At 46.3% G+C, this 72089-nt stretch overlaps 1 protein-coding gene across 1 annotated transcript; it reads right to left on the reverse strand.

Moving 5' to 3' along the window:
- Window positions 1–25003: 25003 nt before the first annotated feature.
- GRIFIN (galectin-related inter-fiber protein) lies at window positions 25004–53695 on the reverse strand. The gene is made up of 4 exons (XM_069735433.1): window positions 53540–53695; window positions 28845–28924; window positions 27261–27423; window positions 25004–25421 (listed from the first exon to the last, which is right to left on the reverse strand). The coding sequence occupies exons 1-4, from the start codon at window positions 53600–53602 to the stop codon at window positions 25257–25259; spliced, it is 471 nt and encodes a 156-aa protein (XP_069591534.1). The 5' UTR covers window positions 53603–53695; the 3' UTR covers window positions 25004–25256.
- Between the last annotated feature and the right edge of the window lie 18394 nt (window positions 53696–72089).

Consider the following 72089-nt stretch of genomic DNA (forward strand, 5'->3'; position numbering starts at 1 on the left):
ATACAAGGGGGAGGAAAGCTGATCCATTCATACAAGGGGGAGAGCTGAGCCATTCATATAAGGGGTGAAGCTGAGCCATTCATACAAGGAGGGAGAGCTGAGCCATTCATACAAGGGTGGAAAGCTGAGCCATTTATACAAGGGGGAGGAAAGCTGAGCCATTCATACAAGGGGGAGAGCTGAGCCATTCATACAAGGGGGGAAGCTGGGCCATTCTTACTAGGGAGGGAAGCTGAGCCATTCATACAAGGGGGGAAGCTCAGCCATTCATACAAGGGGGGGAAGCTGAACCATTCATACAAGGGGGAGGAAAGCTGAGCCATTCATACAGGGGGGGTTGCTGAGCCATTCATACAAGGGGGGAGAGCTGAGCCATTCATACAAGGGGGAGGAAAGCTGAGCCATTCATACAAGAAGGAGGAAACTGAGCCATTCATATAAGGGGGTAAGCTGAGCCATTCATACAAGGGTGGAAAGCTGAGCCATTTATACAAGGGGGAGTAAAGCTGAGCCATTCATACAAGGGGGGAGAGCTGAGCCATTCATACAAGGGGGGAAGCTGGGCCATTCATACAAGGAGGGGGAGAGCTGAGCCATTGATACAAGGGGGGGAAGCTGAGCCATTCATACAAGGGGGGGAAGCTGAGCCATTCATACAAGGGGTGGAAGCTGAGCCATTCATACAAGGGGGAGGAAAGCTGAGCCATTCGTACAAGGCGGGAGAGCTGAGCCATTCATACAGGTGGGGAAGCTGGGCCATTCATACAAGGGGGGGAAGCTAGGCCATCCATACAAGGGGGGGGGAGCTGAGCCATTCATACAAGGGGGGGGGGGGAAGCTGAGCCATTCATACAAGAGGGGAAAGCTGGGCCATTCATACAAGATGGGAGGGGGGAAGCTGGGCCATTCATACAAGGGGGAAAGCTGGGCCATTCATACAAGGGGGGGAAGCTGGGCCATTCATACAAGGGGGGGAAGCTGAGCCATTCATACAAGGGGGGGGGGAAAGCTGAGCCATTCATACAAGGGGGAGAAAAGCTGAGCCATTCATACAAGGGGGGAAGCTGGGCCATTCATACAAGATGGGAGGGGGGAAGCTGGGCCATTCATACAAGATGGGAGGGTGGAAGGTGGGCCATTCATACAAGATAGGAGGGGGGAACAATTTGAGTGGGGATGGGGGGATTTATTATGTGTGTGGTGAGTTTGAGTGGGTATGAGGGGATTTATTGTGTGTGGGGACAACTGGAGTGGGGATGGAGAGATTTACTATGTGTGGGGAGAATTGGAGTGGGGATGGGGGATTTAATGTGTGGGGGGATATTTGAGGACACAAAATGAAGAGCAAAGGGGGAGATGGGGAAACAGTATGGGGGAATGGGGGGCATGTATGAGGAATCAGTACTGGGGAATGGGGGCATGTATGAGGAAACAGTACTAGGCAATGGGGGGCATGTATGAGGAAACAGTACAGGGAAATGGGGGGCATGTATGATGAAACAGTACGGAGGAATGGGGGCATGTATGAGGAAACAGTACTAGGCAATGGGGGCATGTATGAGGAAACAGTATGGGGGAATGGGGGCATGTATGAGAAAACAGTACTGAGGAATGGGGGGCATGTATGGACAATGGGGGGCATGTGTGAGGAAACAGTACGGGGGGATGGGTGCAGTCGGTATGGGGAGCGAACAGGGGAATGTATGCGGGCACAGTGTGAGTAGCGATGTGAAAAATGTATGTGGACAGAGTACGGGGAGTGAGGGTGATGGGATGTGTGCAGACACAGTATGGGGAGTCAGGTGCACAGGCAGTATAGAAAGCGAGGGGGTAAATATATGAGGAGACAGTATGGTGAACAGGAGGGATGTGAGAGGAGACAGTATGAGGAGGGAGGGGAATAGTGTGATGAGACAGTATGGGGGGAGAAAAGTGAGTGGGCACAAAATAGAAACTGAGTAGTGGGTTCGTAGCATGGGGACAGTGTAAGGGCACCTGTTGTGAATTCTGTGGCAGAGCTCCCTCCTGTGGTCACAAGTGGTACTGCGGCTTCTGAGTTTCCTTCCTCAGGTGATGTGGTGAAGTCGTTAGGTGTTGCTCTATTTGACTCCACCTAGTGCTTTCCTCCTGGCCTCCAGTCAATGTTCTAGTGTTGGTCTTGATTCCTCCTGGATCGTTCCTGTGGCCTGTCTGCTCTTCATAAGCTAAGTTTTGCTTGTGTTATTTTTGTTTGCTATATTTTCTGTCCAGCTTGCTTAATTGGTTTTTCTTGCTTGCTGGAAGCTCTGGGACGCAGAGGGAGCACCTCCGTACCGTTAGTCGGTGCGGAGGGTCTTTTTGCCCCTCTGCGTGGTTGTTTGTACGGTTTTGTGTTGACCGCAAAGTTATCTTTCCTATCTTCGGTCTGTTCAGTAAGTTGGGCCTCACTTTGCTAAATCTATTTCATCTCTGCGTTTGTATTTTTATCTCTACTCACAGTTATTATGTGTGGGGGGCTGCCTTTTCCTTTGGGGTATTTCTCTGAGGCAAGGTAGGCTTATTTTTCTATCTTAGGCCTAGCTAGTTTCTCAGGCTGTGCCGAGTTGCATAGGGAGCGTTAGGCGCAATCCACGGCTGCCTCTAGTGTGGTTGGATAGGATTAGGGATTGCGGTCAGCAGAGTTCCCACGTCTCAGAGCTCGTCCTATGTCTTTTGGTTATTATCAGGTCACTTTGTGTGCCCTGAACTTCAAGGTCCATTGTGGTTCTGAATTACCTAATCATAACAGTACTGGAGGCCCAAAGTACTAATGCTTCTCAATAGAGGGAAAAAAGAAGTTCTGAAACCATTTTTTTTTCTTTGCACTGTGTTTTGCCTTTTTTTCCCCCTAGACATTTGGGTGGTTCAGGACACAGGTGTAGTGATGGACATTAAAGGTCTGTCTTCATGTGTTGGTCATCTCACTGCAAGAGTACAAAATATTCAAGACTTTGTGGTTCAGAATTCTATGTTAGAACCAAGAATTCCTATTCCTGATTTGTTTTCTGGAGATAGAGCTAAATTTCTGAGTTTCAAAAATAATTGCAAACTGTTTCTGGCGTTGAAACCTCGCTCCTCTGGTGACCCAGTTCAACAAGTTAGGATCATTATTTCTTTATTACATGGCATTCCAGAGAACATCGTTTCTGACAGAGGTTCCCAGTTTGTTTCGAGGTTTTGGCGAGCTTTTTGTGCTAGGATGGGCATTGATTTGTCTTTTTCCTCGGCTTTCCATCCTCAGACTAATGGCCAGACCGAACGAACCAATCAGACCTTGGAAACATATCTGAGATGCTTTGTTTCTGCTGATCAGGATGATTGGGTGTCCTTCTTGCCTTTGGCTGAGTTCGCCCTTAATAATCGGGCCAGCTCGGCTACCTTGGTTTCGCCGTTTTTCTGCAACTCTGGGTTCCATCCTCGTTTCTCTTCAGGGCAGGTTGAGTCTTCGGACTGTCCTGGTGTGGATACGGTGGTGGACAGGTTACAGCAGATTTGGACTCATGTAGTGGACAATTTGACCTTGTCCCAGGAGAAGGCTCAACGTTTCGCTAATCGCAGACGCTGTGTGGGTCCCCGACTTCGTGTTGAGGATTTGGTTTGGTTGTCATCTCGTCATATTCCTATGAAGGTTTCCTCTCCTAAGTTTAAGCCTCGTTTCATTGGTCCGTATAGGATTTCTGAGGTTCTTAATCCTGTGTCTTTTCGTTTGACCCTTCCAGATTCTTTTTCCATCCATAACGTATTCCATAGGTCATTGTTGCGGAGATACGTGGCACCTATGGTTCCATCTGTTGATCCTCGTGCCCCGGTTTTGGTGGAGGGGGGGTTGGAGTATATTGTGGAGAAGATTTTGGATTCTCGTGTTTCGAGACGGAAACTCCAGTATCTGGTTAAGTGGAAGGGTTATGGTCAGGAAGATAATTCCTGGGTCTTTGCCTCTGATGTCCATGCTGCCGATCTTGTTTGTGCCTTTCATTTGGCTCATCCTGGTCGGCCTGGTGGCAATGGTGAGGGTTCGGTGACCCCTCCTCAAGGGGGAGGGTACTGTTGTGAATTCTGTGGCAGAGCTCCCTCCTGTGGTCACAAGTGGTACTGCGGCTTCTGAGTTTCCTTCCTCAGGTGATGTGGTGAAGTCGTTAGGTGTTGCTCTATTTGACTCCACCTAGTGCTTTCCTCCTGGCCTCCAGTCAATGTTCTAGTGTTGGTCTTGATTCCTCCTGGATCGTTCCTGTGGCCTGTCTGCTCTTCATAAGCTAAGTTTTGCTTGTGTTATTTTTGTTTGCTATTTTTTCTGTCCAGCTTGCTTAATTGGTTTTTCTTGCTTGCTGGAAGCTCTGGGACGCAGAGGGAGCACCTCCGTACCGTTAGTCGGTGCGGAGGGTCTTTTTGCCCCTCTGCGTGGTTGTTTGTAGGGTTTTGTGTTGACCGCAAAGTTATCTTTCCTATCTTCGGTCTGTTCAGTAAGTTGGGCCTCACTTTGCTAAATCTATTTCATCTCTGGACAAGATGAAGAAATGAAGGAGAATGGCTCCAGAGGCAAAGTCATCTATCAGGTACCTGGATGTAAATGTTACTTGTGATACTAACTAACTCTCATTTTTTTTATGTTAGGAGCATTAAAGGGGATGTCCAGGTTTGTGATGAGTCTGCAGTCATTCTTTGTGACTGCAGACTTCTGAGTTCTCACAGTGCGCACTGCACGCTGTCAGGATTCTCTCGTGCCGGAGATTTACATACATGCGGTCACGTGTGGTCAGAAGTATACAAATCACATGCTTGAGCTGACATGACTGTCCACCGGCAAGGGAGAATTCTAAAAGTGTGCAGTGCATGCATTGTGAGAATTCAGAAGCTGCGATGTCAGGATTCAGCTCTGCAGATTCCAGTAGTTGTCACATGGACACTTCTCTCACATGCGACTTTCATACTTATGGTCCTGTGACAACGAGCTTCTCTTCTGCTTCTCTCTGTTTTTCACTGAACATTGAGAGTATTAGGAAGGGAAGCTCGTCGGCACATGATTAAGTGTGCAAATCGCATGTGTGCGAGCCTAAGTGATCCGTTACGCGGCAGATGCGGAAAAACTGCCAGATCTGCTGCAAAAGGCTACTTTCACATCAGCAGCAGAAACTCTAAATACGGCCCTGCCGGTATTAGACCCTGACAGTACATTCCCATACACACAGTATGATGTACCGACAGTACATTCCCCCACTGTACATTCCACCACAAACAGTACATTTCCCCCACACCCTGGATTATTCCCCCACAGTACATTCCCATACACACAGTATGATTTCCCTACAGTACATTCCCCCACACACAGGGCCGTATTTGCCACTAGGCACTTGAGGGCACGTGCCTAGGGCGGCGGGATGCGGGGGGGCGCCCTTGAGCTAGGTTTTTTCCTTTTTTTTTTTTTTTTAATTTTATAAAACTCCGGGGTCAAGTTTCCGCCCCCCTCCTCCCTCCCCCCTTCCCGCCCCCCCCTCCTCCCTCCTTCCCGCCCCCCTCCCTCCCTCCCTGAAGACGTAATACTCACCTTCCTCCAGCGGTGGCTGCAACTGCGTCTCAGCGCCGTCCTGTCTTCAGCGGTCACATGGTACCGATCATTAAGGGTGATGAATATGCGCATATTCATCACCCTTAATTAGCGCTACCATGTGACCGCTGAAGACAGGAAGGAAGACGCTGAGATGCCAGGAAGTTCTGTGCTGCGCGCCGGTGAGAGGTAAGTATGACAGGGAAAAAAGTGGGGTGCCGTGCACACAGGGGAGGAGGATGGGGAGCCATGCATACAGGGGAGAAGGATGGGGAGCCGTGCATACAGGGGAGAAGGATGGGGAGTCGTGCATACAGGGGAGAATGATGGGGAGCCGTGCACACAGGGGAGAAGGATGGGGAGCCGTGCATACAGGGGAGAAGGATGGGGAGCCGTGCATACAGGGGAGGATGGGGAGTCGTGCATACAGGGGAGAAGGATGGGGAGCCGTGCACACAGGGGAGAAGGATGGGGAGCCATGTACACAGGGGAGAAGGATGGGGAGCCGTGCACACAGGGGAGAAGGTTGGGGAGCCGTGCACACAGGGGAGAAGGATGGGGAGCCGTGCACACAGGGGAGAAGGATGGGGAGCCATGTACACAGGGGAGAAGGATGGGGAGCCGTGCACACAGGGGAGAAGGATGGGGAGCCGTGCACACAGGGGAGAAGGATGGGGAGCCGTGCATACAGGGGAGAAGGATGGGGAGCCGTGCATACAGGGGAGAAGGATGGGGAGCCGTGCATACAGGGGAGAAGGATGGGGAGCCATGAACGCAGAGCGGGAGGATGGGGGAGCCATGAACGCAGAGTGGGAGGATGGGGGAGCCATGAACGCAGAGTGGGAGGATGGGGGAGCCATGAACGCAGGGGAGAAGGATGGGGGAGCCATGAACGCAGGGGAGAAGGATGGGGAGCCATGAACGCAGAGTGGGAGGATGGGGGAGCCATGCTTGCAGGGGAGAAGGATGGGGGAGCCATGAACGCAGGGTGGGAGGATGGGGGAGGCATGAACGCAGTGTGGGAGGATGGAGTATAAATATGGAGTATAAATACTGGGCCCTATAAGGGGGACACAGTGTGAGAGGACAGTGTGAAGAGGGGACTGGTATAGAAAGGAGAGGACAGTGTGAAGAGCATGTACCATAAGAGGGACAGTGTGGGGGTCATACTTTGTGCAGACAATATAGTGAGGGGCAATTTTTTATTTGGGAGCATTATAATGACACTTGTATCTTTAAGGGCGTCATGTGGAGACTTTCTGCAAAAGAGCGGCGAAGATGGAAGTCTGCAGAGACGGCTGTGGATGAGAAAACTCATCATGGGATCTGGACAAGATGAAGAAAAGGAGAACGGCTCCAGAGGCGACGTCATCTATCAGGTACCTGGATGTAAATGTTATTTGTGATGCTAACTCTCATGTTTTTATATATGTTAGGAGATTTAAAGGGACACTGTCACCTGAATTTGGAGGGAACAATTTTCAGCCATAGGGGTGGGGTTTTCGGGTGTTTGATTCACCTTTTCCATACCCGCTGGCTGCATGCTGGCTGCAATATTGGATTGAAGCTCATTCTCTGTCCTCCGTAGTACATACTGTACCTGCACAATCTGCAATCTTGCCTTGCGCAGGCGTGTACTATGGAGGACAGAGAATGAGCTTCAATCCAATATTGCAGCCAGCATGCAGCCAGCGGGTAAGGAAAGGGTGAATCAAACACCCGAAAGCCCCGCCCCTATGGCTGAAAATTGTTCCCTCCAAATTCAGGTGACAGAGTCCCTTTTAAAGGGGATGTCCAGGCTTGTGATGAGTCTGCAGTCATTCTTTGTGACTGCAGACTTCTGAATTCTCACAGTGCACACTGCACGCTGTCAGGATTCTCTCATGCTGGGGATTTACATTAATGCGATCACGTGCTGACTAGACATGCGTGACCTCCGTCAATGAAAATGAACTGAGCGAGGCCGGGCACATCTAGTCAGAATGTGGTCAGAAGTCTACAAATCACATACTTGTGCTGACATGACCGTCCACCGGCAAGGGAGAATCCTAAAAGTGTGCAGTGCATGCGTTGTGAGAATTCAGAAGCTGCGATGTCAGGATTCAGCTCTGCAAGTTCCAGTAGTCGTCACATGGACACGTCACTCATATGCGATTTTTCAGACTTAGGGTGTGTGTCCACGTTCAGGATTGCATCAGGATTTGGTCAGTATTTTACATCAGTATTTGTAGCCAAAACCAGGAGTGGGTGATAAATACAGAAGTGGAGCATATGGTTCTATTATAGTTTTCCTCTAATTGTTCCACTCCTGGTTTTGGCTACAAATACTGATGAAAAATCCTGACCAAATCCTGATGCAATCCTGAACGTGGACACATACTCTTATGGTCCTGTGACATCGAGCTTCTCTTCTGCTTCTCTTAGTTTTTCACTGAACATTGAGAGCATTAGGGAGAGGAGCTCGTGGGCACATGACTGAGTGTGCAAATCACATATGTCCTTGGCGGAGGGGGGGCACCAAAATGAATTCTTTCCCCGGGTGCCAGAAACCCTAGATACACCTCTGCTGGTATGCTACTGCGAGCGGTGATTACCGGGTGCGGTGGAGGGAGGTCTGTGCACAGGCAGTGAGGCAGGGACTGAGGGTGTGCACAGAGAGGATGGAGACCCGGAGACTGCCCGTCCCAGTCTACGCCGTAGCCTAGAGCCCTCATTATCATAGGAATATGGCAGTTAATAAATTGCTTTTCTGAAGCTTTATAGTGTAGTTTTAGGTCAGGGAGGGTTGGATAGGGATGAGCTAGCAAGGTGCAGGGACAGGTAGTGATGGCTACTTGCGAACATGTGCGGCAATTGCGGTTTTGCACTTACGATGATACATAAAACACTGCTAGTAGTGTTTTTTCTCATTGCTGCAAGTACCGCATTTGCCGGATGGCGGCAAAACCGCAAGAGCCGCACATGTCTGTAAGTCCCATAGGGAATGAATGAGGCCGAACGCAGTGTTGCCCTAAGTGATCCGTTACGCGGCAGATGCGGAAAAACTGTCGGATCTGCTGCAAAAGGCGACTTTCACATCAGCGATTTTTGCCAAAGTCACTGCCGATAGTGTCATACTCACCAAAGGGGGAGGCAGCACTAAAAGTGCCTAGGGCAGCAGAAACTCTAAATACGGCCCTGCCCACACACAGTATGATGTCCCCACAGTACATTCCCTCACACACAGTATGATGTCCCCACAGTACATTCTCCCTCACACACAGTATGATGTCCTCACAGTACATTCCCCCCACACACAGTATGATGTCCCCACAGTACATTCCCCCTCACACACAGTATGATGTCCCCACAGTACATTCCCCCCACACACAGTATGATGTCCCCACAGTAAATTCCCCTCACACAGTATGATGTCCTCACAGTACATTCCCTCACACACAGTATGATGTCCCCACAGTACATTCCCCCTCACACACAGTATGATGTCCTCACAGTACATTCCCCCCACACATAGTATGATGTCCCCACAGTACATTCTTCCTCACACACAGTATGATGTCCCCACAGTACATTCCCCTCACACAGTATGATGTCCCCACAGTTCATTCCCATACACACAGTATGATGTCCCCACAGTACATTCCCCCTCAACACACAGTATGATGTCCCCACAGTACATTCCCCTCACACAGTATGATGTCCCCACAGTACATTCCCTCACACACAGTATGATGTCCCCACAGTACATTCTCCCTCACACACAGTATGATGTCCTCACAGTACATTCCCCCCACACACAGTATGATGTCCCCACAGTACATTCCCCCTCACACACAGTATGATGTCCCCACAGTACATTCCCCCCACACACAGTATGATGTCCCCACAGTAAATTCCCCTCACACAGTATGATGTCCTCACAGTACATTCCCTCACACACAGTATGATGTCCCCACAGTACATTCCCCCTCACACACAGTATGATGTCCTCACAGTACATTCCCCCCACACATAGTATGATGTCCCCACAGTACATTCTTCCTCACACACAGTATGATGTCCCCACAGTACATTCCCCTCACACAGTATGATGTCCCCACAGTTCATTCCCATACACACAGTATGATGTCCCCACAGTACATTCCCCCTCAACACACAGTATGATGTCCCCACAGTACATTCCCCCTCAACACACAGTATGATGTCCCCACAGTACATTCCCCTCACACAGTATGATGTCCCCACAGTACATTCCCTCACACACAGTATGATGTCCCCACAGTACATTCTCCCTCACACACAGTATGATGTCCTCACAGTACATTCCCCCCACACACAGTATGATGTCCCCACAGTACATTCCCCCTCACACACAGTATGATGTCCCCACAGTACATTCCCCCCACACACAGTATGATGTCCCCACAGTAAATTCCCCTCACACAGTATGATGTCCTCACAGTACATTCCCTCACACACAGTATGATGTCCCCACAGTACATTCCCCCTCACACACAGTATGATGTCCTCACAGTACATTCCCCCCACACATAGTATGATGTCCCCACAGTACATTCTTCCTCACACACAGTATGATGTCCCCACAGTACATTCCCCTCACACAGTATGATGTCCCCACAGTTCATTCCCATACACACAGTATGATGTCCCCACAGTACATTCCCCCTCAACACACAGTATGATGTCCCCACAGTACATTCCCCCTCAACACACAGTATGATGTCCCCACAGTACATTCCCCTCACACAGTATGATGTCCCCACAGTACATTCCCTCACACACAGTATGATGTCCCCACAGTACATTCTCCCTCACACACAGTATGATGTCCTCACAGTACATTCCCCCCACACACAGTATGATGTCCCCACAGTACATTCCCCCTCACACACAGTATGATGTCCCCACAGTACATTCCCCCCACACACAGTATGATGTCCCCACAGTAAATTCCCCTCACACAGTATGATGTCCTCACTAGTGTTGAGCATTCCGATACCGCAAGTATCGGGTATCGGCCGATACTTGCGGTATCGGAATTCCGATACCGAGATCCGATATTTTTGTGATATCGGGTATCGGTATCGGAAGTGTAAAATAAAGAATTAAAATAAAAAATATTGTTATATTCACCTCTCCGGCGGCCCCTGGACATCAGCGGGAGGATCCGGCGTCCGGCACGGCTTCTTTCTTCAAAATGCGCGCCTTCAGGACCTGTGGTATGACGTCCCGGCTTCTGATTGGTCGCGTGCCGCCCATGTGACCGCCACGCGACCAATCAGAAGCCGCGACGTCATTCCTCAGCTAAAGTCCTAGAATAAGCGCCTTTTAGGACCTGAGGAATGACGTCGCGGCTTCTGATTGGTCGCGTGGCGGTCACATGGGCGGCACGCGACCAATCAGAAGCCGGGACGTCATTCCACAGGTCCTGAAGGCGCGCATTTTGAAGAAAGAAGCCGTGCCGGACGCCGGATCCTCCCGCTGATGTCCAGGGGCCGCCGGAGAGGTGAATATAACAATATTTTTTATTTTAATTCTTTATTTTACACTTTAATATGGATCCCAGGGCCTGAAGGAGAGTTTCCTCTCCTTCAGACCCTGGGATCCATGAGAATACCTTCCGATACTTGATGTCCCATTGACTTGTATTGGTATCGGATATCGGTATCGGCGATATCCGATATTTTTCGGGTATCGGCCGATACTATCCGATACCGATACTTTCAAGTATCGGACGGTATCGCTCAACACTAGTCCTCACAGTACATTCCCTCACACACAGTATGATGTCCCCACAGTACATTCCCCCTCACACACAGTATGATGTCCTCACAGTACATTCCCCCCACACATAGTATGATGTCCCCACAGTACATTCTTCCTCACACACAGTATGATGTCCCCACAGTACATTCCCCTCACACAGTATGATGTCCCCACAGTTCATTCCCATACACACAGTATGATGTCCCCACAGTACATTCCCCCTCAACACACAGTATGATGTCCCCACAGTACATTCCCCTCACACAGTATGATGTCCCCACAGTACATTCCCATACACACAATATGGTGTCCCCACAGTACATTCCCCTCACACAGTATGATGTCCTCACAGTACATTCCCCTCACACAGTATGATGTCCCCACAGTACAATTCCTCACACACAGTATGATGTCCCCACAGTACATTCCCTCACACACAGTATGATGTCCCCACAGTACATTCCCCCTCACACACAGTATGATGTCCCCACAGTACATTCCCCCTCACACAGTATGATGTCCCCACAGTACATTCCCCCCACACAGTATGATGTCCCCACAGTACAATCCCTCACACACAGTATGATGTCCCCACAGTACATTCCCCCCACACAGTATGAGGTCCCCACAGTACATTCCCTCACACACAGTATGATGTCCCCACAGTACATTCCCCCTCACACACAGTATGATGTCCTCACAGCACATTTCCTCACACACAGTATGATGTCCCCACAGTACATTCCCCCTCACACACAGTATGATGTCCCCACAGTACATTCTCCCTCACACACAGTATGATGTCCGCACAGTACATTCTCCTCACACAGTATGATGTCCTCACAGTACATTCCCTCACACACAGTATGATGTCCCCACAGTACATTCCCTCACACACACTAGGATGTCCCCACAGTACATTCTCCCTCACACACAGTATGATGTCCCCACAGTACATTCCCCTCACACAGTATGATGTCCCCACAGTACATTCCCATACACACAATATGGTGTCCCCACAGTACATTCCCCTCACACAGTATGATGTCCTCACAGTACATTCCCCTCACACAGTATGATGTCCCCACAGTACAATTCCTCACACACAGTATGATGTCCCCACAGCACATTTCCTCACACACAGTATGATGTCCCCACAGTACATTCCCCCTCACACACAGTATGATGTCCCCACAGTACATTCTCCCTCACACACAGTATGATGTCCGCCCAGTACATTCTCCTCACACAGTATGATGTCCTCACAGTACATTCCCTCACACACAGTATGATGTCCCCACAGTACATTCCCTCACACACAGTAGGATGTCCCCACAGTACATCCTCCCTCACACACAGTATGATGTCCCCACAGTACATTCCCCTCACACAGTATGATGTACTCACAGTACATTCCCTCACACACAGTATGATGTCCCCACAGTACATTCCCCCTCACACACAGTATGATGTCCCCACAGTACATTCCCTCACACACAGTAGGATGTCCCCACAATACATTCCCCTCACACAGTATGATGTCCCCACAGTACATTCCCCTCATACAGTAGGATGTCCCCACAGTACATTCCCCCCACACACAGTATGATGTCCTCACAGTACATTCCCCCCACACATAGTATGATGTCCCCACAGTACATTCCCCCTCACACACAGTATGATGTCCCCACAGTACATTCCCCCACACACAGTATGATGTCTCCACAGTACATTCCCTCACACAGTATGATGTCCCCACAGTACATTCCCCTCACACAGTATGATGTCCCCACAGTACATTCCCCTCACACAGTATGATGTCCCCACAGTACATTCCCCCCACGCACAGTATGATGTCCCCACAGTACGTTCCCTCACACACAGTAGGATGTCCCCACAGTACATTCCCCTCACACAGTATGATGTCCCCACAGTACATTCCCATACACACAATATGGTGTCCCCACAGTACATTCCCCTCACACAGTATGATGTCCTCACAGTACATTCCCCTCACACAGTATGATGTCCCCACAGTACAATTCCTCACACACAGTATGATGTCCCCACAGTACATTCCCTCACACACAGTATGATGTCCCCACAGTACATTCCCCCTCACACACAGTATGATGTCCCCACAGTACATTCCCCCTCACACAGTATGATGTCCCCACAGTACATTCCCCCCACACAGTATTATGTCCCCACAGTACAATCCCTCACACACAGTATGATGTCCCCACAGTACATTCCCCCCACACAGTATGATGTCCCCACAGTACATTCCCCCTCACACACAGTATGATGTCCTCACAGCACATTTCCTCACACACAGTATGATGTCCCCACAGTACATTCCCTCACACACAGTATGATGTCCCCACAGTACATTCCCCCTCACACACAGTATGATGTCCTCACAGCACATTTCCTCACACACAGTATGATGTCCCCACAGTACATTCCCCCTCACACACAGTATGATGTCCCCACAGTACATTCTCCCTCACACACAGTATGATGTCCACACAGTACATTCTCCTCACACAGTATGATGTCCTCACAGTACATTCCCTCACACACAGTATGATGTCCCCACAGTACATTCCCTCACACACACTAGGATGTCCCCACAGTACATTCTCCCTCACACACAGTATGATGTCCCCACAGTACATTCCCCTCACACAGTATGATGTCCCCACAGTACATTCCCATACACACAATATGGTGTCCCCACAGTACATTCCCCTCACACAGTATGATGTCCTCACAATACATTCCCCTCACACAGTATGATGTCCCCACAGTACAATTCCTCACACACAGTATGATGTCCCCACAGCACATTTCCTCACACACAGTATGATGTCCCCACAGTACATTCCCCCTCACACACAGTATGATGTCCCCACAGTACATTCTCCCTCACACACAGTATGATGTCCGCCCAGTACATTCTCCTCACACAGTATGATGTCCTCACAGTACATTCCCTCACACACAGTATGATGTCCCCACAGTACATTCCCTCACACACAGTAGGATGTCCCCACAGTACATTCTCCCTCACACACAGTAGGATGTCCCCAGAGTACATTCCCCTCACACAGTATGATGTACTCACAGTACATTCCCTCACACACAGTATGATGTCCCCACAGTACATTCCCCCTCACACACAGTATGATGTCCCCACAGTACATTCCCTCACACACAGTAGGATGTCCCCACAATACATTCCCCTCACACAGTATGATGTCCCCACAGTACATTCCCCTCATACAGTAGGATGTCCCCACAGTACATTCCCCCCACACACAGTATGATGTCCTCACAGTACATTCCCCCCACACATAGTATGATGTCCCCACAGTACATTCCCCCTCACACACAGTATGATGTCCCCACAGTACATTCCCCCACACACAGTATGATGTCTCCACAGTACATTCCCTCACACAGTATGATGTCCCCACAGTACATTCCCCTCACACAGTATGATGTCCCCACAGTACATTCCCCTCACACAGTATGATGTCCCCACAGTACATTCCCATACACACAATATGGTGTCCCCACAGTACATTCCCCTCACACAGTATGAGGTCCCCACAGTACATTCCCTCACACACAGTATGATGTCCCCACAGTACATTCCCCCTCACACACAGTATGATGTCCTCACAGCACATTTCCTCACACACAGTATGATGTCCCCACAGTACATTCCCCCTCACACACAGTATGATGTCCCCACAGTACATTCTCCCTCGCACACAGTATGATGTCCGCACAGTACATTCTCCTCACACAGTATGATGTCCTCACAGTACATTCCCTCACACACAGTATGATGTCCCCACAGTACATTCCCTCACACACACTAGGATGTCCCCACAGTACATTCTCCCTCACACACAGTATGATGTCCCCACAGTAAATTCCCCTCACACAGTATGATGTCCCCACAGTACATTCCCATACACACAATATGGTGTCCCCACAGTACATTCCCCTCACACAGTATGATGTCCTCACAGTACATTCCCCTCACACAGTATGATGTCCCCACAGTACAATTCCTCACACACAGTATGATGTCCCCACAGCACATTTCCTCACACACAGTATGATGTCCCCACAGTACATTCCCCCTCACACACAGTATGATGTCCCCACAGTACATTCTCCCTCACACACAGTATGATGTCCGCCCAGTACATTCTCCTCACACAGTATGATGTCCTCACAGTACATTCCCTCACACACAGTATGATGTCCCCACAGTACATTCCCCTCACACAGTATGATGTCCCCACAGTACATTCCCATACACACAATATGGTGTCCCCACAGTACATTCCCCTCACACAGTATGAGGTCCCCACAGTACATTCCCTTACACACAGTATGATGTCCCCACAGTACATTCCCCCTCACACACAGTATGATGTCCTCACAGCACATTTCCTCACACACAGTATGATGTCCCCACAGTACATTCCCCCTCACACACAGTATGATGTCCCCACAGTACATTCTCCCTCGCACACAGTATGATGTCCGCACAGTACATTCTCCTCACACAGTATGATGTCCTCACAGTACATTCCCTCACACACAGTATGATGTCCCCACAGTACATTCCCTCACACACACTAGGATGTCCCCACAGTACATTCTCCCTCACACACAGTATGATGTCCCCACAGTACATTCCCCTCACACAGTATGATGTCCCCACAGTACATTCCCATACACACAATATGGTGTCCCCACAGTACATTCCCCTCACACAGTATGATGTCCTCACAGTACATTCCCCTCACACAGTATGATGTCCCCACAGTACAATTCCTCACACACAGTATGATGTCCCCACAGCACATTTCCTCACACACAGTATGATGTCCCCACAGTACATTCCCCCTCACACACAGTATGATGTCCCCACAGTACATTCTCCCTCACACACAGTATGATGTCCGCCCAGTACATTCTCCTCACACAGTATGATATCCTCACAGTAGATTCCCTCACACACAGTATGATGTCCCCACAGTACATTCCCTTACACACAGTATGATGTCCCCAGAGTACATTCCCCTCACACAGTATGATGTCCTCACAGTACATTCCCTCACACACAGTATGATGTCCCCACAGTACATTCCCCCTCACACACAGTATGATGTCCCCACAGTACATTCCCTCACACACAGTAGGATGTCCCCACAATACATTCCCCTCACACAGTATGATGTCCCCACAGTACATTCCCCTCATACAGTATGATGTCCCCACAGTACATTCCCCCCACACACAGTATGATGTCCTTACAGTACATTCCCCCCACACATAGTATGATGTCCCCACAGTACATTCCCCCTCACACACAGTATGATGTCCCCACAGTACATTCCCCCACACACAGTATGATGTCTCCACAGTACATTCCCTCACACAGCATGATGTCCCCACAGTACATTCCCCTCACACAGTATGATGTCCCCACAGTACATTCCCTCACACACAGTATGATGTCCCCACAGTACATTCCCTCACACACAGTAGGATGTCCCCACAGTACATTCTCCCTCACACACAGTATGATGTCCCCACAGTACATTCCACTCACACAATATGATGTCCTCACAGTACATTCCCTCACACACAGTATGATGTCCCCACAGTACATTCCCCCTCACACACAGTATGATGTCCCCACAGTACATTCCCTCACACACAGTAGGATGTCCCCACAGTACATTCCCTCACACACAGTAGGATGTCCCCACAGTACATTCCCCTCACACAGTAGGATGTCCCCACAGTACATTCCCCTCACACACTATGATGTCCCCACAGTACATTCCCCTCATACAGTATGATGTCCCCATAGTACATTCCCCCCCACACACAGTATGATGTCCCCACAGTACATTCCCCCCACACATAGTATGATGTCCCCACAGTACATTCCCTCACACACACTAGGATGTCCCCACAGTACATTCTCCGTCACACACAGTATGATGTCCCCACAGTACATTCCCCTCACACAGTATGATGTCCCCACAGTACATTCCCATACACACAATATGGTGTCCCCACAGTACATTACCCTCACACAGTATGATGTCCCCACAGTACATTCCCCTCATACAGTATGATGTCCCCATAGTACATTCCCCCCCACACACAGTATGATGTCCTCACAGTACATTCCCTCACACACAGTATGATGTCCCCACAGTACATTCCCTCACACACACTAGGATGTCCCCACAGTACATTCTCCCTCACACACAGTATGATGTCCCCACAGTACATTCCCCCTCACACACAGTATGATGTCCCCACAGTACATTCTCCCTCACACACAGTATGATGTCCGCCCAGTACATTCTCCTCACACAGTATGATGTCCTCACAGTACATTCCCTCACACACAGTATGATGTCCCCACAGTACATTCCCCCTCACACACAGTATGATGTCCCCACAGTACATTCCCTCACACACAGTAGGATGTCCCCACAATACATTCCCCTCACACAGTATGATGTCCCCACAGTACATTCCCCTCATACAGTATGATGTCCCCACAGTACATTCCCCCCACACACAGTATGATGTCCTCACAGTACATTCCCCCCACACATAGTATGATGTCCCCACAGTACATTCCCCCTCACACACAGTATGATGTCCCCACAGTACATTCCCCCACACACAGTATGATGTCTCCACAGTACATTCCCTCACACAGCATGATGTCCCCACAGTACATTCCCCTCACACAGTATGATGTCCCCACAGTACATTCCCTCACACACAGTATGATGTCCCCACAGTACATTCCCTCACACACAGTAGGATGTCCCCACAGTACATTCTCCCTCACACACAGTATGATGTCCCCACAGTACATTCCACTCACACAATATGATGTCCTCACAGTACATTCCCTCACACACAGTATGATGTCCCCACAGTACATTCCCCCTCACACACAGTATGATGTCCCCACAGTACATTCCCTCACACACAGTAGGATGTCCCCACAGTACATTCCCCTCACACAGTAGGATGTCCCCACAGTACATTCCCCTCACACAGTATGATGTCCCCACAGTACATTCCCCTCATACAGTATGATGTCCCCATAGTACATTCCCCCCCACACACAGTATGATGTCCCCACAGTACATTCCCCCCACACATAGTATGATGTCCCCACAGTACATTCCCTCACACACTCTAGGATGTCCCCACAGTACATTCTCCGTCACACACAGTATGATGTCCCCACAGTACATTCCCCTCACACAGTATGATGTCCCCACAGTACATTCCCATACACACAATATGGTGTCCCCACAGTACATTACCCTCACACAGTATGATGTCCCCACAGTACATTCCCCTCATACAGTATGATGTCCCCACAGTACATTCCCATACACACAATATGGTGTCCCCACAGTACATTACCCTCACACAGTATGATGTCCTCACAGTACATTCCCTCACACACAGTATGATGTCCCCACAGTACATTCCCTCACACACACTAGGATGTCCCCACAGTACATTCTCCCTCACACACAGTATGATGTCCCCACAGTACATTCCCCTCACACAGTATGATGTCCCCACAGTACATTCCCATACACACAATATGGTGTCCCCACAGTACATTCCCCTCACACAGTATGATGTCCTCACAGTACATTCCCCTCACACAGTATGATGTCCCCACAGTACAATTCCTCACACACAGTATGATGTCCCCACAGCACATTTCCTCACACACAGTATGATGTCCCCACAGTACATTCCCCCTCACACACAGTATGATGTCCCCACAGTACATTCTCCCTCACACACAGTATGATGTCCGCCCAGTACATTCTCCTCACACAGTATGATGTCCTCACAGTACATTCCCTCACACACAGTATGATGTCCCCACAGTACATTCCCTCACACACAGTAGGATGTCCCCACAGTACATTCTCCCTCACACACAGTATGATGTCCCCACAGTACATTCCCCTCACACAGTATGATGTCCTCACAGTACATTCCCTCACACACAGTATGATGTCCCCACAGTACATTCCCCCTCACACACAGTATGATGTCCCCACAGTACATTCCCTCACACACAGTAGGATGTCCCCACAATACATTCCCCTCACACAGTATGATGTCCCCACAGTACATTCCCCTCATACAGTATGATGTCCCCACAGTACATTCCCCCCACACACAGTATGATGTCCTTACAGTACATTCCCCCCACACATAGTATGATGTCCCCACAGTACATTCCCCCTCACACACAGTATGATGTCCCCACAGTACATTCCCCCACACACAGTATGATGTCTCCACAGTACATTCCCTCACACAGTATGATGTCCCCACAGTACATTCCCCTCACACAGTATGATGTCCCCACAGTACATTCCCTCACACACAGTATGATGTCCCCACAGTACATTCCCTCACACACAGTAGGATGTCCCCACAGTACATTCTCCCTCACACACAGTATGATGTCCCCACAGTACATTCCACTCACACAGTATGATGTCCTCACAGTACATTCCCTCACACACAGTATGATGTCCCCACAGTACATTCCCCCTCACACACAGTATGATGTCCCCACAGTACATTCCCTCACACACAGTAGGATGTCCCCACAGTACATTCCCCTCACACAGTAGAATGTCCCCACAGTACATTCCCCTCACACAGTATGATGTCCCCACAGTACATTCCCCTCATACAGTATGATGTCCCCATAGTACATTCCCCCCCACACACAGTATGATGTCCCCACAGTACATTCCCCCCACACATAGTAGGATGTCCCCACAGTACATTCCCTCACACACAGTAGGATGTCCCCACAGTACATTCCCCTCACACAGTATGATGTCCCCACAGTACATTCCCCTCACACAGTATGATGTCCCCACAGTACATTCCCCTTACACAGTATGATGTCCCCACAGTACATTCCCCTCACATAGTATGATGTCCTCACAGTACATTCCCTCACACACAGTATGATGTCCCCACAGTACATTACCCCTCACACACAGTATCATGTCCCCACAGTACATTCCCTCACACACAGTAGGATGTCCCCACAGTACATTCCCCCCACACACAGTATGATGTCCCCACAGTACATTCCCTCACACACAGTAGGATGTCCCCACAGTACATTCTCCCTCACACACAGTATGATGTCCCCACAGTACATTCCCCTCACACAGTATGATGTCCCCACAGTACATTCCCCCTCACACACAGTATGATATCCCCACAGTACATTCCCCCTCACACACAGTATGATGTCCCCACAGTACAATCCCTCACACAGTACGATGTCCTCACAGTACATTCCCTCACACACAGTATGATGTCCCCACAGTACATTCCCCTCACACAGTATGATGTCCCCACAGTACATTCCCCCTCACACACAGTATGATGTCCCCACAGTACATTCCCCCTCACACACAGTATGATGTCCCCACAGTACATTCCCTCACACAGTATGATGTCCCCACAGTACATTCCCTCACACACAGTATGATGTCCCCACAGTACATTCCCTCACACACAGTATGATGTCCCCACAGTACATTCCCCTCACACACAGTATGATGCCTCCACACAAAATGATACTACAACGAGTTAATATGATTATCTTCATTATAGGTAGAATGTGATTGGCACTCATAGGGGGCATTGTGGCTGATGCTGCATAGGAGCACAGTTATGGCGACTCTGGTTGGCTCTCTGATGTTACGGGGCCATGGTAATAGAGTCACCGAGGCTGGAATTGTAAGTGGACACTGGTCATACTGCTCTAGCACAGCTATGGGGTCGCTGCTTGTGTTTCTTATTATTAAGTAATCATCTATAATACATATGTGTGTGTGTGTGTGTGTGTGTGTGTATATATATATATATATATATATATATATATATATATATATATATTTATTATTATTATTATTATTATTATTATTTATTATTATAGCGCCATTTATTCCATGGCGCTTTACATGTGAGGAGGGGTATACATAATAAAACAAGTACAATAATCTTGAAAAATACAAGTCACAACTGGTACAGGAGGAGAGAGGACCCTGCCCGCGAGGGCTCACAATCTACAAGGAATGGGTGAGGATACAGTAGGTGAGGGTAGAGCTGGCCGTGCAGCGGTTTGGTCAATCGGTGGTTACATATATATATATCAGTTATTTACTTTTATGTTTTCTATATAATTGTATTGTAAACAAACATTACTTCAATGACAATGTTAGAAAATCGTTTTTATATATATATATATATTTACCTTGTAAGTAACTGGTAAAGGTTAAGTAGTTTTCAGTGATTTTATGCTGAAGGTCATGAATGTGACATGCTTACACACAGAATTAATGGTTCACATGTAAAAGAGATAGTGTGGCCACCATCTGCAGCGGTTATCTCACTTAGCCATATGGCAGATCATTTGAATTTTTTAAGCATTTTCTGACTATTTTGTTGTTGTATGGCTAAAAAACATGAAATTCATTTAAAATCTGTCTTTTCTTCCTGTTTATCTATTTCTGGAAAAAAACCCGGTATATTTATTTGGAATAAATATGGGTACAGGGATAAACCATTTGGTCCACTAGTTAGATACTTAATTCTTGTATACTTTACTGCCACCACCTGGACAAAATAAGAAATGCGCTTTTAAAAATAATTTATCAAGCATGGCACCTACTCCAAGAAATACAAATTGGGTGCATTTACACCCACCTCGAATTCCAGCGCTGTCACTCTGGAACATCCTGCTCTTTATTGTGTACTTGACTGCAGGGATGTCGTTCTGTGTGCCATAGGTCTACTGCAGCCAATCATTGGCCTCAGCAGCCCCTTTAAAGAGGACCTGTCTTTTGGCATAAATTATTATTATTTTATTTATTGATCAGGCCTAAATGCCGCTGTTCTCCTGAATCCGGTGATGTTTTTCTTTTGTTCCTGCGCCTCTCTGTTCCTGAGATATGGCCTCCTCTTCCCCATATATAAATCTAATCTTTTTTACCAAGTGGGTGTAGCCTCAATTTTTCTCTATTTGCATCTTCTTGGGGAAAACACCCAGTTGGCTAAAAAGACAAAATCTATATACAAGGAAAAGTTGGCAATATCTCAGTAATGGAGAGGCGCAGGATCAAAAGAGAAACATCACCAGATTCAGGAGACAGCGGCATTTACACCAGATATAAAAAAAATTACACATTTGTGATAAATAATTGGTCATCTTTAAATATAGTTTTCTGATATGGACAATATTTTTTTTTTTTATATAATTGGATCGCCGAATAATAAGTCTTTCTGTCTTATTTTATTTTATAGTATAGTTTGATCCCCGAACAGTAAGGCTTTCAGTCTTATTCTCAGGGGAAACCGACAGCTAGTGTTCCATTTTCCAACAGTGCCCCCGCTGGAGAAAAGATATATTACACAGTGCCCATTAAAATCAATGGGCGGTCCATGTAATGTACAGACATTCTGGGTCCTACAGAGTAAGAGTCGCTCTTTATAGGCACTTTCATCTCTGTCTAATAAATCAGGGACCTAAATCCAGAATATCCTCTATTTACCAAGAAAAGCCCAATAGGATGTTGGAAAATGGATTTCCTACACCAGACCTTCCATTTAACTAAAAATTCTATGCCTGCAGAACTGCTACAGATGATTATTAGTAGGGCAGGTGGGACCTTCTCGTCTTACCCGTTCGTACCAATTAACACTTAGGCACTATACGCTCAGCTTGAGCTTTGTAGAAAGTTCTTGCATGTCCTTCCACAGGTAAATAAGGCTACTTTCACCCTAGCATCGGCCCGACGCACCGACGCGCGTTGTGAAAGAAATGAACAACGGGGGCAGCGGATGCAGTTTTTCAACGCATCCGCTGCCCCCATTGTAATGTCCGGGGAGGAGGGGGCGGAGTTTCGGCATTGCATGCGCAGTCGAAAATGGCGGACTCGACGCACAAAAAAAGTTACATGTAACGTTTTTTTGTGCCAAGGGTCCGCCAAAACACGATGCATCCGTCGCACGACGGACGCGACGTGTGGCCATACGTCGCTAATGCAAGTCTATGGAGAAAAAACGCATCCTGCGGGCACATTTGCAGGATGCGTTTTTTTCTCCAAAACGACGCATTGCGACGTACGCCAAGCAATGCTAGTGTGAATGTAGCCTTCGCTGTAGAAATATCATTGCTTCCGTACAAGAATGCGATGACGAATCATTCTGACTGTTCTCAGGTTAATGCCACCCATTTACATTTGAGAAATCATTCTCGGCGTTAACTAAAACTTCTCATTACAGACGATTCATCCATCAGGCATGTAATGATGGGATCCCCGGAGATGGAGAAGATGTAGCAGCTCCGCTCCTGGGGATCAGATAGGAGCAGTGGGGTGCATTCTGATTCAGACATCCTTTCTAGACAAATACAGAATAATGAGAGTAATGGAAATGTTACCAGTCAAATGTCACGAAACGCGTCGGAGCGACGGCCCAGGAATGGAGAATCTGAGTCACACAATGTTCTTTGTCGCGGACCCTTTATACATTTTTTTTCTCCTTGTTACCCTAAATGAGATTTTGCCGTGTTGGTTGGATTCAGATGTCTCCGTCTCCTCGTCATGTTCAGTGATGGCTTTGGCAAATTTGCATTTTATGAATGAGAAATAAAGGAAACGATTGATATGGAAAGGCTAGATATTTCCCAGCTTTCCTTTTAATCTGGGAGAGTCTGAAAGTGCTGATGATGGATATGGCCGGTAGAGGTACGCACCCCAAAGGTTTTCTCACCTTGGGAACTAACGAGGAATTCATCAAGTATTTAAGGGAAAAAGGAGTTAAAGTTGCAAATTGTGTCAAGCAGAGAAAAAAATAAGTAAACTATTGACGATTCTTTCTAGGCTACTCGATTCTGGTTCTGGTCAATTGATAGCTGTCATTCAAACCACTATGAGCTCACTGTATAACCAGGAAACTGCATCTGCATCCCCCTCCATTCCCTCTTTTCTTCTCCTTACTGTTCTCTTGCTACAGTTTAATATTACTTTATAGGGAATCCGTCACCAGGTTTTTGCCACGTAATCTGAGAGCAGCATAATGTAAAGGCAGAGTCCATGATTCCAGCGATATATCACTTACTGGGCTGCATGCTGTAGTTTTTTTTTATAAAATCATTGTTTTATCAGCAGGAGATTATCCCTAGAGGACTAGTACATCTGCTGCCAGGTAGTCCAACCCTGCCCCCCTGGACAGAGTGCATAGGAAGCAGCCAATCAGTGGTGTGGGCGGGGTTATACAGAGCACAGCATTCTAAGAACTGGTAGATCTGCAGCAGATAAAACAGTTTTTAATCAAGCAGCACCCAATAAAGTAAGTGAGATATCGTTGGAATCAGGGTCTTTGCCCTTACAGCGTGCAGATGGGATAACACAAACCTGGTGGACAGATTCCCTTTAAATTCTTGGTGACTGAGAAGGTTTCTGAGCATTGACGGAGAGTCACTGGTGATGCTTAATCATTCAGACACTCATCTCTTCAGAAATAATGATGCCCTCCACTTTATTAGTATTTGCATTTCTGTGTGTGGAATGAATGGCTAATTATCAATTGTCAAAATAATACTTTAGACGGTGATTATATCCATAAAACAGAATCATATAAGCCCCAAAATCCAAACAGGGAGCCTAATAGTTATTGTTGTCATCGCTATACTAGAGCCGGAGAAGAACCCATGAGACGACAATGAAGTAAGGTGTGGACAATGTTTAGATCTGGTCACCAGCTACTAGTACATCTCTCGTCTTGAGATCTCCACGGAGGATATATTGATGTCATTGAGAACCTGCACCTTGGTTATGGCAGAGAACTGCTTCATGCGGTGTCGATACTGGATGACCTTACTGTCATCTACAAAAACTTGGAAGTTCTCTCTGTCGGAGAAAATTTCAATCTACAAGAAAAAAAAAAAGAAATTGCCATGGAGTAAAAAATAAAAAAAAGTAAATGTGATAGTGAAAATTTCTCAAAATATATCACGAAAACAAAAAAAAGATATTCTAAGAAATACTTATCTACAGCAACATAGGCATGAATAGCCATGAACACACAGACCTGTGGTGGCCACTTGGTGTCTGTATTTTGTCTATCTTACGACTGACTGTTGTCAAGTGCAATCTGCTTCCAGCAGAGACACTGAGAGGGATTACAGGCAGTGCGAGAGGGTCTTTCTATAGTAGGTAGGGGGGTGTCTTTGGCATTGTAGAAGTGATGGGGATATTTTGCTTTCTACAGGATTGGAGGGATCTTTGTCTCTCTAGAGGAAGAGAAATGGAGGGGTCTTTGGCTTTCTAGAGAAAGTAGTGGCGGAGGATCTTTGTATGTGTCGGAAGGGCTTTTGGCTTTGTAGAAGAAGTGGGGGATATATTTTGCTTTCTACAGGATTGAAGGGGTCTTTGTCTCTCTAGACTAAGTGAAATGAAAGGGGTCTTTGGCTTTCTAGAGAAAGTAGTGGTGGACGACCTTTGTATGTGTAGGAAGGGCTTTTGGCTTTGTAGAAGAAGTGGTGGGGGCTTTGGCTTTTTACAGGAGTGAAGCAGGGTAGGGTCTTAGTCTTTCTATAGGGTGTGGGGGGACTTTGGCTTTTTAGAATAAGAGGGGGTATTTTGCTTTCTACAGGATTGTAGCGTCTTTGTCTCTCTATAGGAAGTGAAGGGGGTCTTTGGCTTTCTAGAGAAAGTAGTGGTGGACGATTTTTGTATGTGTAGGAAGGGCTTTTGGCTTTGTAGAAGAAGTGGTGGGGGCTTTGGCTTTTTACAGGAGGGAAGCAGGGTAGGGTCTTAGTCTTTCTATAGGGTGTGGGGGGACTTTGGCTTTTCAGAATAAGAGGGGGTATTTTGCTTTCTACAGGATTGTAGCGTCTTTGTCTCTCTATAGGAAGTGAAGGGGGTCTTTGGCTTTCTAGAGGATGAGGAGGAGGATCTTTGCCTTTCTATTGGTTTTTGTTTGGCTTTATATAGGAAATTGGTGATGTTTTTGTCTCTATAAGAAGTGTGGGGTCTGTGGCTTCCTATAGGGAGTGGAGGAGGATCTTTGTCTCTCTATTGGAAGTGTTTTTAGGGCTTTCTACAGGAAATGTGCTGGAGCAGGCTGTCAGTCAGTGAAATGGCGCACTTACAACCTCCGTTTTCAGTGCTGGGAGCTGTGATTGTAATTACCCCGGACGCGCCTGTATGACTGATAGTCAGCGGCTCCCAGGAGAAGTAAAGTTAATTTGTCCCAGGTGCTATACTTGCAGTTGTGGCGGCCAGGAACCTTCATAACCTGCAGATTGCCCTATATCTGCAGGTAATTAGCATCATCTGACCTGACAGTTTCCCTTTAAACTTGAGGCAGGCAAATGATTGAACAGTGATAGGAGCAATGCATGTTGGGAATTGAGGGGATGAAGATAGTTGCAGCACTTATGGTGCTAACAGAATGCTAGAAAATAGGAACAGCTCACTGAAAAAGAGTGGATGGAAAATTACATAGCATATTATACTTTATATTATCTACCAAGAGCAGCATTAATTTGTGTGTTACGAGGGCAGCATGACCACACTTTTCCATAGGTTTTGTATGAAAGGACAGGTACACTATAGAAATGTGAATGTACGTTTCCATACAGGTAGAGACACATACATTTATGCGCTTCTAGATGGTGACTGATAAATCCCACGCTCGGACTGTGACTGATGACCCGTGGCTAGCAGTGGATATCCACCATAGACTTTCTTTAGTCTAGACTTACCTGGAAAGGTTCGTTTGCTTCCATGGGAAAAGTATCAGTGCGCTCCTCATGGCCCCAGTGGCTGGACAGAAACGAGTTGCAGATAATGCTGCCCTCCGGAAAACGAGGATTAAAATGAAAAGCGATCTGGTCCCCGGAGTCGGAGAGGAAGTTGATTTCAAAGCTGTTTATGAAGAAAACAGGTCAAACTCTGCACTGAGGAGATGCGGCATTATTATACCTATCATTATTCCTATATATTATCATTCGGAGCACCTTGAAATAGATTCAAACATCCCAACAATGAAAGACATTAATATCTATGACCTATCCTTAGGATCAATAGGGGGCAGCACCCCCACCGATCGGTTGATTGACTTGTATGGATTAGAGCTTGCAGTACCATTCACGACCACTATGTAATGTAAGGCGCTGTGCCGCTTCCTGGTGCGCCATGGCGTTGTCAGTTTGCTGATTGGTGGATTCCCTCTTATATGGATCACCCTTCCTGAGGATAAGTTATCAATATTAAAGTTCTGGAAACAACCTTAAAGGGGTTGTCCAAGATTAGAATAACATGGCTGCTTTCTTTAAGAAACAGCGCCTCCCTGGACCATAGGTTGTGCATGATATTACAGCAGAGCTCCAATAACTTCAATAGGATTGACCAGCGTAACCCTTGGTCAGGGCTGCAGCAGTTTCTGAAAGCAAGCGGCCATGTTTTTCTAATCCAAGATAACCCCTATAATTTATCTTTTTTCCTTCTTAGAAAAGCTCCCTCTGGTGGTGACCACAGGCAGCTAAAATTGTATCATTTAAAGGGAACCTGGCAGTAGGATCATTCCTTTTAAGCCGTCTATTTGGGCATGTAGGTCAAAGAGAATTGAATAAAATGACACCTTGATATCTGTGATCCGATATCTTATTCCAAAGAAATCCCTGTTTTTCCTAACGTAAATGAACTTTAAAGATCTATGGGCCGGACGGAGAATCTGCCTCCAGAGCTTATTTTGAATGAAAGGGCGAATTACCAGTGTGAAACATGTAAGGACCAACATTCTGCTCTCCTGATCTACATGTCTCACACTGGTAACTCTCCCTTTCATTTAACATAAGCTCTGGAGGCAGATTCTCGGGGAGATCTATGTCCGGCCCATAGATCTTAACAGCTCATTTACATATTAAGAAAAATGTGGATTTCTTAGGAACCATTCAACGGATCGCAGATATCAAGGTATCGTTTTATTCCGTTTCCTATGACCTACATGCCCATACAGACGGCTCAGGAGGGTTGATTCTACTAACACATTCCCTTTAAATGATAATAGAATGAATCTGGAGCTCCGTATCTGTCAAATTGAGCATCGACCTTCATAGAGATATATTATACAATCAGTTAGCCTTGATTCTGGACGTAACTTTCCAGCGCTGCTTTATAACAATATCAAGGGGTGGCTTTCACCTGGTGAAGAACTTGCAATCTACTCTTTTATTTGTGACTTATGGAGCATGGAAAGTAACTGATGGAGATACCTAGTGAATTAGTCGCTCGGCAATTACATGTAAGAGTTTATAAAAAGTCCGATCACGGTGAAATGATCTTACTCGTTCTCAGTGGAGCTCGTCTCCCCCTTTATGATTATACTCCATCCAGGACACAGTCCCTGAGGACAGGAGGCTTCAAACTACGGGGAAAGCAAAACAACAGAGTGAAAACACAATCGCTGGGCTAAAAACCAACATTTCAGATGTTTTCAGGTTGGAGGCGTTGTGTGACCTGGGAAAATCCCGCAGTGCCACTGGTCTATACGAGATGCGAATGCTCCCGGGAGTAGAGATTACACAACATGGACCCAATATGACATTTGTGCTGATTTTTCCTAATACTTAGTTTTTCTGCCACATTTTTCCACGAAAAAAAAAACCTGGAGATCCCACCAATGTCTGATGCTACCACTTCTTTGATCACCACTGATCACTTGGAACCAGATGACATTAACTTACCACTTAACATCCTGTTTCTTCGGCTATTTTGTATTTATTTTTATTCATTTATTTGCTTATTTACTTGGTTATTTATTTATTTTTGCTATATTCTCGCATAGATCTATTTCTATCATATGGTCTAACACTTTCACGACCGGGCCATTTCCCATTTCTGCACTTTAAATTGTTTCCTCCCTTTCTGACAAGAGCCATAACAAAATATTCCAACTTTTGTAGAGTTTTATTTTTATATTTTTTTTGGCGGGAAGTGTTGCTGTTTTAAAAGACACCGTTCGTTTTACAAGGTAAGGCACTGAATAAACGAGATAAGTTTCCAAGTGGGGTGAAATGGTGAGAAAAAATGCGATTCTGCCATTGTTTGGCTTTTTGGGGGGCTTTTGTTTTAAAAAATGAGGTTAAAAAATGGCTTGACGTGATTCTTCAGGTCAGTACGATTAGGGACCAACCAGTTTTTTTCTTGCAATTTACAACTAAAACCTTCTGAAATTTAAAAAAAATAAATTAGTTTAGGTCTCCGTTTTCTGTGACCCATTACTTTATTCTTTTTTGGGTGATGGACCTGTTTTTTGGATGGCGAGCTAACAATTACTGTATATTCGTACCATTTTGGGCTACAGATGACATTTTGATTTATTTTTATTGAAATTTTGCCAAGGGTTGTCATGATTGAAAAAAGGAATTTTGTCTTTTTGATCCTTTTTTCCTTTTCACACTGTTTACTGTATGGATTCACGCAACTGCCTGTATGAAGCCGCTGTGAATAGAGTGCGTGGAGCTTGGGAAGGGTCGATATTGGTGAAAAGGCTGGCATGACACCTACAATGTACCGTAGCAGGACAGAAATGGGTCAAAGCAAAGGTCTAGAGCTAAACATATAAAACAAAACTAAGTGCAAGGAACCTGTATTGTCACACAAAAATATCCTACAGAATATCCCTAGTCCTTGTGTGGCCAGGGTCAGAACCCGAACCATTGGTCCTTATGTGGCCAGGGTCTGAACTCAAACCCCTGGTCCTTGTTCGGCCAGAACCTGAACCCAAACCCCTGGTCCTTATCTGGCCAGGATCAGAACCTGAACCCTTGGTCCTTGTGTGGCCAGAGGCTGAACCTGAACCCCTGGTTCTTGTGTGGCTAGATCCTGAATGCAAACTCCTGGTCCTTATGTGGCCAGGGTCTGAACATGAACACCTGGTCCTTGTGCCGCTAGAGCCTGAACCCAAACCCCTGGTCTTTGTGTGACCATGACCTGAACCTTCGAAGCAGCACCGGAAGTACCTTAACCCTGAAGCCACACAGGGAGTATTGTAACACCCCAGGTTCCCAGTTGTTACAGTGGCATTAATTTCCTCACGGGGAGAGTGATGTCATGCTTGGAAGCGAGGAAGGATCCCTTTTATCAGGTATTCACATATATGCAACACAGTTCTGACTCCAGGCCAGAAGGGGGAGCTCTGAACCCGGTTTCAGGGGAGCTTCCTTGTATACTGTAGATATATATTCTGGTCTGGGGGAGGAGACAGGCAGAACAGAACAGAGAGGAAGCAGACGGTGAGAGTCTGAGATAGAAGGAGGGGGCCGTGCAGCCATGAGAGGTGCTGCACATCCTAGAAAGAACAAGAACAGAACAGTTGTAGAGACAGTGAAGGAGCAAAGAAGCACAGGAGAGTTAAGAGCTGGAGAGAGAAGCGGAGACTGAGCTTCCTCCACGCTGAGCGCAGATACCGGTAGCCTGGAGACCGAGGTTGTGAAGTACGCTACGTCTCACAGTAGAAACCGTCGGGACAGCTGGATTGCAAGGCACCTGTCCACCCTAACACCCGAAGACACAGTTCAAAAACCTGACCTGCACATCCAAACATAGACTAAGTGTGAACAGGTGCTGAACCCAGAGTCGCCAACTCGTATATAGTTAAGTAAATAAGGCAGCACACTGCAGCGCTAAAACATGCAAACTTGAAAACATGAAATTTGAACTGCATTACTGCACTAGAAATATGAAAAATGAGAGCTTTTAGCGCATAAAAATGGCCAATTTTATGTGTACCTGGTAGCCACTTTACGGCATCTCTCTTATACCAGGTCCTACGCTTGCCCTACCTCGCTGAGAATAAACGTCTCCATCTGAATGGGTGCATGTGAAACCTCTTCTTAGACTAAAATTCTCTCTCTCTGTGGAGGGGTATTGGACCTGCTGTAATTAAAACACCTGAAGCTAGGAGGCGGAGTGCACGATCAGAAGGCTAAAGAATACATTTCACTCCGCCTCCTAGCTTCAGGTGTTTTAATTACAGCAGGTCCAATACCCCTCCACAGAGAGAGAGAATTTTAGTCTAAGAAGAGGTTTTCACATGTACCCATTCAGATGGAGACGTTTATTCTCAGCGAGGTAGGGCAAGCGTAGGACCTGGTATAAGAGAGATGCCGTAAAGAGGCTACCAGGCACACATAAAATTGGCCATTTTTATGCGCTAAAAGCTCTCATTTTTCATATTTCTAGTGCAGTAATGCAGTTCAAATTTCGTGTTTTCAAGGTTGCATGTTTTAGCGCTGCAGTGTGCTGCCTTATTTACTTAACCCGAAGACACAGTGGCACAGAGAGCCCAGTGTTGTGAATTCTGTGGCCAAGCTCCCTCCTGTGGTCGTGAGTGGTACTGCGGCTGGTTCTGTCTATAAGCTTCCTTTGGTGGATAAGAGTGGTACTGCGGCTTCTGAGTTTCCTTCCTCAGGTGATGAGGTTAAGTCGTTAGGTGCTGCTCTATTTAACTCCACCTGGTGCTTTGATCCTGGCCTCCAGTCAATGTTCTAGTATTGGTCTTGCTTCCTCCTGGATCGTTCCTGTGGCCTCTCTATCCTGCATAAGCTAAGTTCTGCTTGTGTTATTTTTGTTTGCTATATTTTCTGTCCAGCTTGCTATATTGGTTTTTTCTTGCTTGCTGGAAGCTCTGAGACGCAGAGGGAGCACCTCCGTACCGTTAGTCGGTGCGGAGGGTCTTTTTGCCCCTCTGCGTGGTTGTTTGTAGGTTTTTGTGTTGACCGCAAAGCTATCTTTCCTATCCTCGGTCTATTCAGTGAGTCGGGCCTCACTTTGCTAAATCTATTTCATCTCTGTGTTTGTATTTCATCTTTACTCACAGTCATTATATGTGGGGGTAGAACAGAAATCAAAACAAATATAACAAAATATCCAGGCTGAGAGGGACTAAAACCCTGCTCCCTACGTAAATGCATGTATGTAGCCAAAGATGACAATGGGTGTAAAACTCCCAAGATATATGAACAACTAGAGGACACATCGTACTGACGGCTTCCAGATGAGATGTGTACTTCCGGTCTGCGCTATTCGAGGCGCGTGCGCCGCACCTGCTGGCATCTGGGGTCATTTCTATTTAAACTCAGGGGACACAACATACGCTACTCCCCTTCTTGAAGAAGCACTCATGCGAAACGCGCGTCAAGGGGTCAGCAGGAGGACCTTGAATACCGATTATTATGGGTGAGTGATGGCACTCCATTGGGATCTTTTTTTTTTTTAGAAAACACCAGTGATTGTCTTACCGCTGTCTCTAACATCATGTCCTCCCTCTATCTGAAACTAAACCTGTCAAAAACTGAACTCCTCGTGTTCTCTCCCTCTACTAACCTACCTTTGCCTGACATTGCCATCTCCGTGTGCGGTTCCACCATTACTCCAAAGCAACATGCCCGTTGCCTTGGGGTCATCCTTGATTCTGACCTTTCATTCACCCCCTACATCCGATCACTGGCTCGCTCTTCTTACCTGCATCTCAAAAACATTTCTAGAATTCGCCCTTTTCTTACTTTCGACTCTGCAAAAACTCTGACTGTTTCACTTATTCATTCTCGTCTGGACTATTGTAACTCTCTACTAATCGGCCTCCCTCTTGCAAAACTCTCCCCGCTCCAATCTGTCCTGAATGCTGCAGCCAGGATCATATTCCTCACCAACCGTTACACCGATGCCTCTACCCTGTGCCAGTCATTATACTGGCTACCCATCCACTCCAGAATCCAGTACAAAACTACTACCCTCATCCACAAAGCACTCCATGGCTCAGCACCACCCTACATCTCCTCCCTGGTATCAGTCTACCACCCTACCCTTGCCCTCCGCTCCGCTAATGACCTCAGGTTAGCATCCTCAATAATCAGAACCTCCCACTCCCGTCTCCAAGACTTTACACGTGCTGCGCCGATTCTTTGGAATGCACTACCTAGGTTAATACGATTAATCCCCAATCCCCACAGTTTTAAGCGTGCCCTAAAAACTCATTTGTTCAGACTGGCCTACCGCCTCAATGCATTAACCTAACGATCCCTGTGTGGCCTATTTATAATAAAAAAAAGAAAAAAAAAAAAGGTTCCTCGCATCATGTTCTCATACACTTTATGCAGTATTAGCCCTCTGTGTCTGTACTGCTACATACTTAGGCAGTTAACTGGTTCATGCAGCTTTACATGAACACCTGAGCCTTACACTATAGCTGGTCCGAATAACTAAAGCAATTGTTACCATCCACCTCTCGTGTCTCCCCTTTTCCCCATAGTTTGTAAGCTTGCGAGCAGGGCCCTCACTCCTCCTGGTATCTGTTTTGAACTGTATTTCTGTTATGCTGTAATGTCTATTGTCTGTACAAGTCCCCTCTATAATTTGTAAAGCGCTGCGGAATATGTTGGCGCTATATAAATAAAAATTATTATTATATCTGTAGGGGGGGTTTTGGGATCCTATTGTTTATGGCAGCGTCTGCAGGAGTCCTTTGTATAGAACCCGGATGTTGGAGCATTTAGGATCCTCCTCTTTTCCCTCCCCCCTTTTTTGGTCTAGGATTTGCCATACTTATCTGTATATATGCTATATTACCGGTCCCGATAGCCTGCTGTACTAGCAGGTTCCTTGGATTCTTTCCTCTTTGTACTTTTGCCCTATGATTGGGCTTGTGTTATAGATTTTAGATGTACCAATAAAATGATTGTTTTATATCTTTCTAATTGATTGGTGTTCATTATACTCCATGTCCTCTAGTGGTTCATATATCTTGGGAGTTTTACACCCATTGTCATCTTTGGCTACATACATGCATTTACGTAGGGAGCAGGGTTTTAGTCCCTCTCAGCCTGGATATTTTGTTATATTTGTTTTGATTTCTGTTCTAAGTTTGCTTTCTGTGTTTTTCACAGCTACTAGTCATAAACAAATGGACTACCGTGCCAGAGACAAAACTTGGTTGTCTAAACTACAGGAGGTGTTTAAAGAGGATCCTGCTGGTATTTTAAATAATAGTGGTGGTGACACTAGAGAAAAGATAGCGAAACTCAGGACTCTGCTACACAAACGAACCAGGCTCTGGTGGAACAGAGCATCATTGGGACAGTATTTGGCCCGGGGCCTTATCCCCAGGGACCTACGTGTACAGATCTTCCCCGCTTTTATTGTAGAAGATGATGCCTTTAAAAAGGAGTGGGAGGATCTTGCCACTGGGTGCTCACGGGGCTTTATGCAACTTCTTCTGAAATTAGACGAAACAAAATTGGGGGATCTGGAGAAAGAGATTGATGAAATACAGGGCAATATTAAAGAGACTCTTACTAGTGAGGCGTTGGAGAAATTGAACGGGGACTTAGAGAAGGATCTTACTAAGTGGGAGCAGGAGATCGGTGCTAATAAAACTAAAAAAACTTCAAAGGGACCATTCTGATGCCCTAGAGAATCGGATCTACAAATGGAGAAATAGACAGAACAGGTCCCGCCCTGTACCTCCTTCTTTATCTGGCTCAGTCTCCTCCCTCACGTCTATTGATGGAACTAGTGTAAAATCCGATCAGACTAGGATCCCAGGAAGTGATGGTGTTAGGAGCATGCCCCCATCTAAAAATACGAGGAGTCGACGTAATAACAAAAGGAGGCTAACCCCTTCACCTACATACGACTGCAAGTCCAGAAATACGGGCCTGCAGGTAATTAATCTCTCCTCCATTTCATTGTCTGATACACAGTTGGAATTATTGGGTTTAGGCCTTAATTTTGTACCTAGTAATGGCTTTGATTACTTTACAGTACTAAAAGACTTGCACCTTTTCTGCCGTAAGCTTGTTCTCAAAAAGTTACATCAACAGGCTGACTTCGGCATGGATACCACCGATCTGGTGGAACAACGGGCACTTACCGACTTGGAGGACCTTTTGGGAGAACAGGACATTGGAGATGTAGGTACTTTGCCGCATTCAATTATGCCCAAGTCTTCGACCTTCCCCCCCTTGTCTGTCTGTCCACAGGTTGACATTTTTTGCAAATTGGTCACTCAAGATCTAAAGAGCATCTCGGGATATGTGTGCAATGACAATTTGTCAAAGGCACAGAGACAGGCTCTGAGAATTACAGACACTTGATACTGTAGTTTTCAAACCAGCAGACAAGGGGGGGAATGTGGTCGTATGGCCAGTTGACCAGTACGAGAGGGAGGCACTCCGCCAACTAAGAGACAAAAACACCTATCGCCTATTACCAAGTAATCCCTTAGAAATTTTCTCTGGCCAACTGGGGACTATCATCTCCAATGCTGACGAATTAGGCCTGGCCCCTAGGAAGGTCCTGAACGGTTTACTACCTAAATATCCCAAAGTACCAACTTTTTATTTATTACCTAAAGTGCATAAAGATCTTTGCAATCCCCCGGGTCGGCCCATCGTCTCTGGCATAGGAGGGCTATGTGACAATGTGTGCAAATATATCGACCATTATTTAAAACCCTTAGTGGAAACACTGCCCTCCTATGTCAGAGACACGATGGATGTACTGACCCGGGTGAATGGGCTTTCTCTTGAGGCGGATATGCTCGTAATCACTATCGATATTGAGTCACTGTATACTTCCATCAGGCATAGCGATGGTCTCCGGGCGGCCCGCTTCTTCCTCGGGACTACCAACTGGGATGGCCATTTTTCGGAATTTATTTTGGATTTATTAGAGTTCATTTTGACACATAATTTTTTAGTTTTTAAAGACCGGTTTTATTTACAAATTCAAGGTACGGCCATGGGTGCGGCGTGCGCTCCGTCATATGCAAACCTGTTCCTCGGCTTTTGGGAGCGACAGGTTTTCCAGGGTGACGGATCGCACGCCGCAGACCCAGTGGTGGGCTGGTTTCGTTACATCGACGATGTCCTCATGATTTGGAGGGGTGACGAAACCAGCCTTTCCCGTTTTATGCAACTTCTTAATGATAACTCTTTTAATTTAAAATTTACATACAAATTTCATGCACGTTATATTGATTTTCTTGACATCACTTTGTGTGTGGGGGAGGACGGGAACATTGAGACGGACCTGTACCGCAAAGACACTGCGGTCAATTGCCTGTTACATGCCTCCTCCGCACACAATTATTCTATCATTAAGGCCATCCCAGTTGGTCAATTCCTGAGGAATAGGTGGGTGTGCTCTACGGAGGCACGGTTTGAAAAGCAATCAGCTATACTTAGTGACCGTTTTAAGGATAGGGGATATAGCAGTCGTTGTATTAAAAGAGGGTATAGGCGAGCGAGACATACGAATAGGGAGGAACTTTTGGTGCCGAGAGTGGTGCCCCGAGAAACACCTAATGGGATCAGATTTATCTCTACCTCAAATTGCCGCTGGGATCAGATCCGTGGGATCTTGTCTAAACATTGGTCGGTTTTGTGTACCGACAGTGCTCTTGCAACACATGTATCATCTGGTCCTCTGATGACTCAACGTAGGGGGAAAAACCTGAGAGACTATCTTGTTAAAAGCCATTATGTCACTAAACAGCCGACACTGTTTGGTTCAGGTACTAGGAGAGTTGGTTGTTTCCCTTGTGGATCCTGTGTTGCCTGCCCTAATGTCCTGCGATGTGGTACGTTTCAGTCATCGGACGGGAGCAGGGAGTATAAGATTCGTGATTACATATCATGTAACACCACACATGTAATCTATTATGCCACTTGCCCCTGCTCCCTCATTTATATTGGCCTGACTTCGAGGGAACTCAAAGTCAGGACACGTGAACATGTGCGGGACATTAGGGCAGCTAGAGATATTGTAGATGCCGAGGCTTTGGCGTCTCTCAAGACACTCCCCAAACATTTTAGATCTTTTCATGGGTCTGATCCCAGCGGTTTGAAGGTGCGGGGCATTGATAGAATTCATAGTGGAATTAGGGGTGGTAATGTGTGTCAAATTTTAGCACAACATGAGTGTCGGTGGATTGCCACCTTGGACACCATGGCCCCCAAGGGTTTAAATGAGAAGTTATCTTTTGCCCCCTTCTTGTAATTTGCCATCACTCTTTCTCTTTATGATCCTTTGTATCTTTTTTGATGCCTCAGTATCCACCTTTGTCCATGGTTATTGTGTAGCAGAGTTCCCGTCGTACTTATAGTAATATATCAATTTCCCACCCTATTTTTTAGCGTTTTATTTATAATTGTGTTGTGTGTTTTGTTTTTAGCCTTTGGTGTTTACCTAATCTCCTACCCCAGATGCTTGGCGTTCGTTCCTCAACAAGCTCGTACCATTTAAAATAAATCTAAATGGTGACACTCTATATACCAACATGGACTTGTTGAAGATGTGCCGACTCCGCATAATATTCCAGGATTACTCCATGCCGAGTGGACATTTCGTTTTTTGTTATAGATACGGCGGTTTTGTTTTATTTCATTACATTATATATATAATATAATAATGTGTTATGCACTATGTCACTTTATTACTTGTTCACTTGCATTAGGTTGTATATATATGTTTTATATTGCCTAGGTGATTCCTATGGGCCTTTGTATATTAGCAAGTAGATTGTTGCTTTTTTCACGTTGGGATAGTTATACCCATTCACCTATTTGTCAATGTCACAACCAACTATTAGCTATACTTAGTTCGGGACAGCCGACATATAGGGAGGCTTACCTGTTCTACACGTCAGTGCTACACGCCCCTATTGGTAGGCATGACTGTGATATCACTTGTGACGCTTCCCTATCCTTCACGCCCATTTTTTGGGAGTCCTTCACTCTCTGTCCTTCACTTACATGGCCGCCGTCCGGGTCCTCACCAACATGGATGTCACAGTGCGCACGCGCTGTTCGATCTGCGCACCGCTCATCCATCTCAGCGGCTATCTTCTGTGACGATGTGCGCATGCTCCGTGACGTCACCCGGCAAGATTTTGCCGCATGCGCACATCGTACTGACGGCTTCCAGATGAGATGTGTACTTCCGGTCTGCGCTATTCGAGGCGCGTGCGCCGCACCTGCTGGCATCTGGGGTCATTTCTATTTAAACTCAGGGGACACAACATACGCTACTCCCCTTCTTGAAGAAGCACTAATGTGAAACGTGCGTCAAGGGGTCAGCAGGAGGACCTTGAATACCGATTATTATGGGTGAGTGATGGCACTCCATTGGGATCTGTAGGGGGGGTTTTGGGATCCTATTGTTTATGGCAGCGTCTGCAGGAGTCCTTTGTATAGAACCCGGATGTTGGAGCATTTAGGATCATCCTCTTTTCCCTCCCCCCTTTTTTGGTCTAGGATTTGCCATACTTATCTGTATATATGCTATATTACCGGTCCCGATAGCCTGCTGTACTAGCAGGTTCCTTGGATTCTTTCCTCTTTGTACTTTTGCCCTATGATTGGGCTTGTGTTATAGATTTTAGATGTACCAATAAAATGATTGTTTTATATCTTTCTAACTGATTGGTGTTCATTATATGTGGGGGGCTGCCTTTTTCTTTGGGGAATTTCTCTGAGGCAAGGTAGGCTTATTTTTCTATCTTCAGGGCTAGTTAGTTTCTCAGGCTGTGCCGAGTTGCATATGGAGCGTTAGGTGCAATCCACGGCTACCTCTAGTGTGGTGTGTTAGGATTAGGGATTGCGGTCAGCAGAGTTTCCACGTCTCAGAGCTTGTCCTATGTTTTTGGTAATTGTCAGGTCACTTTGTGTGCTCTGAACTTCAAGGTCCATTGTGGTTCTGAATTACCTGTTCATAACAGTACAAGAGGCCCAAAGTACTAATGCTTCTCAATAGAGGGAAAAGAGAAGTTCTGAGACCATTTTTTTTTCTTTGCACTGTGTTCTGTCTTTCTTTTCCCCTTTACATCAGGGTGGTTCAGAACACAGGTGTGGACATGGATATTCAGGGTCTGTCCTCTTTGATGGATAATCTCACTATAAGAGTACAGAACATTCAAGATTTAGTGGTTCAGAATCCTATGTTAGAACCTAAAATTCCTATTCCTGAGTTATTTTCTGGAGATAGAGCTAAGTTTTTGAATTTTAAAAATAATTGTAAACTGTTTCTGGCTTTGAAACCCCGCTCCTCTGGTGACCCAGTTCAACAAGTTAAAATCATTATTTCTTTATTACGTGGCGACCCTCAAGACTGGGCATTTTCCCTTGCACCAGGAGCTCCTGCATTATGTAATATTGATGCGTTTTTTCTGGCGCTCGGATTGCTGTGCGACGAACCTAATTCAGTGGATCAGGCAGAGAAAAATTTGCTGGCTCTGTGTCAGGGTCAGGATGAGATAGAGATTTATTGTCAGAAGTTTAGAAAGTGGTCCGTGCTCACTCAATGGAATGAATGTGCGCTGGCAGCTATTTTCAGAAAGGGTCTCTCTGAAGCCCTTAAGGATGTCATGGTGGGATTTCCTATGCCTGCTGGTCTGAATGAGTCTATGTCTTTGGCCATTCAGATCGGTCGACGTTTGCGCGAGCGTAAATCTGTGCACCATTTGGCAGTATTATCTGAGCATAAACCTGAGCCTATGCAGTGCGATAGGACTTTGACCAGAGCTGAAAGGCAAGAACACAGACGTCAGAATGGGCTGTGTTTCTACTGTGATTCCACTCATGCTATCTCCGATTGTCCTAAGCGCACTAAGCGGTTCGCTAGGTCTGCCACCATTGGTACGGTACAGTCGAAATTTCTTTTGTCCGTTACTTTGATCTGCTCTTTGTCTTCCTATTCTGTCATGGCATTTGTGGATTCAGGCGCTGCCCTGAATTTGATGGACTTGGAGTATGCTAGGCGCTGTGGGTTTGTCTTGGAGCCCTTGCAGTGTCCTATTCCATTGAGAGGAATTGATGCTACGCCTTTGGCCAAGAATAAGCCTCAGTATTGGACCCAGCTGACCATGTGCATGGCTCCTGCGCACCAGGAGGATATTCGCTTTCTGGTGTTGCATAATCTGCATGATGTGGTCGTGTTGGGGTTGCCATGGCTACAAGTCCATAACCCAGTATTAGATTGGAAATCAATGTCTGTGTCCAGCTGGGGTTGTCAGGGGGTACATGGTGATGTTCCATTTTTGTCTATCTCATCATCCACCCCTTCTGAGGTCCCAGAGTTCTTGTCTGATTACCGGGATGTATTCGATGAGCCCAAGTCCAATACCCTACCTCCGCATAGGGATTGTGATTGTGCTATCGATTTGATTCCTGGTAGTAAGTTTCCTAAGGGTCGACTGTTTAATTTATCTGAACCTGAGCACGCCGCTATGCGGAGTTACGTGAAGGAGTCATTGGAGAAGGGTCATATTCGCCCGTCATCGTCGCCATTGGGAGCGGGTTTCTTTTTTGTGGCCAAGAAGGATGGTTCGCTGAGACCTTGTATTGATTACCGCCTTCTAAATAAAATTACGGTCAAATTTCAGTACCCCTTGCCGCTGCTGTCTGATTTGTTTGCTCGGATTAAGGGGGCTAGTTGGTTCACCAAGATAGATCTTCGTGGTGCGTATAATCTTGTGCGTATCAAACGGGGCGATGAATGGAAAACAGCATTTAATACGCCCGAAGGCCATTTTGAGTACCTGGTTATGCCATTCGGACTTTCTAATGCTCCATCAGTGTTTCAGTCCTTTATGCATGACATCTTCCGAGAGTACCTGGATAAATTCCTGATTGTATACTTGGATGATATTTTGGTCTTCTCGGATGATTGGGTGTCTCATGTGAAGCAGGTCAGAATGGTGTTCCAGGTCCTGCGTGCTAATTCTTTGTTTGTGAAGGGGTCAAAGTGTCTCTTTGGTGTTCAGAAGATTTCATTTTTGGGGTTCATTTTTTCGCCTTCTACTATCGAGATTGACCCTGTTAAAGTTCAGGCCATTTATGATTGGACTCAGCCAACATCTCTGAAGAGTCTGCAGAAGTTCCTGAGCTTTGCTAATTTTTATCGTCGCTTCATCTGCAATTTTTCTAGCATTGCTAAACCGTTGACTGATTTGACCAAGAAGGGTGCTGATGTGGTCAATTGGTCTTCTGCTGCTGTGGAAGCTTTTCAGGAGTTGAAGCGTCGTTTTTCTTCTGCCCCTGTGTTGTGCCAACCAAATGTTTCGCTTCCATTCCAGGTCGAGGTTGATGCTTCCGAAATTGGAGCAGGGGCTGTTTTGTCGCAGAGAAGTTCTTATTGCTCGGTGATGAAACCATGCGCCTTCTTTTCCAGGAAATTTTCGCCTGCTGAGCGAAATTATGATGTTGGCAATCGAGAGTTGCTAGCCATGAAGTGGGCATTCGAGGAGTGGCGTCATTGGCTTGAAGGAGCTAAGCATCGCATGGTGGTCTTGACTGATCACAAGAACTTGACTTATCTCGAGTCTGCCAAACGGTTGAATCCTAGACAGGCTCGTTGGTCGCTGTTTTTCTCCCGTTTTGACTTTGTGGTTTCGTACCTTCCGGGCTCTAAAAATGTGAAGACAGATGCCCTGTCTAGGAGTTTTGTGCCCGATTCTCCGGGTTTGTCTGAGCCGGCGGGTATTCTCAAAGAGGGGGTAATTTTGTCTGCCATCTCCCCTGATTTGCGGCGGGTGCTGCAAAAATTTCAGGCTAATAGACCTGACCGTTGCCCAGCGGAGAAACTGTTTGTCCCTGATAGGTGGACGAATAAAGTTATCTCTGAGGTTCATTGTTCGGTGTTGGCTGGTCATCCTGGAATCTTTGGTACCAGAGATTTGGTGGCTAGATCCTTTTGGTGGCCGTCTCTGTCGCGGGATGTGCGTTCTTTTGTGCAGTCCTGTGGGATTTGTGCTCAGGCTAAGCCCTGCTGTTCTCGTGCCAGTGGGTTGCTTTTGCCCTTGCCAGTCCCGAAGAGGCCTTGGACACATATCTCTATGGATTTTATTTTGGATCTCCCCGTCTCTCAAAGAATGTCGGTCATTTGGGTGGTTTGTGATCGCTTCTCTAAGATGGTCCATTTGGTGCCCTTGTCTAAATTGCCTTCCTCTGATTTGGTGCCATTGTTTTTTCAGCATGTGGTTCGTTTACATGGCATTCCAGAGAACATCGTTTCTGACAGAGGTTCCCAGTTTGTTTCGAGGTTTTGGCGAGCCTTTTGTGCTAGGATGGGAATTGATATGTCTTTTTCCTCGGCTTTCCATCCTCAGACAAATGGCCAGACTGAACAAACCAATCAGACCTTGGAAACATATCTGAGATGTTTTGTTTCTGCTGATCAGGATGATAGGGTGTCCTTTTTGCCTTTGGCTGAGTTCGCCCTTAATAATCGGGCCAGCTCGGCAACTTTGGTTTCGCCGTTTTTCTGCAATTCTGGGTTCCACCCTCGTTTCTCTTCAGGGCAGGTTGAGTCTTCGGACTGTCCTGGTGTGGATACTGTGGTGGATAGGTTGCAGCAGATTTGGACTCATGTAGTGGACAATTTGACTTTGTCCCAGGAGAAGGCTCAACGTTTCGCTAACCGCAGGCGCTGTGTGGGTCCCCGACTTCGTGTTGGGGATTTGGTTTGGTTGTCATCTCGTTATATTCCTATGAAGGTTTCCTCTCCTAAATTTAAGCCTCGTTTCATTGGTCCATATAGGATTTCTGAGGTTCTTAATCCTGTGTCTTTTCGTTTGACTCTTCCGGCTTCTTTTTCCATCCATAACGTGTTCCATAGGTCATTGTTGCGGAGATACGTGGCACCTGTGGTTCCATCTATTGATCCTCCTGCTCCGGTTTTGGTTGAAGGGGAATTGGAGTATATTGTGGAGAAGATTTTGGATTCTCGTGTTTCGAGACGGAAACTCCAGTATCTGGTTAAGTGGAAAGGTTATGGTCAGGAAGATAATTCCTGGGTCTTTGCCTCTGATGTCCATGCTGCCGATCTGGTTCGTGCCTTTCATGTGGCTCATCCTGGTCGGCCTGGGGGCTCTGGTGAGGGTTCGGTGACCCCTCCTCAAGGGGGGGGGTACTGTTGTGAATTCTGTGGCCAAGCTCCCTCCTGTGGTCGTGAGTGGTACTGCGGCTGGTTCTGTCTATAAGCTTCCTTTGGTGGATGAGAGTGGTACTGCGGCTTCTGAGTTTCCTTCCTCAGGTGATGAGGTTAAGTCGTTAGGTGCTGCTCTATTTAACTCCACCTGGTGCTTTGATCCTGGCCTCCAGTCAATGTTCTAGTATTGGTCTTGCTTCCTCCTGGATCGTTCCTGTGGCCTCTCTATCCTGCATAAGCTAAGTTCTGCTTGTGTTATTTTTGTTTGCTATATTTTCTGTCCAGCTTGCTTGTTATGGCTGGCAATCAGGCAACACAGCGTGCAGTAATCAGCGCACATACAGAGATCTGGCAATAACCAAAAACAATAGGACGAGCTCTGAGACGTGGAATCTCTGTAGACTGCAGTACCTGATCTATCCTCACACAACTATAAGCAGCAGTGGATTGCGCCTAACAACTACCTATGTAACTCGGCACTGCCTGAGGAGCTGACTAGCCTGAAGATAGAAATACAAGCCTGACTTACCTCAGAGAAATACCCCAAAGGAATAGGCAGCCCCCCACATATAATGACTGTTAGCAAGATGAAAAGACAAACGTAGGAATGAAATAGATTCAGCAAAGTGAGGCCCGATATTCTAGACAGAGCGAGGATAGCAAAGAGAACTATGCAGTCTACAAAAAACCCTAAAACGAAAACCACGCAAAGGGGCAAAAAGACCCACCGTGCCGAACTAACAGCACGGCGGTGCACCCCTCTGCTTCTCAGAGCTTCCAGCAAAAGACAATAGCAAGCTGGACAGAAAAAAACAGAAAACAAACTAGAAGCACTTATCTAGCAGAGCAGCAGGCCCAAGGAAAGATGCAGTAGCTCAGATCCAACACTGGAACATTGACAAGGAGCAAGGAAGACAGACTCAGGTGGAGCTAAATAGCAAGGCAGCCAACGAGCTCACCAAAACACCTGAGGGAGGAAGCCAGGAGACTGCAATACCACTTGTGACCACAGAAGTGAACTCAGCCACAGAATTCACAACAGTACCCCCCCCTTGAGGAGGGGTCACCGAACCCTCACCAGAACCCCCAGGCCGACCAGGATGAGCCACATGAAAGGCACGAACAAGATCTGGGGCATGGACATCAGAGGCAAAAACCCAGGAATTATCTTCCTGAGCATAACCCTTCCATTTGACCAGATACTGGAGTTTCCGTCTAGAGACACGAGAATCCAAAATCTTCTCCACAATATACTCCAATTCCCCCTCCACCAAAACAGGGGCAGGAGGCTCCACAGATGGAACCATAGGTGCCACGTATCTCCTCAACAACGACCTATGGAATACATTATGTATGGAAAAGGAGTCTGGGAGGGTCAGACGAAAAGACACCGGATTGAGAATCTCAGAAATCCTATACGGACCAATAAAACGAGGTTTAAATTTAGGAGAGGAAACCTTCATAGGAATATGACGAGAAGATAACCAAACCAAATCCCCAACACGAAGTCGGGGTCCCACACGGCGTCTGCGATTAGCGAAAAGCTGAGCCTTCTCCTGGGACAAGGTCAAATTGTCCACTACCTGAGTCCAGATCTGCTGCAACCTGTCCACCACAGAATCCACACCAGGACAGTCCGAAGACTCAACCTGTCCTGAAGAGAAACGAGGATGGAACCCAGAATTGCAGAAAAATGGAGAGACCAAGGTAGCCGAGCTGGCCCGATTATTAAGGGCGAACTCAGCCAACGGCAAAAATGACACCCAATCATCCTGGTCAGCGGAAACAAAACATCTCAGATATGTTTCCAAGGTCTGATTGGTTCGTTCGGTCTGGCCATTAGTCTGAGGATGGAAGGCCGAGGAGAAAGATAGGTCAATGCCCATCCTACCACAAAAGGCTCGCCAGAACCTCGAGACAAACTGGGAACCTCTGTCAGAAACAATATTCTCAGGAATGCCATGTAAACGAACCACATGCTGGAAGAACAAAGGCACCAAATCAGAGGAGGAAGGCAATTTAACCAAGGGCACCAGATGGACCATTTTAGAAAAGCGATCACAGACCACCCAAATGACCGACATCTTTTGAGAAACGGGAAGGTCAGAAATGAAATCCATCGAAATATGTGTCCAAGGCCTCTTCGGGACCGGCAAGGGCAAAAGCAACCCACTGGCACGTGAACAGCAGGGCTTAGCCCTAGCACAAATTCCACAGGCCTGCACAAAAGCACGCACATCCCGTGACAGAGATGGCCACCAGAAGGATCTAGCAACCAACTCCCTGGTACCAAAGATTCCTGGATGACCGGCCAGCACCGAACAATGAAGTTCAGAGATAACTTTACTAGTCCACCTATCAGGGACGAACAGTTTCTCGGCCGGACAACGATCAGGTTTATTAGCCTGAAATTTCTGCAACACTCTCCGCAAATCAGGGGAGATGGCAGACACAATGACTCCTTCCTTGAGGATACTCGCCGGCTCAGATAACCCCGGAGAGTCGGGCACAAAACTCCTAGACAGAGCATCCGCCTTCACATTTTTAGAGCCCGGAAGGTATGAAATCACAAAATCAAAACGAGCAAAAAATAACGACCAACGGGACTGTCTAGGATTCAAGCGCTTGGCAGACTCGAGATAAGTCAAGTTCTTATGATCAGTCAATACCACCACGCGATGCTTAGCACCCTCAAGCCAATGACGCCACTCCTCGAATGCCCACTTCATGGCCAGCAACTCTCGGTTGCCCACATCATAATTACGCTCAGCAGCAGAAAATTTCCTGGAAAAGAAAGCACATGGTTTGAACACTGAGCAACCAGAACCTCTCTGTGACAAAACCGCCCCTGCACCAATCTCAGAAGCATCAACCTCGACCTGGAACGGAAGAGAAACATCAGGTTGACACAACACAGGGGCACAGCAAAAACGACGCTTCAACTCCTGAAAAGCTTCCACGGCAGCAGAAGACCAATTAACCAAATCAGCACCCTTCTTGGTCAAATCGGTCAATGGTCTGGCAATGCTAGAAAAATTACAGATGAAGCGACGATAAAAATTAGCAAAGCCCAGGAATTTCTGCAGACTTTTTAGAGATGTCGGCTGAGTCCAATCCTGGATGGCCTGAACCTTAACCGGATCCATCTCGATAGTAGAAGGGGAAAAGATGAACCCCAAAAATGAAACTTTCTGCACACCGAAGAGACACTTTGATCCCTTCACGAACAAGGAATTAGCACGCAGTACCTGGAAAACCATTCTGACTTGCTTCACATGAGACTCCCAATCATCTGAGAAGATCAAAATGTCATCCAAGTAAACAATCAAGAATTTATCCAGATACTCACGGAAAATGTCATGCATAAAAGACTGAAAAACAGATGGAGCATTGGCAAGTCCGAACGGCATCACCAGATACTCAAAATGACCCTCGGGCGTATTAAATGCCGTTTTCCATTCATCTCCCTGCCTGATTCTCACCAGATTATACGCACCACGAAGATCAATCTTAGTAAACCAACTAGCCCCCTTAATCCGAGCAAACAAGTCAGAAATCAATGGCAAGGGATACTGAAAATTAACAGTGATCTTATTAAGAAGGCGGTAATCAATACACGGTCTTAGCGAACCATCCTTCTTGGCTACAAAAAAGAACCCTGCTCCCAATGGTGACGACGATGGGCGAATATGTCCCTTCTCCAGGGACTCCTTCACATAACTGCGCATAGCGGTGTGTTCAGGTACGGACAAATTAAATAAACGACCCTTAGGGAATTTACTACCAGGAATCAAATCGATAGCACAATCACAATTCCTATGCGGAGGTAGGGCATCAGACTTGGACTCTTCAAATACATCCTGAAAGTCCGACAAGAACTCTGGGATGTCAGAAGGAATGGATGACGAAATAGACAAAAATGGAACATCACCATGTACTCCCTGACAACCCCAGCTGGTTACCGACATAGAGTTCCAATCCAATACTGGATTATGGGTTTGTAGCCATGGCAACCCCAACACGACCACATCATGCAAATTATGCAGTACCAGAAAGCGAATAACTTCCTGATGTGCAGGAGCCATGCACATGGTCAGCTGGGCCCAGTACTGAGGCTTATTCTTGGCCAAAGGTGTAGCATCAATTCCTCTCAACGGAATAGGACACCGCAAAGGCTCCAAGAAAAATCCACAACGTTTAGCATAATCCAAATCCATCAGATTCAGGGCAGCGCCTGAATCCACAAACGCCATGACAGAATACGATGACAAAGAGCACATTAAGGTAATGGACAAAAGGAATTTGGACTGTACAGTACCAATAACGGCAGAGCTATCGAACCGCCTAGTGCGTTTAGGACAATTAGAAATAGCATGAGTAGAATCACCACAATAGAAACACAGTCTGTTCAGACGTCTGTGTTCTTGCCGTTCTACTTTAGTCATAGTCCTGTCGCACTGCATAGGCTCAGGTTTACTCTCAGGCAGTACCGCCAGATGGTGCACAGATTTACGCTCGCGCAAGCGACGACCGATCTGAATGGCCAAGGACATAGACTCATTCAAACCAGCAGGCATAGGAAATCCCACCATTACATCCTTAAGAGCTTCAGAGAGACCCTTTCTGAACAAAGCCGCTAGTGCAGATTCATTCCACAGAGTGAGTACTGACCATTTCCTAAATTTCTGACAATATACTTCTACATCATCCTGACCCTGGCATAAAGCCAGCAGATTTTTCTCGGCCTGATCCACTGAATTAGGCTCATCGTAAAGCAATCCGAGCGCCAGGAAAAATGCATCAACATTACTCAATGCAGAATCTCCTGGTGCAAGAGAAAACGCCCAGTCCTGTGGGTCGCCGCGCAAAAAAGAAATAATAATCAAAACCTGTTGAATAGGATTACCAGAAGAATGAGGTTTCAAGGCCAAAAATAGCTTACAATTATTTCTGAAGCTCAGGTACTTAGTTCTGTCACCAAAAAACAAATCAGGAATCGGAATTCTTGGTTCTAGCATCGATTTCTGATCAATAGTATCTTGAATCTTTTGTACATTTACAACGAGATTATCCATTGAGGAGCACAGAGCCTGAATATCCATGTCCACAGCTGTGTCCTGAAGCACTCTAATGTCTAGGGGAAAAAAAAGACTGAAGACAGAGCTAAGAAAAAAAAATGATGTCAGGATTTCTTTTTTCCCTCTATTGGGAATCATTGGTGTGGCTCCTTGTACTGTTATGGCTGGCAATCAGGCAACACAGCGTGCAGTAATCAGCGCACATACAGAGATCTGGCAATAACCAAAAACAATAGGACGAGCTCTGAGACGTGGAATCTCTGTAGACTGCAGTACCTGATCTATCCTCACACAACTATAAGCAGCAGTGGATTGCGCCTAACAACTACCTATGCAACTCGGCACTGCCTGAGGAGCTGACTAGCCTGAAGATAGAAATACAAGCCTGACTTACCTCAGAGAAATACCCCAAAGGAATAGGCAGCCCCCCACATATAATGACTGTTAGCAAGATGAAAAGACAAACGTAGGAATGAAATAGATTCAGCAAAGTGAGGCCCGATATTCTAGACAGAGCGAGGATAGCAAAGAGAACTATGCAGTCTACAAAAAACCCTAAAACGAAAACCACGCAAAGGGGCAAAAAGACCCACCGTGCCGAACTAACAGCACGGCGGTGCACCCCTCTGCTTCTCAGAGCTTCCAGCAAAAGACAATAGCAAGCTGGACAGAAAAAAACAGAAAACAAACTAGAAGCACTTATCTAGCAGAGTAGCAGGCCCAAGGAAAGATGCAGTAGCTCAGATCCAACACTGGAACATTGACAAGGAGCAAGGAAGACAGACTCAGGTGGAGCTAAATAGCAAGGCAGCCAACGAGCTCACCAAAACACCTGAGGGAGGAAGCCCAGAGACTGCAATACCACTTGTGACCACAGAAGTGAACTCAGCCACAGAATTCACAACACTTGCTATATTGGTTTTTTCTTGCTTGCTGGAAGCTCTGAGACGCAGAGGGAGCACCTCCGTACTGTTAGTCGGTGCGGAGGGTCTTTTTGCCCCTCTGCGTGGTTGTTTGTAGGTTTTTGTGTTGACCGCAAAGCTATCTTTCCTATCCTCGGTCTATTCAGTAAGTCGGGCCTCACTTTGCTAAATCTATTTCATCTCTGTGTTTGTATTTCATCTTTACTCACAGTCATTATATGTGGGGGGCTGCCTTTTTCTTTGGGGAAGGTAGGCTTATTTTTCTATCTTCAGGGCTAGTTAGTTTCTCAGGCTGTGCCGAGTTGCATAGGGAGCGTTAGGTGCAATCCACGGCTACCTCTAGTGTGGTGTGTTAGGATTAGGGATTGTGGTCAGCAGAGTTTCCACGTCTCAGAGCTTGTCCTATGTTTTTGGTAAATGTCAGGTCACCTTGTGTGCTCTTAACTTCAAGGTCCATTGTGGTTCTGAATTACCTGTTCATAACAGCTCAGGACACAATAGAGACCCTGAAAAAATGCTCGAGCCACCTGTCATACGGGTTAGTGTCCTACCTGCAAGGGGGACAGAGAGGAAACGTGAGGACATTGTGAGAGGCCTAAGGCAGCAAGGGACTACACCACAGCGCTAGAGGGGAGGCTTCCAACTCCACCTGGCAAGGGGGAATTCCCAACTTGCTTACAAGCCGGCCGGACCATAATAGCACCTATGATCCAGTACCCTGGACTATGGATGCCTGAACTCTTCAGTAAAGAGGTAAAGAGACTGCAACTTTGTGTCCTCCATTTCTTTCTACACCACCTATCACCTGTCCCTACTACACCGGGAGCCCTGGGGACCCAGCTTCACCTGTGGGAAGCTATACCATCCTTGCTGCCACAACATCACTCCAGAGGACCCCTTTAAGCAGTGTCAGTAATCCCTGACCGAATACCACAGGTGGCGTCACGAACAAACTTTATTCACAAAACCCCTTTAAAGACCTTCCCTTTTACTTGGGCACCCAGGGCCACGGACCGGGTCGCCGCCGCCGTGACACATCCCTTTAAGTACCGGACCCAGTACCGACTATCCCACGGCCCTGGCGGTCGTTCCAGTATCCTAACTTGGAATCGTTCCATCAGTACTAGAACCTGTCAAAGCCTGTTCCAGGATCCGAATCCAGCCCTGTCCATGACTCCGTGTCAGTATCCGTTCTGTGTGAGGATCCAGAACCTGTGCAGTCTGGACAGAGTCCTATTCCTGTCTTGCCAATTATTCTGAGCCCAGTCTGTGTCAGCGTACCCGACCCTTGGGGTCAGCAGATGCAGTAATGGGGACTGCCTAGGAGTGGTACCTGGCGACTACCTACAGCTCAAGTCTAACTCCACCATCAGGAGCTCCAGGTAAACGCTTAGTTGCGCCCCTTCCTAGGCAGGCCTGGCCCTGTGGACAGTGGGTCCACGAACCACCTGCACCACCTGTGGGTATGACCAATTATTTGCAGAGTTGCAAAAGCCTTATAAGTTAAAAAGCTTTTTTGTTTAGCAAGGTGGAGAGAATTTGGATGTGTCTACAGAAGTTACAAAAATGCATAATTTAGGACGTAATAAGTGCAGTGGAAATTCCTATTAGTACGGTGGGCTTACTGCTCAATGGCCCATCAGACCTGTGCTATGGTTGATCAGAGAACACAAGGTCTAGTGATGAAGCACTGGGCAGCCGATTATTCATACTTTTTCAAATTTGCCATATAGAAATACAGCAGCTGTGAACTGCTGCCGCCTCGCTGGCGACATACTGACTCTGGGAACTCAAGTGTTTAGAATCCCTTGTCAGCTCTTCTGCCGCTCCGCGCGAACAAACCCTTTGATTTCCTAAAACTTCAGCCATGTAATGTGTCGCTGGTTTGCAGTTTTTTTTATTCTTTGTTTCTCGACATTGTGAGCTAAATGCAGATTTATGGGAGATGGGACCTCATTCCATGTGAAATGATGCCACCTTGTGTAAAGGGAAGAAATCGACTATTGACAGTGATGATCGACTATCGACAGTCCATGCTCAGGGAGGATCATCAGGAACATTTCTTTTGGGGGGTCCAAGGATCTCCAATCCAACGCTGATATCTACAAAAAACCGTGATAGAGAAAACAAAGAGAAGTCCCGAGATTGGGAGGGTGAAGCAATGGGTAACGTCAATGGTCAAGCATTGTTAAGCATCAGGGAAAGACTCAGTGCCCACTGTGCCTGGGGGCCACTCTGCCCCATCACCACTGGTGACATCCGACGTACATGTTTGGTGGAAGTGTGCACAGCTCAGGAGCTGATCCTGCTCAATGCAGTGAGGGTGCCATCTGTGTTAAACAGCCAGCACCCAAATCTAACTGCTGCATTAATAGCTTGTCCAATCACTGCAGTGTTACCCCTCTTACCCCTCTCAATGTCAAAGTTATTCGCGAAGTTTCGATGCCTTTCGATGCTCATCAATCTCCCCACAACTTTGTGCTTTATAGGAGATCGTTAACGTTACTATACACTGCAATATTATAGTATTGCAGTGTATTGTAGAAGCCCCAATAAGGGTCCCCTGGGAGGGACTAATAAAAAAATGTAACAAAACAAGGAAAATATATTAAAAAATAATAAAACAAAAGTATATAAAATCAATATTAAAAAATCTAAGTAAAATACAATAATGAATATATTTGACATTGTCCAAACAAATAAAATATAATATTTATCCCATATAGTGAATACCAAACTGAAAAAAAGTGATAATCTTTCTGTTTTTTGTTGTTCATTTTCCCTCCCAAAAAGAAAATAGAATGAGATCAGAAAGTCGTATGGACCCCAAAAATGGTAATGACAAAAGTAAAGGTAGTAACACAAAGCAAAACACAAGCCCTGAGACAACGCTATCGACCAGCAAACAAAGCATGATATCTCTTAGAAAACACTGAGCGAAGATAAAAAAACGAAGAAGTCACCCAACAATCAATAAACCTGGATCGGGCTTAAAGCTGTTGTCCCAGACAACGTTTTTGCACTATGGGCCTAAGTACTAACAGACAGGGAGTTGTTACCTACCTGGGTATTGTGCCCTGTGCCAATCTCTGTCGACACAGAGCGACTACTGACGGCTCCTGCCATCTACTAAGCGGCTTCTGCTGATGTAATGTCGACAAGCAGCGGGTGTGACGTCATGTTTATTTGCAGCTGGCTCCCCACTGCCTCACTGCGGGGAGCCGGCTGTCAGTCAGCATGATGACGTCAGTCACGCCCCATCGACAGAGCAGCCAGGAAGAAGAAGATGTGGAGCAGCTGAATCACCAGCAGGAGCGGTCAGTGACTGCCCAGTGCCAGCGACGGGTAGAACAGGCAGGTAGGTAGAAACTACCCCATAGTTTTTGCCCCATAGATAAAAAAGAAAACATTCCTGGATAACTCCTTTAAGTATGTGTAGAGAGGCTTATCAGAGCAAGAACCAAATTAGAGCCCATGTAGATCACTGTATCTTTTCAACTAAATTTCCTACTGAACTACTACTCCCAGCCTCCTAAACACTGTGCAGTACGACGGCGCAAGGCTCCATAGCGATGTATACAACTAGCGAGCCCGTCCAGCCCTCTGGTAACCATACCGGCACAATATGGAACCATAGGTGAAGCAAAAATTCAACCCCCCCATGATGGACTCCACAAAGTGCAAGTGGGTGTATGCTACTACCCTGTGACTACTACCCTCATTATAATATACTAACTTCTACAAGAGGTTATTACAGAGCAGTGCCTGCTGTGATGTCTACATTTAAGTTTTTTTCCAGTTGATAAAATGAATCTAGAAACTGTCAGTAAGTTGCTTTTGACGGATCTTCTGCAGTGAGGAAGCTGCAGTCTTGTTTATTAACCCATCTGTCCCCATTGCATATCAGGCTGATAATAATTAGAATAAGCCTATGAGCTATCCTGCTTGCTGATGGTTTCCAATAAACCACCTAGAAGCGGAATAAAATGGAAAATAGAAAAATAGATTGAAAAATTTGCAATAAGTATCCAAATCCTGATCATTACTTACCCGTAATGCCATCTCACCGACGCTCAGCAGATTTGCAGGGCAGACCAAAAGGTAGCCCCTCATATACCATCGGGTGCATCGGTCACCACGTGTCGGAGATTAACAGCAACACAATGGTTATTTGCTGGGCTGAGATGCTGATCTGGGTCCGTGCTGCCAGGAACTTTCTATGTGTGAGACATTCCTAACAAGACCTGGATTAAGTGATGTCACATTGTGATTTTAGCTCCGAGTGAATCTGCTGCGATCAGCATTTACCAGGAGGGAACAACATGCCAGAGTTCTGTTACCATACAAGCAAGTAAAGCAGGTCAGTCCTATACAGCTCTAAACTTTTCCTTTTTTCTTAGTTACTTTTAAAGTAATATTTATTTGCTTTTTTAATTTAAATTAAAAATCCTGTGCTGATCAATTTTTTAAGTTGGTGCATCAGTTTTCTGATACAGAGCCCCAAATCCCCAATACAAATATACAAAGTAAAATTAGAGCTGCCTCCAGCCACCACTAGAGGGAGCTAATGAGCTAACTGCATACTTAGTGCTGTTTAGGCAGTAGGATCATATGCTCCCCATTGTGGTGACTGCAGGTAGTGAGAATTGTATCATTTACTCAATGTCATGCATCAAAAAAGTGTTAAATGTATTTTTGGGGGATGATTTTAGTAAAACAAGTCTAGTAAAAATTAGTCATCAAACAGTTTAGTGTAACGGTGATGACGTCTTAAAGATGAGCAAGACGCATTATAGCATGGACAGTGCATTGTAAGATTTAATCTGCTTTTATGCGGAGGGGTCTCCTGCATGGATATTATAATGAGTCTAGTTATTTATTGATGGTTCACAGATAAGTCAGATGTCCTAAATATGTCCCGTTGCCAGAATTGTCTATGATAGGAATACTCCTTTTAACAAATTTGCAAGAAATGTACAAAAAGTTGATATTTCACAAGCTTTACAAACTGCTCATCTACTATATAATTGTCTAAGGGTCACTTCCGTCTGTCTGTCCTTCTGCCTGTCTGTCACGGATATTCATTGGTCGCAGCCTCTGTCTGTCATGGAAATCCAAGTCGCTGATTGGTCGTGGCAAAACGCCCACGACCATTGCCACGACCAATCAGCGACGGGCACAGTCCGCTGGCAAAATGGCCGCTCCTTCCTCCCCGCAGTCAGTGCCCGCTCCATACTCCCTTCCAATCAGCCCTCACACAGGGTTAATGCCAGCGTTAATGGACTGTGGTGTAACGCACTCCATTAACGCAGCTATTAACCCTGTGTGACCAACTTTTTACTATTGATGATGCGTATGCATTCCTTGCCCCCAAACGTAGCATCACTCTCCTCATGAGGAAAGCAATACCACTGTGACGACCAGGATCCTGGAGTGACACAATCACCATGCTTTACTGTATGCATCACCAAGTCACTGCCATACCTGACTGTAGATATTAGTGATGAGCGAGTGTGCTCGTTGCTCGGGGTTTCCCGAGCACGCTCGGGTGATCTCTGAGTATTTATGACGGCTCGGAGATTTAGTTTTCCTTGCCGCAGCTGCATGATTTATGGCTGCTAGCCAGCCTGAGTACATGTGGGAGTAGTCGCAAATCATGCAGCTGCGGCAAGGAAAACTAAATCTCCGAGCAGTCACAAATACTCGGAGATCACCCGAGCGTTCTCGGGAAACTCCGAGCAACGAGTACACTCGCTCATCACTAGTAGATATCACTGAGACATCACCATGCTTTACTGTAGGCTGTGTTTTTTTCAGAGTGTCACTCTTCCTCCACCAAACACATCACTGATCCGTCAGCCAGAAAATTTGCACCTTGTTTAATCACTTGACAGAGCAAAATCACAAAGGCTTATTCATATGCTTATTCGTATGGTTTTCAGTATACGGAAGCCAATTTTTCTTATGCTTTTGGGTCGATAGGGATTTGAGTCTTGGAGTTCGGGCATGGAGACCTTCAGCACTTACCATGCGCCTTAATGTGCAAACAGAAACCTCAGTGGGTGCTGCCAACAAATCTTTCTGCAGTTTATTTGCAGTAATTTGAGGGTCTTTGACCACTTGCCTCCTCAGGAATCTGGTGACGGTCGGTGGCAGCTTCCTCTTTCTGCCACGTCCAAGTATTGTACCAGTGTTCCTTGAGAACTCTTCAATCTGTATCTCTACGAACACTCAACACCTTTGTATCTTTTTCCTTGGTTGTGTAAGTTGCCATGTGCCATTTACATGTTTCTTCTTTGATCTGTTTCTTGCAAACATCGGAAAGTTTGTACATTTTGCTGATAAATCAAATTGGCAATTTCAGAGGAAAATTTTGTAACTGTATGTCCTCAGAAGATGATATGACCATTGCATATTCCTGGACGCAGGTTACTTGCAATCATGGTTGCTATTAATAATAAAGGATATGAAGTGTCGGGGAGGTCACGGGCGGCTGTGAAGACGTGACAGCGCTGCACATTGTAACTATCACAACAGGAAATGGAGGGCGACACGTAAATTTAGCAAAACAAATCTAATATTAGACATACAGGAAGCGGACAAAAATTTAGGAAAATCAAAGAAATGCTGAAAACAAGGTCACATCTGTGATTTCACTACTCAAAAACCCAACCCTTTACCCCGTAAAGATGTCTCGTAAACACTACTTAACTTTTTCTGACATTGGCATGTGTTATCTTTGTTACCCTGAGCCTGAACTAAGATGGAGCCAAATGTCATGGTCATTTTTTTGCTTGGCAGAACCGCTATTTCCTGTGGCTCGCGACTAAACCCCTGTGTAACAATGTGGGATTAGGGTATTAAGTCGCCTCTTCGTTTTCTGGTTCGGATTAATACGCTTTTTGTGCTGGGAATAATGTGGGTGTCAGATGCCAATGAATAGGTCACATGAGCAAGTCGCCATGCCATGAGTGCCAGGGGAATGAGGGCATTCGGAATCACAGTAAGTACATTCTACGATGAAGAACTGTGGGCTTCTCTATGAAAACCGGGCAAGAAAAAAAAGGAAAAAACAAAAAATTAAAAAAAGTTTTCTTCGGGTTATGTCTGGTTTCGTAGATCAGCCCTATTGAGGTGAATGAATCTGAGCTACAGTTTCAGGAGTGATGCCGTTTCTGAGAAAAAGTGGAGTTTCTGAAAAATTCTGGGACCGGCAGTGACCGGAATTGTGCTGTGGAGTGATGATAGTGGGATGCGAATGAGCTCCTACGTCACACAGTACAGGTTTGGAGGGGAAAAGAGCACGCATGCGTGGATATACCGCTGCGCCTCACAGATCGGGCTTGAGGGCTTGAGCATGCGCTGTGGCTTGGCGCGAGGAGACCCACTGCGACCCGGAAGTAGTTTGAGACGCCGGAGTCACACGTCAGAGACGACATCGCCGCAGTAGCTATTATGCCGCGGATGTGGCTGCTGGATGTGTGCGGTCCAACTGGAGCATGCGCCATGAGATATAGGGGTGCATCAGCTTCCGGGATGAGCAGGTGAGAGTCGGACACACCTCCAAAGCACGGGCAAGGCGGTAGGTTTAAAAAGGAGGATGTATCAGAATCAATTAGCTATTACACCGCATCAGGACACATGCTATCTGTGAATCGAGCCTCCTGAGGAGCCCAATGGGGCGAAACGCGTTGAGGCGCTATGGATCTGTATGGCAAATGGTGGGTGAAGGGAGATAAGTGTTTGGATCTTTGTAACTTACGATATATCTTGATGACCTTGCATCTGAGACTAATGTGTTGCATTGGAATAAGTTTATCCATAACAATTGTAATGGACCTGTAAATAATTATTCCTAGACTCCCTCACCAGTCCGCCACTACTATGCCTTCTGTGTTCTATGGATACTATTGATTTTATGTGTGGGGACCTAGGGTTCCTTTAGTGCAGGAACATTTCTGTTTATCAACAGTGGTTTCCTTAAGCTGTGGGCAGTGGGATTTCCCAAGTGGCTACAGGGTACAATAGGGCCCCTAGGGATAGCCATCATGGAGCGGGGGTGCCACAACGCTCCCCCCTAGGGTGCCAACTCCCGCAGACAGGCAGGTGTGAGTTCAGTATCAACCCCAACTACCATTACTTCGATTGTCACATCACAAGGGCAATCAGAAAGAGTAGGGCAAAGCGTCAGAATTGGGGCCTCTGATGTGCTGCTTCACTTCCGGGGCAGCTGAGGACTGGTATTTTAGGCTGGGAAGGGCCCCAAAAATATGGACCTTCCCAGCTGGATAATATCAGCTCACAGCTGTCTGCTTTACCTTAGCTGCTTATCAAAATAGGGAGTACCCCATGTTGTTTTTTCATTTACTTATTAGCTTAATATATATACAGTAAGCTACAAACCCAAGGCACTAATTATATATCTTACACATATCTATTATCTATCTATCTTTCTATTATCTATCTATATATTTCATATCGATCTATCTAGATCTTTGCACATTTTAAAGACCTAAACATCCGCAATTTCTATTCCGGTACGTGCCATCTGTGCTGCCGAAAAAACGGACATGTCTACCCATGGTCACACGGTCCTTGTGCGAAGCTCCATAGGTTATAATGGATCTATATGTGTAAGTGCCTCCGAAACCTGTGAAAAATGACACCACATGTACTGGAAACACGAATGTGCGAAGGGGGACTTAGATAGCTTGATATTTGATGCATAAGCAGTTATTAGTGGACACTTAGAGCAGAGAAAGTTTTGCTTGAATGTTTGTATCTCATATCGCAAGGCATTTTATTAACTGGGCATCTGGTCCTTGAAGAAGTGTTTGATGGACACTAGATGGAGCAATGAAACCATCACTAAGGCTAGCATATATGTATCGCTTGCTCACCGAGCCCCACTCCATACAGCCAACCAATTCCAGCCCTGTGCTGATGAGGGCCTAAAGCCCGAAACACGTGTCCACAGGTAGGAATTGGTTGGCTGTGTAAATTTAGAAACTAATCCGCAGCATTGCACGCTTGGCGGTTCCAAGCGCTGTGGATTAGACTGGGGTGGAAAGAGATGATTTGCATAGCTCCGCCTACTGCAAAGGATTCTGGGTAAACCTGCTATTCTTTGTATTATGCTGCTTGCAAGTACTTTCCGTTTCAGGAAAGCATCCACTATGTAAGAAGTTCCCATAATTAGTCGACATCGGATATTTTATTAGGCAGTAATAAAGATAAAGATAAGTATAGACCATAGTCCTTAATCTTGCATCTATCTATATATATAATTGTCTAAGGGTTTTTCCGTCTGTCTGTCTGTCTTTCTGTCTGTCTGTCTGTCTGTCTTTCTGTCTGTCTGTCTGTCTGTCCTGGAAATCCCGGCTCTCTGATTGGTCGAGGCCGCCAGTCCTCGACCAATCAGAGACCGGCACAGCATCGACGTAGAAATCCCGCGTCTCTGATTGGTCGAGGCCGCCAGGCCTCGACCAATCAGCAACGGGCACAGCGACGATGATGTCATAAAGGACGTAGACATCCCGCGTCTCTGATTGGTCGAGGCCGCCAGGCCTCGACCAATCGGCAACGGGCACAGCGACGATGATGTCATAATGGTTGCCATGGCGACGATGATGTCATAAAGGTTGCCTCGACCAATCAGCAACGGGCACAGTCTGCCGCGAATTCTGGAATCATCATTGTCCATATATTACAGGGACATGCATATTCTAGAATACCCGATGCGTTAGAATCGGGCCACAATCTAGTCTATTATAATTATCTATCTATCTATCTATCTATCTATCTATCTATCTATCTATCTATCTATCTATCTATTTTCTCTTTTTTTAATGGCCTTTTTGTGTGACGTTTTGGCTCTGTGTGTAAGCCTTCTTCAAGCAGTGTATAAATGCAGATACAGAGCATTTCAGGTATACAATAAAGTGGACATAATTTACAACAATTAATCCCATAAGGATACCATTCCATATTTGATAATTCATTATTATACATAAAGTGCAAAAAGATATTGTTTCAAACAATACAGAGTGAAATTCAAAAGTGCATATAGTGCAATCTTATATATAAAGCAATAAAGAAGTAAACTGATTATAATGTAATCAGCTGTAGGGAATTATTAAGCCACATGACTCACCCTTATTCCTAATAGCGCCATTTTCGGGATCACAAAATGTCAATTACGCATGTCAGGAGTAATTACATTGAAAAAAGTAAAACTAAATCTTGCACATGCGCAGTTGCGCCCCGGCGACTCTAGTGCAATCTTTAGTGGAAAAATTCTAAAGCATGCGCAAAAGCGTCACTTCATCACCGTGACTCAGCGCATGCGCCATTATAACTGTATACACCAAGTGCACCCTGTTCCCCCTCATTTCACAATGACCTTTCCACACGCTGGTTAAATGCTTCAATGTAAAAAGTATGGTCGATATAAAATCATTGACACTACGTACATGTGTTGTTTCCTGAAACAGAAGGACATATAGGTTTAATTAAACTCTTGTGGCCAATGCAAAAATTGCGAAGTTTCTATTTCAATTTTTCATACAGATTGTGATATGTAAAAAAAAAGGACTTTGCCAAATTTTTGGGAAAAATACATTTAGCACAAAAATCTGATTTGCAGACCAGTCAGCCAGGAGTTACATGGGTTCTCAGACACTTGAATACATTTATTTCTAGGCATAGATGTTTTCAAAATAATAAAGAAAGACATATTAACCCTTCTGCGCCACAGAGATCGAGCACCGGAAGTGATGTCTGCTCAATTTGGAAGTTACCATGTCGGCTGCAGCTTGTGAAGGGCTGCAGCGGTAAACTACTACTGGGACGCGTCAGGGAATCTTTCTCTGATGATGCCGCTCACATGTCTGCTGCAGCCAATCACAACAATTCAAATGATGGACAAGCTTGTTGTTCGTGTGAGACTGGGAGGGACAAAGATTATTTAGGCGCTGCTTCCACCCCATTCTGTGTCAGTTGTTGATGGGATTTGGAGCAGGTTGAAGCTACGCTTCCTATAAGAAGGTGCGATATGTAAAGGAGAAAAGGGTGAGTCTGAAGTGGTATGTCACCCCTGGTTATGGAGGGGAGATTACGCTTGTGACTGTCCTGGGGGATAAAGCAGTGCCCACCCATATGGAAAGGAGGAAGAGACCACCTACAGAGAGAAGGTTCGGAGCTTAGAGAGGGGCCGCCTGAAGTAAAGAATGGTGTAGGGCCAGTGCGGGGTTTACCACCAAGATCATGAAGTATGTGGACAGTGAGGAGCCACCACCAAGGTCGAGAGGCCTGTAATATGAGTGTATTAGTAAATCTTCAAAAAAAAATAGTTCAGGGACAGTGTGACCAAGATGTGGAAGAACGAAGAAGCGTGTCCTGTTATCGTACTGCCACGAGAGGCCCGAGCTTTGAAGAAGAATTGCCGAGACTGTAAATATGTTGATGCACCAGTCATGTTGCAAGGCTCGTTAAAAGGTTGGACATAGACTTATGTCGTAAAAATAATTCCACGAGGTGGGGACATGGTTTTCTTTCATTCTGGGAGAGAGCTAATTGGCGTGCTTTACTCATGAAGCATTGCCAATAAGACTTAATATTCAGCTGTTCTCCTTAAAGGGGTTGTTCAGGCTTGGGGTTCATGTCTACAGTAACTTTATGACATTGTAGACTTGCGAATCCTCACAGGGTGCACAGTATGCACTGTAAGGATTCTCTAGTGTCCGGAGCAGTGGGCATGTGACTGCAAGTATGCAATTTTCATACATACGGTCACATGCCGACTAGACGTGTAGACACGTCTAGTCAGAATGTGGCCAAAAGTATGCAAATCGCATACTCCAGTCACACGAACGCCTGCTCCTGGATAATCCTGACAGGGTACACTGTGAGGATTCACAAGTCTGCAGTGACATAGAGTGACTGCAGACTTTAATTGCAAGCCTGAACAATCCCTTTAAAGAAGACTTGTCATCAGGTCAAAAGTGACCAGTTTTTGCTCTTATTTTATTCCCTCTTCTCCCCTGAGTAATTCGTTTTTTGCCTGCTTTAAATCCACCAAGAGGTATGAGCTTTTTCATTTAAAGCACATTTTTATAGTCTTTACCACCATCTTGATAACAAATTCTAATTAAAGGAGCCAGGCCTCTGCTTTCTGATTCTCCATCTATCATTATAACCCATACCGATAATGGAAACGCTATAAAACACAGTCAGGATGTCCCCTGTACAAATAACCTCCACACCAGAGGGGGATAATAATGAGCCCCCATCTCACCAACACTACAGGAAGATCTATATTAGTGTTATAGGCTTTCCCTATATCATAGGGTAGAAGTCCGGCTTCCTGGCAGATCCTATTACTGCTGATAAAACAACCACTGTCAGATCGGAAGCGTGTGAAGGTGAATGGCGCTCGCTTGTCTCCTCGTGTTGGGCTGATAACGGATATAAGTGTTATGGGGTCACATTATTTTCCATTGATGGCAATGAATCAGCCCTTGTTTGTTTTAATATAATTTTTATGAGCCATTCATCATCACATGTAGGTCATGGCACAGGAAGCCGAGACATATTTTTATGCTATACAGTTAAACCACGGTACATGTCTGGAAAACTCAGACAACCAGTAATCTTCTCTGCACTCAGGATGGTCAAAAACCCCCAGTTTCTTTCATGGTATTCTTTATTTTTTGAGAGGACTACTTTATGTGGATTTGGATCGCCCCCACGTAAGGGCAATGGGGTACTCGGTACCGGGTCCTTCAGTTCCCTCAGCTGGGATGTCACGGTGGCCCGACCCGGACCGTGGCCCTTTGAGGGGCGCCCAATAAAAGGGTAGAGTTTATAGAATAATACCACCTGTGGTATTCGGTCAGGGTGACTGAAGCTGCTTAGGGGTCCGCTAGGGTGATAGAATGGCAGCTAGATGGTATATCTTCCCACAGGTGAAGTATATCTCCAGAGCTTCCCAGAAGTGTAGATGTTGATGGTGGATGGTGCAAGGCGCGGTGAATAATGAGGACACAAAGGGTGCAGTCTCTTTACCTTTACTGAAGGCTTCAGCATCCACAGTCCAGGGTACCGGATCACAGGGTAGGCAGAGTCCGGCTGGTCTGATGTCAATTTCAGAGTCCCCTTATCCAGGTGGAAATCAGTAGCCTTCCCCTTGCGCACAGTAACGTAGTAGGTCCCTACGTGCATTAGCTCCCATAGGGTCCTCACTCTTGTTACTCTTCTCTCTGTCCCCCAGATGGATAGGACAAACCCGTATGACGGTGGTGGCCTGAGGCTATTTTATAGGGACCCTAGTGTCGCCCCTCGTCCGCGTTGCCACCTTGTCTGCTTAGGTTCTTAGGTCAGGCAGCCAACTTGGAGATGACTGTCCTGCCGGTCTCTGAAGTAAAGCGTAGAGTCTATTACTCCCTCGGTGTTCCGGCTACCGGATCTGCGCTCAGTGGGAGGCAGCCTGCTCCTGGCTGGTCTCCCACTGGTGTTTTACTCCTGTTGCTACGATTTCTGTGCTCACTCACTACGGCACACTTCCTTTCTTGTCCATTCTTAGGAGGCTGCCGCATGGTTGAAGGCACAGCTCCGTGTCCTTCTTTCCCTCCCTGGGCCGAGCCCAGTCTGCTCCTCTCCTCTCCTCCTCTCAACTGCCTAACTTCCTAACCAAACCCCCAGTTTTACCCAAGTGTGAGGAGTGGCCTAATAGATAGAACCTTTTGCTCCCCCTGGTGGCCGGCGTGTGAAGTGTGTGTGTGGCTGTGATACCTGGCAGGGTGAACTCCTTTGGTGCCATCAGACGTAACATCGCTCCCCTAGGTGGAAGAGCAACATTACTGCAACGACCAGGACTCTGGGGCGCTGCAGTAAGGTGGCTATTAAGGAGTATTTGTCACTAGTTCAAAGATGTCCAATGTTTGTTCTTATAATATTCCTGCTACTCCCCTGATTAATTCAATTTTCTTTTATTTAATTCCGACAAACGGTTCCAGAGATATCGATAATTTCATTTAGAACTAATTTTTATGGTCCTCCAAGGGGGCATAGCTCACAGGGTGATCATGCAGAAAAGTCTAAATATACGCCTGCAGGGAATCCAGTGAGCAATGGCCATTTGATAAAGAACAAAAATTAACACTAAATAAAATGGCCCGTATCTCTGGAATCTGTGTCTTGATACTAAGGCTACGTTCACATTAGCGTTTTGCGTGTTTGCGTCGGGCGCCGCAGTGGCGACGCATGCGTCATGCGCCCCTATATTTAACATGGGGGGCGCATGGACATGCGTTGTGCTGCATTGTGCGACGCATGCGTTTTTTTTGCCGCAAGCGTTGGGCGCAGAAAACGCAACAAGTTGCATTTTTTTGCGTCCAAATTTCGGCAAAAAAGGACGCATGCATCACAAAACGCAGCGTTTTAGCGTGCGTTTTGGTGCGTTTTTATTTGCGTTGTGCGTTGCGTTGCCGACGCAGCGGCGCACAACGCAAATGTGAACGTAGCCTAAGACTTTCAATTTGTCAGTGCACTACTCTAGTCTGCCTGCAGCTTCCAGTAACTCAGCTACCTTTCTGCAGTCTCTCGGACGTCTCTGATCTGCCTGCGGATTCTAATAAATCTGCTACCAGTTTGCAGTTTCCAGGACATTTCCTGTCTACTTGCAGCTTCCAGTAACTCTACTACCTGTTTGAGATCTCTAGGATGTCTCATTTGTGACTGTGGCTTCCAGTAACTCTGCTACCTGTCTGCAGTCTCCAGAACTTCTCCTGTTTGCCTTAGGCTTCTAGTAACTCTGCTACCTGTCTGCGGTATTCAGGGCATATCCTGCTTCCAGTACCTCTTCTGTCTGTGTCCTGCTTGTCTCACCTATCTGCAGGACCAACACATGTGGCCTGTATGCCCACCCAGACTTTGAGCTTGGAGGATCCACCTCCCCAGTATCGGCATTCACTGCATGGAATAAATATTATGATATTTTACTAGCTTGGACAGATTCACATGTAGAACTACCAAATATGTTATTTGATATTTTATTTTCATTCTGGAAAAAAGGAGAGGAGGGATTATAGGAACATTTATATTTTTTAAAATATCAATTTTGACGCTTCAAGTGGCAGGACATCTTGTATGGCTGCTTTTTACAAGAGCTCCAGATGGATGACTGATCAATACATCTATAATCCTCACCATTCCTTCCTCAAACAAGCTGAAAACAAGAGATATGGATACAAGACGGTCTGGTCTTCCACAGGAGCCAAATTTTTCATAGCCCCGGAGTCCTAGTGCTTAGTTTGAACTGCAACACTGCCTGCTTGGTGTTGGCTATATTGAGGCCTAAGGAACTCAGCAAGTCTGTCTTTCCTGAAACATCTCTGGCACTCTTGACCCACCTCGCCTGCAGCACAATGCACATTGAGAAGCACCTGCCTGATGATTCCTTCTGACAGCTGTGACTAGGGCCGATCTCAGGCTTCACAAGGGCCATCTTTCACTAATAGACAAGAGCTGCTGGTCTCCTGATAGAGATTCCATGCACTTTCTACCTGCTTCTGTACCAACCAAGTACCTCTGAACAGTGAGTACAGCACATCTGAGATCTTCTGTGAAAGACACAACTCAACTACTCCTTCAGGAGTGAGGTACTATGGCTGTTAGTGGGGGAGCTGGGAGATACATGCTTCAAGAAAGGCAAACAGTTTCGAACATCTTCAGTGTCCATGATTGACATATGAAGAAAGCTACTGTCTATCTAGGTTGTCCGGAGGCTGAACACCTTTCCTCGCTACATGGCCAACAAGTAACTCATTCTGAAAGAGAATTTTACCGATGCACACAACGTCATTTCATGAACTTACTTAAATTCAGTCACTTCGCCTCACCTGTCAGTTTGAGAAGAGAGTAAATGAACAGGAGAATGGAATAGAGATCTGTCATTTTTACAATCACCACTGTTGGTAACACACTATTCTTCTGAGTTGTTAATGGAGCATGTTAATTCATCTCCTATGATTAGTGAATACGAGAAATTTCTCTCCTTACATTTCATACTTTCTTTTTGATGACCTCACAGTCATTGATACCTGTATATTAATGGGCATTTGAAAATACTAGTCAAAGCAACAAAATTCACCTCACTTCGTATCACAAATGTCAACCAGATCTACTGGTTTGGGAATACCCACATCTAGGGTTGAGCGAAACGGGTCGGCCAGATTCAGAAGTCGCCGACTTTTGGCAAAGTCGGGTTTCATGAAACCCGACCTGACCCCTGTGTGGGGTCGGCCATGAGGTCGGCGATCTTCTGATCTGGTATCGGAATTCCGATACCGAGTTCCGATATGTTTGCGATATCGGGAATCGGTATCAGAATCCATATTTAAGTGTAAAGTAAAGAATAAAAATAAAAAATATTGATATACTCACCCTCGGACGCCCCCTGGTTCTAACCGGCAGCCTGCGTTCCTAAAAATGAGCGCCTGAAGGGCCTTCGATGACGTCGCGGCTTGTGATTGGTCGCATGAGCGGTCACATGGGCGGTCATGCGACCAATCACAAGCCGCGACGTCATCTAAGGTCCTTCAGGCGCTAATTCTTAGGAAGGAAGCGTCCGAGGGCGCGTCCGAGGGTGAGTATATTCCTAATAGGTATATACTCACCCTCGGACGCGCCCTGGTTCTAACCCGCAGCCTTCCTTCCTAAGAATCAGCGCCTGAAGGACCTTAGATGACGTCGCGGCTTGTGATTGGTTGCGTGACGCCCATGTGACCGCTCACGCGACCAATCACAAGCCGCGACGTCATCGAAGGTCCTTCAGGTGCTCATTCTTAGGAAGGAAGGCTGCCGGTGAGAACCAGGGCGCGTCCGAGGGTAAGTATATCAATATTTTTTATTTTGATTCTTTATTTTACACTTAAATATGGATCCCCGGGCCTGAAGGAGAGTTTCCTCTCCTTCAGACCCTGGGAACCATTAGAAACCCAATGCACTGCATTGGGTTTCGTGTTTCGGCCGACCCCGACCCCGACTTTTCTATAGGATCGGCCGATTTCACTCGACCCGACTTTTGAAAAAGTCGGGTTTCGTGAAACCCGACCCGATCCTATAAAAAGAAAAGTCGCTCAACCCTACCCACATCTTCTACCCAACCAAAAACACAAAAATTGCAAAATTAATAAAGGTAAACAACTACTGGCAAAGTCTCAGATGACAACATCGTCAGAAAATAAAGAGGCGTTGCCTGAACTTTTAACTGGTAAGGACAATTGTTGTGAATTCTGTGGCAGAGCTCCCTCCTGTGGTCACAAGTGGTACTTCGGCTGATTCTCTCTGGGAGCTTCCGTTTGTGGAGGAAAGTGGTACTGCGGCTTCTGAGTTTCCTCCCTCAGGTGATCTGGTGAGGTCGTTAGGTGCTTCTCTACTTAACTCCACCTAATGCTTTGATCCAGGCTTCCTGTCAATGTTCCAGTGTTGGACTTGTTTTTCCCTGGATCATTCCTGTGGCCTGCTGCTCTGCATAGCTAAGTTCTTCTTTGCTATTTGTTTGCTATTTTTTCTGTCCAGCTTGTCTAATTGTTTTGCTGGAAGCTCTGGGACGCAAAGGGTGTACCTCCGTGCCGTTAGTTCGGTACGGAGGGTCTTTTTGCCCCCTTTGCGTGGTTTTCTTTAGGGTTTTGTGTAGACCGCAAAGTTATCTTTCCTATCCTCGCTCTGTTAAGAAAGTCGGGCCTCACTTTGCTGAATCTGTTTCATCCCTACGTTTGTCTTTTCATCTTAACTCACAGTCATTATATGTGGGGGGCTGCCTTTTCCTTTGGGGTATTTCTCTGAGGCAAGGTAGGCTTATTTTCTATCTTCAGGCTAGTTAGTTTCTCAGGCTGTGCCGAGTTGCATAAGCAGAGTTAGGCGCAATCCACGGCTGCCTCTAGTGTTGTTTGGAGAGGATTAGGGATTGCGGTCTGCAGAGTTCCCACGTCTCAGAGCTCGTTCTATTATTTTGGGTTATTGTCAGATGACTGTATGTGCTCAGACCGCTATGTCCATTGTGATACTGAATTGCCTATCACAACAGTACAGGAAGCCCAAAGTGCTAATGATTCTCAATAGAGGGAAAAAAGAAGTTCTGAGACCATTTTTTTTTCTTTGCACTGTGTTTTGCCTTTTTTTTCCCCTAGACATTTGGGTGGTTCAGGACACAGGTGTAGCAATGGACATTAAAGGTCTGTCTTCATGTGTGGATCAGCTCATGGCAAGAGTTCAAAATATTCAAGATTTTGTGGTTCAGAATTCTTTGTTAGAACCGAGAATTCCTATTCCAGATTTGTTTTTTGGAGATAGAACTAAATTTCTGAGTTTCAAAAATAATTGTAAATTATTTCTGGCTTTGAAACCTCGCTCCTCTGGTGACCCAGTTCAACAGGTTAGGATCGTCATTTCTTTTTTGCGTGGCGACCCTCAGGATTGGGCATTTTCTCTTGCGTCAGGAGATCCTGCATTAAGTAATATCGATGCGTTTTTCCTGGCGCTTGGATTGCTGTACGATGAGCCTAATTCAGTGGATCAGGCAGAAAAAAATTTGCTGGCTCTTTGTCAGGCTCAGGATGAGATAGAGGTATATTGCCAGAAATTTAGAAAGTGGTCCGTGCTCACTCAATGGAATGAATCTGCGCTGGCAGCTATATTCAGAAAGGGTCTCTCTGAAGCCCTTAAGGATGTCATGGTGGGATTTCCTAAGCCTGCTGGTTTGAATGAGTCTATGTCTTTGGCCATTCAGATCGGTCGACGCTTGCGTGAGCGTAAATCTGTGCACCATTTGGCGGTATTACCTGAGATTAAACCTGAGCCTATGCAGTGCGATAGGACTATGACCAGAGTTGAACGGCAAGAACACAGACGTCTGAATGGGCTGTGTTTCTACTGTGGTGATTCCACTCATGCTATCTCTGATTGTCCTAGGCGCACTAAGCGGTTCGCTAGGTCTGCCACCATTGGTACAGTACAGTCAAAGTTCCTTCTGTCCGTTACCTTGATCTGCTCTTTGTCATCGTATTCTGTCATGGCGTTTGTGGATTCAGGCGCTGCCCTGAATTTGATGGACTTGGAATATGCTAAGCGTTGTGGGTTTTTCTTGGAGCCCTTGCAGTGTCCTATTCCATTGAGAGGAATTGATGCTACGCCTTTGGCCAAGAATAAGCCTCAATACTGGACCCAGCTGACCATGTGCATGGCTCCTGCACATCAGGAGGTTATTCGCTTTCTGGTGTTGCATAATCTGCATGATGTGGTCGTGTTGGGGTTGCCATGGCTACAAGCCCATAATCCAGTATTGGATTGGAAATCCATGTCTGTGTCCAGCTGGGGTTGTCAGGGGGTACATGGTGATGTTCCATTTCTGTCAATTTCGTCATCCACCCCTTCTGAGGTTCCAGAGTTCTTGTCTGATTACCGGGATGTATTTGATGAGCCCAAGTCCGATACCCTACCTCCGCATAGGGATTGTGATTGTGCTATCAATTTGATTCCTGGTAGTAAATTCCCAAAAGGTCGACTGTTTAATTTATCCGTGCCTGAGCACACCGCTATGCGCAGTTATGTGAAGGAATCCCTGGAGAAGGGGCATATTCGCCCGTCATCGTCGCCATTAGGAGCAGGGTTCTTTTTTGTAGCCAAGAAGGATGGTTCGCTGAGACCTTGTATAGATTACCGCCTTCTTAATAAGATCACTGTTAAATTTCAGTACCCCTTGCCATTGTTATCTGATTTGTTTGCTCGGATTAAGGGGGCTAGTTGGTTCACCAAGATAGATCTTCGTGGTGCGTATAATCTGGTGCGAATCAGGCGAGGCGATGAATGGAAAACTGCATTTAATACGCCCGAGGGTCAGTTTGAGTATCTAGTGATGCCATTCGGACTTCCGAGAGTACCTGGATAAATTCCTGATTGTGTATTTGGATGACATTTTGATCTTCTCGGATGATTGGGAGTCTCATGTGAAGCAGGTCAGAACGGTTTTTCAGGTCCTGGGTGCTAATTCTTTGTTTGTGAAGGAATCAAACTGTCTCTTTGGTGTGCAGAAGGTTTCATTTTTGGGGTTCATCTTTTCCCCTTCTACTATCGAGATGGATCCTGTTAAGGTCCAGGCCATCCATGATTGGACTCAGCCGACATCTCTGAAAAGTCTGCAAAAGTTCCTGGGCTTTGCTAATTTTTATCGTCGCTTCATCTGCAATTTTTCTAGTATTGCCAAACCATTGACCGATTTGACCAAGAAGGGTGCTGATTGGGTCAATTGGTCTTCTGCTGCTGTGGAAGCTTTTCAAGAGTTGAAGCGTCGTTTTTCTTCTGCCCCTGTGTTGTGTCAACCAGATGTTTCGCTTCCGTTCCAGGTCGAGGTTGATGCTTCTGAGATTGGAGCAGGGGCTGTTTTGTCGCAGAGAAGTTCTGATGGCTCGGTGATGAAACCATGTGCCTTCTTTTCCAGGAAGTTTTCACCTGCTGAGCGTAATTATGATGTGGGCAACCGAGAGTTGCTGGCCATGAAGTGGGCATTCGAGGAGTGGCGTCATTGGCTTGAAGGAGCTAAGCATCGCGTGGTGGTATTGACTGATCATAAGAACTTGACTTATCTCGAGTCTGCTAAGCGTTTGAATCCTAGACAGGCTCGTTGGTCGCTGTTTTTTGCCCGTTTTGACTTTGTGATTTCGTACCTTCCGGGCTCTAAAAATGTGAAGGCAGATGCTCTGTCTAGGAGTTTTGTGCCCGACTCTCCGGGTTTATCTGAGCCGGCGGGTATCCTCAAGGAAGGAGTAATTGTGTCTGCCATCTCCCCTGATTTGCGGCGGGTGCTGCAAAAATTTCAGGCTAATAAACCTGATCGTTGTCCAGCGGAGAAACTGTTTGTCCCTGATAGGTGGACGAATAAAGTTATCTCTGAGGTTCATTGTTCGGTGTTGGCTGGTCATCCTGGAATCTTTGGTACCAGAGAGTTAGTGGCTAGATCCTTTTGGTGGCCATCTCTGTCACGGGATGTGCGCACTTTTGTGCAGTCCTGTGGCATTTGTGCTCGGGCTAAGCCCTGCTGTTCTTGTGCCAGTGGGTTGCTTTTGCCCTTGCCGGTCCCGAAGAGGCCTTGGACACATATCTCTATGGATTTTATTTCAGATCTTCCCGTTTCTCAAAAGATGTCAGTCATTTGGGTGGTCTGTGATCGCTTTTCTAAGATGGTCCATCTGGTACCCTTGTCTAAATTGCCTTCCTCCTCTGATTTGGTGCCATTGTTCTTCCAGCATGTGGTTCGTTTGCATGGCATTCCAGAGAATATCGTTTCTGACAGAGGTTCCCAGTTTGTTTCGAGGTTTTGGCGAGCCTTTTGTGGTAGGTTGGGCATTGACTTGTCTTTTTCCTCGGCTTTCCATCCTCAGACTAATGGCCAGACCGAACGAACCAATCAGACCTTGGAAACCTATCTGAGATGCTTTGTTTCTGCCGATCAGGATGACTGGGTGTCCTTTTTGCCTTTGGCTGAGTTCGCCCTTAATAATCGGGCCAGCTCGGCTACCTTGGTTTCGCCATTTTTCTGCAATTCTGGGTTCCATCCTCGTTTCTCTTCAGGACAGGTTGAGTCTTCGGACTGTCCTGGTGTGGATACTGTGGTGGACAGGTTGCAGCAGATTTGGACTCATGTAGTGGACAATTTGACCTTGTCCCAGGAGAAGGCTCAACGTTTCGCTAATCGCAGACGCCGTGTGGGTCCCCAACTTCGTGTTGGGGATCTGGTTTGGTTATCTTCTCGTCATATTCCTATGAAGGTTTCCTCTCCTAAGTTTAAACCTTGTTTCATTGGTCCGTATAGGATTTCTGAGGTTCTTAATCCTGTGTCTTTTCGTCTGACCCTCCCAGATTCTTTTTCCATACATAACGTATTCCATAGGTCATTGTTGCGGAGATACGTGGCACCTATGGTTCCATCTGTTGACCCTCCTGCCCCGGTTTTGGTGGAGGGGGAATTGGAGTATATTGTGGAGAAGATTTTGGATTCTCGTGTTTCAAGACGGAAACTCCAGTATCTGGTTAAATGGAAGGGGTATGCTCAGGAAGATAATTCCTGGGTTTTTGCCTCTGATATCCATGCTCCCGATCTTGTTCGTACTTTTCATGTGGCTCATCCTGGTCGGCCTGGGGGCTCTGGTGAGGGTTCGGTGACCCCTCCTCAAGGGGGGGGTACTGTTGTGAATTCTGTGGCAGAGCTCCCTCCTGTGGTCACAAGTGGTACTTCGGCTGATTCTCTCTGGGAGCTTCCGTTTGTGGAGGAAAGTGGTACTGCGGCTTCTGAGTTTCCTCCCTCAGGTGATCTGGTGAGGTCGTTAGGTGCTTCTCTACTTAACTCCACCTAATGCTTTGATCCAGGCTTCCTGTCAATGTTCCAGTGTTGGACTTGTTTTTCCCTGGATCATTCCTGTGGCCTGCTGCTCTGCATAGCTAAGTTCTTCTTTGCTATTTGTTTGCTATTTTTTCTGTCCAGCTTGTCTAATTGTTTTGCTGGAAGCTCTGGGACGCAAAGGGTGTACCTCCGTGCCGTTAGTTC

This window comes from Ranitomeya imitator, chromosome 7, assembly GCF_032444005.1.
Source record: "Ranitomeya imitator isolate aRanImi1 chromosome 7, aRanImi1.pri, whole genome shotgun sequence".
In the NCBI taxonomy this organism is placed as follows: Eukaryota; Metazoa; Chordata; class Amphibia; order Anura; family Dendrobatidae; genus Ranitomeya; species Ranitomeya imitator.

Bases quoted from the DNA above. Each gene is read 5' to 3' on its own strand.
- GRIFIN (XM_069735433.1), bottom strand. From the start codon at position 53,602: ATGAGGGGCTACCTTTTGGTCTGCCCTGCAAATCTGCTGAGCGTCGGT. The intron at 28,925-53,539 runs GTAAGTAATGAT...CTTTCCCCGTAG, and splicing joins TCGGTGAGATGGCATTACGG to TTTGAAGCCTCCTGTCCTCA. The intron at 25,422-27,260 runs GTAAGTCTAGAC...TTTTTCTTGTAG, and splicing joins AAGCAAACGAACCTTTCCAG to ATTGAAATTTTCTCCGACAG.